This window comes from Macaca mulatta, chromosome 10, assembly GCF_049350105.2.
Source record: "Macaca mulatta isolate MMU2019108-1 chromosome 10, T2T-MMU8v2.0, whole genome shotgun sequence".
Classification (NCBI taxonomy): domain Eukaryota; kingdom Metazoa; phylum Chordata; class Mammalia; order Primates; family Cercopithecidae; genus Macaca; species Macaca mulatta.
Genome location: NC_133415.1, coordinates 115,796,393 through 115,866,883, shown reverse-complemented (window position 1 = coordinate 115,866,883; position 70,491 = coordinate 115,796,393). Strand labels below are relative to the sequence as shown.

Sequence of the window (70,491 nt, the reverse complement as noted above, 5' to 3'; positions counted from 1 at the left end):
TAGTTCACCCATTGCTGACGCTTGTTCCTCCACACCCAACTGTCACCTTCAAAGTGGGGGAGGCATGTGGGGGAGGGGCCCACAGCCGCTCGGTGGGGGTGCTGGAAAAGGAGCCCCAGACCCAAGGAGGCCAGGGTGGCTGCATGGTGCAAATCTGCACAGTGCAAAATGCAAATGCAAGAGGGAAAGCGCCCTCAGAGGCACAAACAAAGCCTTCTTCCTTCTGCATTCTCTCTCTTTTGACTTGCCGGCTGTCTTTCATTTGCTATTGAATGTCATTCTAAGTAATGCAAATATAAGTAAAGGCACACATGCACACGTTAACTTCAGTGCAGAACCACCGAAACCTCCACACGCGTGCTCTGCGGCTCCTGCGCCATGTGCATCTTGTTCCTGCAGCACGGTGGAAACACCGCACAGCCTCGGCGGTCCCCCTGGCCATTCACAACTGCCGGGATGCCCTCTTGGTTGCTGTTGGGTACGAAGGACTGAAGGCAAGAGCCACGGTCTCCTGTCTTTCTCTCTCCTTCCACATCCTCATCTGCAGCGCAGGTGGCCAGCTCACATAGGAGTCCCCGGGAGACTGGGATGTGTCCTTGGTTGTGTGTGCATCTGAGAGCAACGTCACCTCCTTTCTGCATCTGGGACCAGCTCTGAGCCAAGGGAAAGCCGTGGCCTCTCGAACCACTGGCTCTGCAGTGGACTCGCACACTGACCGTCTCCAGCCTCCATCATGCTCATGCCACCATCCTTAGATTGCACTTACACAGCGAGCACTCAAAGATAAAATGACTAAGAATTTCAAGTACTTCTGAGCGGACCGCGTGGTCTCCAGGTCGCCCCGCTGAAGACGGCCTTGCCCCTGCCATGCAGACGGACACTCCCCCCATGCCAGGGAGGCCAAGGAGCACAAGGCTGGGTGCACCCAAGCCCCCAAGTCCAGCAGCACAGGGACAGTGCGGCCACCTGGACGGTGAGGAGCCTGGGACACAGGTGTGCACAGATCTGAGACCCCACCAGTAGCAGGCACTTTCTGTGGGTCAGGTGCTGCCTCCCCCGATCACATACAAAACTGAATATCCCGGGCCCCCGAGTCAGGGGTAGAGCTCCCCACGCTCTGAGGAGGGCGGCGGAAAGGAGGCCCATCAGGACCCGCTGAGCGCTGGGGAGACGCCACGTTCCACGGGCACTCAGCAGGCAGCTCCTGAGGGCGGCTTCTTTTCTTTATCCCACGGCAGCTGTGCCGGGGCTGCTACTGGCTCCTGATGGGTGAGGGAAGGGTGGCTCCGAGGCAAACAGAGCTGGGATCAGAAGCCAGATCTGAGGTCCTGAGGTCCCCACTTCTGACCACACACCAGTGGTGAGTGAAGTGTGGATCCTTCTCCACACTCCAGAGCGGAGGCTCTGCACTGCCCACCAGGAGATCATCCTCTCACCCTCCTCTGATCCAGATGAAATCCAGCCAGCGTGTGCCCACCTGCTCTGTGCAGACAGCCTCAGGAACCAGAAAGGGACGAGGGGGCCACAGCACCACCCTACTCTCCATCCCAGTCTTTCCCTACAAACAACAAATCCAACCCTCCCAGGCAGCCCCGTCAGAGGGAGTAGAGCTGCTCCTTCCCTGAAAGAGAAGCAAAGGACGTCCTGAAAACTTGGCCAGGGTAGGCCCAGGAGGTTGCAGCCCTGACGTCTTCATCTTCATGGCCCAGTTATTCAGGGAAGCTCTGGACGCCCCGGCCACTCATGTCTGCAGCATCACCTAAGATGCAAACCCAGGGCCCCTCAGTGACTCTTGCCCCCACCCTGCCTGGACCCAACGACCAGCACCCCTGAGTGCCCATGTAGCAGAGGAGCCCCCAGGGCAGCTGTATTCCTGCTGCCAAGGGCAGCAGGCCAAGCCAGGTGGCCCCGCTCCAACAGCCCTGTCCCTCCCCAGAGTCAGCAGCAGCCACACAAGGAAACTTCGAGCACTCTGGGCTCCCGCTGCACGTGCCCACTAGGTGGGGGGTTTATTCTTCCCCCCAGCCCATGGGGCATGAACTGCACCCCCACCCTAAGGACCAGAGAGCAGAGGCTCAGGGTGGGGCACCACCTGCCCAGGTGGAGCTGGAGGGACCCAGGCCTGGCTTCTGGGGCTGGGAACCAACCTCATCCACAGTGGCATCCTCCCTTCCCTCCCAGCCCCAGGCTCCCACACCCCCTCTCCCCTCCACTCAGGGTTACCTTCTGCCCGAGCCCTGCTGGCCCCTGGACAGGTCAGCCCTGCCCGCCTCCGGCTGCAGCACTGGCCACGCTGCCGGTGCCTCTAGTCCCAGCACTTACTCTTACTGCTGCAAGTTGGTTATGGTCCTGGAGATGGTGTTACTGAGGATGGGCTGATGGTTAAGCTTTAGAAACATGAGCAGGGAGCCACGCCAGAACATTCTAGAAGGGCTGCCAGGGGCCCACGAGACAGCACAGAGCTGGCACGAGGGAGGCCAGTGGTCTCCCTGCACACCCGAGGCCAGGGCACTGCCTGAGCTGACTTTAGAAGCCCATCCTGTGTGGAGGTCTCCAAGCCCTTTGGGTGACACGTTGGCAACAGGAGGGCTTTCCTGAGCCACAGGGTCCTTGAGCGGCAGCAGCTGGGACCCCTGGCTCCGGGTCCAGCTCCACGATGCCCGGTGATGCCCCAGCAGGCACTGGGCTCTGCCACCCCCAATGCTGAACCCCGCGAGTGGCTCCTGCTCCAGGCCGTGTTTCCCAAAGCGTGAGTGGCACACACGTCCTGCCGGTGACTGCGCCGTGAGAGAAAGGGCACGCCACCAGCAGCACTGAAGGAAAATTGGGAAGCGGGCAGAACACAGGACAGGGAAGGAAGACTTTGGGGGGATCCCCACACCTTCATGGCAGCACACGCGTGACGAATGCCCGGGACACCGCCCTGAATCCAGGGAAGGCGTGTAGGGGGTGGAATTTAAATGAATTCCCAAAGCCCAGTTGTCCAGTCCAGGCTGAGAGGCTGAGACGTGCATGGACGTTGGCAAACTTGAGCCTGCACAGAGACGCGGAGGCCCGGGGGACCCACACGCAGAGACGCAGAGGCCCGGGGGACCCACACGCAGAGACACGGAGGCCCGGGGGACCCACACGCAGAGACGCGGAGGCCCAGGGGACCCACACGCAGAGACACGGAGGCCCGGGGGACTCGGGTGCATTTGGAGCCATCATGGGAAATGGCACCAGCTGTGGCCTCGAGCCTGCAGGGCGGGCCCCGCTCAGCCTCCTGCGCCTCCCAGCTGGAGCAGCTCTTCTGCTCAAGCCACCTGTGCTTTGTAAGCGCTGAGCTGCTTTAAAAGGCAGGCGTTCCTTCTAAAAGGAAGGACTGCACCCTCTCTGAACAGACTCCCTCCCCCAGAACTCGACATGGGAACAGTTTGGGGAGCTCAGCAGAGTGTTCCGTCCCAGAAGAGGGAGGGGACTCGGCTCCCACACACCCAAGGAGAGAGCCCCACTGGACCGCCATCTTCCTGAGTCCCAGCCGCCACCCCACCCGCCCCGGGGGAAAGGCAGTGCCCAGAGCAAAGCCCCCATTGGGGAGAGGCTGCAGGAGGCCCCCTCAGGAAAAGAGTCATGGGCCGGGGTTTCCAGGGCATGAGAGGGAGGCAGGAAGCGGATCAGAGTGGAGACCCCGCTGCCCCAGCCCCTGCCCAATGAAGGACTTTGTTGCCAAGAGAGGAGGAAGAAGAAAAATGGAAAATCTGCTGTCAGGAAAGGCTGAGCCTTAATTTCATGCCACATGAGGGCACTCTGGCAGGCAGAGCCCGAGAGCAGGCATGGCTAATGCCCTCCTCCACCGCCAGTGCCCTCTGCTAATTGTGAACCTGATGAAGCCACAGAAGGCAGGCCCTGGATCAGTTCGACTTGACTCACCGCTGCCAGGCCAGCACCTGATGCTGCTTCACCAGCCCCCTCCCCACCGGCCCCAACCCCACCGGCCCCCTCCCCACCGACCCCCTCCCCACAGGCTCCCTCCCCAACCCGGCCCCCCCCACACCAGCTCTGTCCCCACCAGCCCCAACCCCACCGGCCTCCTCCCCACAGGCTCCCTCCCCAACCCGGCCCCCCCCACCGGCCCCCTCCCCACAGGCTCTCTCCCCAGCCCGGCGCCCTCCCACCAGCCCCCTCCCCGCCCCACCTTTGTTCTTCACTCTTCACAGGGAACGGGGCGAGGATGGCTGGGACCCTGGAAAGGACAGGCCTAAGCACACAACAGACATCGTGAAATCAGGAAACGCAAAAGAGCCAGCCCAGCTCTCCACGGCCTCGGCCCTTCTGCCTTACAGGGAAGCCACGATAGATGCTGGTCCGTCCCAGCGCACAGTCACCCGCGTAAGTTACCCTATTAATAAACCACTTACTCTCCTGGTACAGGCAAGGGCTGGGTCCCCTGGAATTCACCTGCCCTGGCCTGGAGAGGTGGGCCTGGTTAATTTCAGCATCCGGTTTTAGGTGAACAGGTCAAAACTGCTCAGAGGGCCGTAGTCTATACCACAAGGCCCAGTATTGCAACAATTCTGTTTCCATGAAGTGTCCAGAACCAGCAAGTCCACAGGGACAGCAAGAGGCTGGCAGGGACAGCGGGGAGACTCTGATGGGCTCCTTTTGGGGTGGTGGAATGTTCTGGAATGAGTGGCAATGGTTGTGCGACGTTGTGAATGTGCTGAAGGCTGCGGAACCCCCCTTCGAGATGGGAGCGTGAGCAGTGTGTGAATTCTAGCTCAGCGAAGGTCAGCCAGCAGGTGCCCAGAGATCCTGGCTTTCTCGTGATCAGGCTGCGGGGGGCTGGCATTTTTTTCTGTTCTGTATTTTAAAAGATTCCACAGGCGTGATCACCAGAACAAGGCTGGAGGAGGAAACCCGTTCCTCGGTAACGCCCCATCCTCGCCCCCGGCCAGCGTCCCTGGTGTCCCCACGCCTGCGCTCAGAAGGCTTCATGCTCCACCATTGCTGTCCCAGAATTCTTCATTTTCAAGCAAGAAGCCCAATGTTCTTATTTTTCATGGTACTGTAAAAATTCTGAGCTGGCATCCTGGCTAACACTGTGAAACCCTGTCTCTACTAAAAAATACAAAAAACTAGCCGGGCGAGGTGGCGGGCACCTGTAGTCCCAGCTACTCGGGAGGCTGAGGCAGGAGAATGGCATAAACCTGGGAGGCAGAGCTTGCAATGAGCCGAGATCGCGCCACTGACTCCAGCCTGGGCAACAGAGCGAGATTCCGTCTCAAAAAAAAAAATTCTGAGCTGGTCCTGCCCCTCCACACGGAAGGGGTCGGGGGCATAAAGGTTAACCTAGTGCCACCTTCCTGGTAGGCCCAGAGTGAAGCCCGCCAGGCTCCCTGCTCTACCAGCCCCCAACCAGGCAAGGCGGCAGCCTGGGCACCGGGCAGGGTTAGCAGGGCTGATCTGCAGGCCTCAGACACCAGGCCCCACCCAAGACACCAGCCCCCAGGACCTGCCACCGCCTGCACTCGGTTGTCTGAGCTGCCCCAGCCGCGCAGGGTTCCACGGCACTGGGGAAGGAAGGACGCTCAAAGGTGAGGCTCAGCGCAGGGAAGCAGGCTGAGGTCCGGGAGGGAGGCGGCAGCAGAGGGGAAGCCTGTGTCCAAGACAGGACTGCTCAATGCCCAAGGTGGGTTTCGGCCTGGAGGTCTCAGCTCCTTCAAGCTGCTCCTTAAATGGAGGCACCAGGCAGGAGAGAGGTCCCGGGGACAGAGCTCCAGCCCGTCCACGACACATCTCGGCTCAGGCTTCCCTCCTGGGGGTTGAATTGAGTCTCTTAAGAATTCCAGTGTCGAAGGCCTCATCCCAGTGCCTGAGATGTGACCTTATTTGGGAAGAAGGTCACTACAGAGGTCATTAGTTAAGACAAGGTCAGGCTAGAGCAGGGTGGGCCCTAATTCAATGTGACTGTGCCCTTAGGGGAAACGTGGACACAGACACGCACGAGAGAGGCATGTGAAGGTGAGGGAAAGATGAATAGAGGCCAAGTGATGCTTTCTCGAGCCAAGGAACACCAGGGTTGCAGCAAACCTCAAGCACCCAGGTCTCCCACTTCCGGCTCCAGCATAGTGAGACTGAATTTCCGTTGTCGAAGCCCCCAGTCTGTGGCCCTGTGTTGGGTGGTCTGAGGATCCCACCGTCCTTCTCGCCACAGGCCACGTGTCAGTGCTACGAGTCCTCCGGTGCCTTGACACGGCCGTGTTGAGTGAGCATGAATGAGCCTCCCTGCATGTGAGCGTTGCTGCCCGGGGAACGCGGCACCTCACGCATTCCTCAGGCCCCTCACCTCCCACCCCGCTGCATGGCCACCCAGCCGCCCCTCTCAGCTTCCAGAGTCCCTGCGGGGACTTGGCACACAGAGCTGGGCTGCAGCTGAGCCGTATCCTTCCTGCTTCTGCCCCGGGCCAGCCTGGTGAGGGTCCTTCCCCCAGGGCGGCCACTGCCCAACACTCTCAAGATCCACCAGGCCCAGAACGTCCTTCCAGAGCCCACAGAGCACAGAGCTCTCGTCGTGAGGAAGGCCGGGTACAGCAGGAGACAGCGGCCCACACATGGCTGCAGACACACATTTCCTCCTGCACACAGGAAGCAAACAGCTTCCAGAAGCTCCCGGGCTGGGCAGCCAGCATTTGCTCAGAGGCAGGAGGAGCCTCGCGTCAAGCATGGCTCAGGGAGGCGGCTTTGTTGGCGCAATCATCCTTCAAGCAGATGCCTGTCCCACGCTGACGGCTTAAATCCTGTGATCTTCACAGAGGTGAGTGTGAAGTCAGCACCTCCCGCCCGGGCGTGGGCAGAGTCAGCCTGGACACAGCACAGCTGCTTCCTCCAAATCCCGCAGGATCCCAGAGCCTGTGACTGTCCCAGCGCTGGGCAGGGACCTAATTCAGCAGGCAGGGGTGTCTGGGGCTTGAGAGTCTGGCTTTCCCCAGGATTCGCTGCCTCCACCGTCAAAATAGCTCAAATGGTTACTTGGGGTTTTTTTTGTTTTTCCTATTTAAAAAATAACAAAAATCTCTCCAAGGTCATTTTGTGGGTGGTGTGTTCCCGTCCTTGATGGGAAAGAACATCGTGGAGGGTGTAAAACTAAGTGAAACGAAGTCCCATCTCCACCCCCCACAGCCCCATCACTCCCCCTCTCTGCCCCTAACCCAACCCAAAAAAACCAGTGCAGGTCCCTTGGGCCGCAGAGAAACTGCTCAGCCAGAACAAAACTCGCCCACGGCAAAGGCTCTGCTCACCTTCCGCTGGGCTCTGGTGTCCCCCTAGGAGACCCTCCCCACCCTCGCTCAACCCTTCCCGATAGGACAATCTGGGTCCTGGAGACAGACACCCCCATCCTTCTGCTTCGGAGCCCTTCCCAGGGGTGACGCTGACAATTTACAACACACCGTCCCCGAAGCCACATTCCTAAGGACCTGGGAAGCTGTGGCCAGAACCACGTCACTTGCCAACGCCCGGGTTCCCAGTCACAGCACAAAACACTCAGGGTTCACCCTGAGCAGACACAGCTGGAGTAGGATGGTCCCAAGACTCCCAGTGCCCAGTCAGGGGTGGATGGCTCTCCCAGGGAGCCCTTCACAGCAGAGGTGCAGAGACCAGGAGCCATAACGATGTCCCCAAAGGCAGCCGGATTGTGAAGCTCTTGGCCTTGCAGGCCCCCTCTGAGAGGAATAAGGGAGAAGGGAAGCTTCATCCCATCAGAGCTTCCCAGTCACCGCGTATGATTAAGTGACAGAGCCTTGTGCCTTCACAACAAGGCCTGGCCCGTGAGCATGTCGGGCTCAGTGGTTTTAAATTATCACGCAGGCACCACGGCATCAGACAAAGATGAAATCTTGTTGACAGCCTCGTAAAACCTCTCGCTTGCTGATCTTCCAGCTACAGAGAAGTGAGGGTTTGCCTGCCACAGGAGGCCCAGAGGCTCCAGCCCTCTGTCCACCACACCCCAGATCCACCTCGACATGGGCTGGTCAGTGTCCAGGAGCTCGCGGAACCCAGCTCCCGCCCTGCAGAGTGGACTGGGTGGCCACCCCCACCTCCGCCAGGGAGCAGCGAAGTGGCAGCTACAGATCCAGTCCTTCCCATCAGCTGCTTTGGCCCGCATGAGGGTGGCGGCTGTTCATATAACTGACATTGCTATGCTGTACCATCTAATTTTCACGTCACTCGAGAGCCTCACCATATTTGGAAAATGTGAAATAGTTCTAATCTCCCACCCCGTTCTTAAAAATCACTCAAATCTGCCTAATTTCAAAACTCTGGCTCTGAGAAGCCTGTGTACTGTGCTGTCACCGCAAGGTGGTACCACCGTGGTGGGCGACCGCAAGACCCCAGGGCTGTGGGGGTGGGGCCGGGTTGGGGCCTGAGGCTGCGTAACCCCCCAGGCTCCGAGGCTGCAGGCGCGTCTGTTTCAGGTTGGAAGGCCTCATGGATGCTCAAACACACACACCCTCGTTTTCCCAGCCGCGCTGCCGTTCCTACTAATTAAGCAGAACTTGGATTGACAGGGAAAGCAACTGTCGAGTGGACCCCATCACTCTGCCTACAGCGGCCCAAGGAGAGGCCGGTCACCGTGGGAAAGGTTGGCAGATGCCGACCGTATTGATGATTAAAAGAAGCGGCATCAGTGGACATGCTAAGCCCAAATCCCTCTCTTCAGAGCAGGCAACAAGGAGTGAAGGAGGCAGACAGGGGAGGGGTCCACGCTGGGGATCCTGAGATGGCAGGAGCCCCCCGTGCAGCCCCAAGTTAACCACGCCACTGTCCAGCCTCAGCCGGGTTGAACCAGGTGCTCAGGAAGAATCTGCCCAGCTCTGGTCCGGGGAGCGGCAGGGGACAGAAAGGAGAGGCATAGGGTGAGGAGTGTGTGGGCGGCTCACAGCCTCTACCTGGGACCTGGTCCCCTGGAAAGACAACTTCTGCTCCCTTGGGACACCACCCAAACGCAGCCTCCTCCAGGAAGCCCTCCTGGAACTACCCCGGATTAAGTGACTCTTCACCCCGCAAACCTCCCCGGGGCCAGGCTGCGCCTCCCTCCAGACTTGCAGGAAGCATCTAAAGGGTGTGAAGGGGGAAGAGGGGAACCAACAGACAGAGGTTCCATCTGCAGGGTCCGGCTCTGAGCAGCCTTTGGGGGCACCACCACACAGGTCCAGGGCTTGGCATTGACCAGCCGGACCCAGCTGGGTCTCCTGTGGGTGGCGCGGGAGATTCTGATCAGCCACTCAAACTACCAGGACTGAGACCGGGGAGGGAGCCTTGGGACGGAATTTCCAGGCCAGGAGAGATCAGATGCTAGAGGGAAGAGGTGCTTGTTTTCCTCTGGGGCTGCCAGCAGCTCCTGCCACTCTGAGGGTTCCACTGCCTCAGAGTCAAGTCAGCCCGGGACACATCACAGCTGAGGGACAGAAGGAGATTCAGGCTTTGTGCCAGCAGTGGCACCTGGACCCCACTGTGCCTGAAGCTGTCCTCTGTTCCCCTAACTGAAAACTCCAGAGGCCCTTTTCCTACTTTAACTAGTTGGGCTCAGTCAGGATCCTTCAGTTGCAAGTGACTGAAGCCCAGCTCAGAGGAAAGGCAGTGCAGTCCTGACCCTGCAGGTCACAGCAGGAGAGAAGTGAGACACGAGGAGCCAGCTCCAGGAAGCAGAGGTGACGGTCCATTCACCAGGGAGAGGGGAGCGTCCTGCACGTGACCACGGCCCACACCCCATCCACCCACCCGGCTCGCTCTCTGCTGATCGACCTCCCCCATCCCCCGCAGCCACAAGGGAGACGCATGGAGACCTGGTTTACATCGAAACGGTGGATGGGCTGGGGTCTCTCGTCAGGGGCTGTGCCTGGTATTTGCGGGTCTAGAGCAGGGGCACCAGGGCAGCCCGCCCCCTTATCTTGCCTCAATAAATAGCAGATGCCCACTGCACAGTGGCCGTGCCACATGGCTTCCCTCCCTGCGCCCCCTCGAGGGGCGTTCCCTCAGCTCCAGCCCTCACAAATAAGACTCAGGTCAACAAACTTGCTCCTAAAAAACATCATTCATTTGCCTTTTAATTGTGCCATAAGCAATTGTTTAAAGGGCTGAAAACTCTTTTTTAATTTTCAATGTATTAATATTTACTCTCAGCCAAGTACAAAATCATGTGTGCAGTAACTGGGAGCCATGTGGAGAAAATCAATAACAGACACATTCACTCTGCTCCCAGCGCGGTCTCTGTGTCCTTGGGCTTCTCCAGGCATCCACACCTTCTCAGACACCGCAGGCCGCACAGGCCCCCGCTGCAGCCGGGACGCCGTCAGACAGCAACACGGCCGGGGCAGCTTCTGGGGGCCCTCAGGACCGGGCCAGCCTCCTGTGCAGCTTGGGACGTGTGGAAGGAGAAGTAGGTGAGACCCAGCTCAACATCCGGGTCTCCGCCCCATCCAGTGCTGTGTCCAGTCAGGGCTCAGAAAGCATGGCCCTGCTCCGTGCTCCCCTCACTCCTCCCCACCTGCACCCACGTCATCTGGAGCCATCCACACTGCAGAGGGACCCATCGCCTGCACCCACGTCGTCTGGACCATCCGAGAACCCAGAAGGAGACTCTGCACTCAGTGATGGGGTGGGGGATGGGCAGGGCCCAGATGGACATCAGGGAGCCCCACGCTTGGTGCCCCGAGGTCTTCCCACACGTAGGAGAGTGCAGCTCCCACCGCCCAGGACCCTGGACACCCCACCTCACACACCAGTTCCCAAGCTCTGCAGACAGACAGACGGCAGCACGAACTCAGGTTCTGCCTCAGAGGGCCGAGTGACCCGGCAGCCTGCAGTGCTCTCCAGGCCCAGGTCCCCGTCTATAGGACAGGAGGGAAGGAGGCCACTGAGTGCGTGCACAGAGCTGAGGCATGACAGAGCCGGTCCTCTCCACTGCTCAATAAACGTCACCGGCCCCAGCAGAGCCTCTCATGGTCCCCGGCCAGTGGAGAGAACAGGGACAGACGCAGCCAGAGTCCAGCACCTGTCTTGGAAAGGGACTCCTCCCCCATAAACAGCTAGAAACTGTGTCCACACACGTGGACAGCAGCCTTCAGACTTGGGGTCTGGGGTGCAGGACCATGACCCCTAAGAGAGCAAGTGAGGGGCACCCACACTTGTCCAGCTCACCACCTGAAGACACCTCTCGTGCTGCAACTCAGAGGGAGCTGTGAACAGAACCCAGACATCTCTGAGCTGAGGAGACAGAAGGCACAGCCATGACACAGAGGACCAGAGACAGAGGGCTGCACAGAGAGGTAGCCCCGAGGTCCACAGAGGGCTCCCTGAAAGCCTTAGACAGGTGCCAACTTGCACGTGCCTGGGGTGAGACTGCAAGATGGGAGAAAGCCCAGCCCTGGAGAACAGAACAGGGACAGCACCTGGAACTCACGCAGGCCAGGAATAAGCTGCATCCCCACCAGGAGGGAGCATCACCGGGGAGAGCCCTCCAAAGGGAGCTGCTATGGCACTGAGATAACCTGCATCCGGCCTGCCAGCACCCAAGGCCAGCCTGGAAAGGGTCATCGGGTTCCCAGCAGCTTCACTGCATACCAGGACTAAGCCCAACACTCTCTAAAGGTTTACAACAAAACCTAGCACCCAACAATGTAACATTCAGGAGGCCGCGTGCAGTCAAAAATTACCAAGGATGCAATGAAGGGGGGACCCAGGATCAGGAGAAAGAAGAATCAACAGAAACAGACCCAGAGACGATAGCGGCGATGGCATCAGCAGACGAGGACATTAAAGCCGCAGTTACAACTAGGCCCCCACATTTTCAAGGACATAGAAGAAAACGTAAACGTGTTGAAGAGTGCAATGAAAGATCTTTAAGGACCTAAATGCAATTCCAGAAGTGAAAAATACGTCAGAAATGAAAACACGATAGACAGGAATAACATCAAATTACATTGTTTAAGGAATTTGAAGACATAGCAAATATTCAAAATGAAGCCCAGTGAGGAAAAAGACTAGAAGACCAATGGCTGGGCGTGCTGCCTCACGCCTGTAATCCCAGCATTTCGGGAGGCCAAGGTGGGCAGATCGGTTGAGGTCAGGAGTTCGAGATCAGGCTGGCCAACATGGCAACACCCCATCTCTACTAAAAATACAAAAAAATTAGCCGGGCGTAGTGGCAGTCCCTGTAGCCCCAGCTACTCAAGAGGCTGAGGCAGGAGAATCACTTGAACCCAGGAGGTGAGGGCTGCAGTGAGCTGAGATCACACCACTGCATCCCAGCTCGGGAGACAGAGCAGAACTCCGTCTCAAAAAAAAAAAAATCAACAATATGCTGCAGAAAGCTAATGTGGTGGAGGGTTCAAGAAAAAAATTTTAATAAAGTTTTTCAACTGGACAAAAATCCAGACAAGCTCAATGAACTCCAAGCAGAATAAACAGAAAGAAACCACGGCAAGGCCACTGTAATAAAATTGTAGAAAACCAGTGACAGAGAAAAATCTTAAAAGCATTTAAGAAAACAGGCATGTAACACAGAGAGACAGGAATTACAGCCGACATCATGTGAAACGTCATGAGCTGGGAGACGGACGGCGTATTGGCACGTTTAAAAGACTGAAAGAAGAGAATACCTGTCAAGCTAAAACTACGTCAGGAAAAATATCCTTACAAATGTAGGCAAATAAAGATTTGTTTCAACAAAAGGCTGAGATAATTTATCACCAGCAGACATGCAGTATAAGAAACATCAAAGTTATTCAGGCAGAAGGAAAATGACACCAGATGGGTCTACACAGACGAAGAAAGTGGCTAGATAGGGAAAATATGTGGAGACAAAAATGCTGTTTCACTGGCTGGGCACAGTGGCCCACACCTGTAATCCCAGCACCTTGGGAGGCCAAGGTGGGAGGATCACTTGAGCCCAGGAGTTCAGTTTAGGTAACATGGTGAGAGCTGTCTCTTTAAGAAAAAATGCTGTTTCTATTACTTTTGAAATTTTGAAAGATAATCACCTGTTAACGCAAACGTATTCATAATACACTGTGGGGTTTATAACATGTGGATTTAGTAAAACGTCTAGCAACGATAGCACGAAGGGCAAGCAGGCAGGTGGGCAGGCGGGTGAGTGGCGAGCGGGTGGCGCGGGAGTGGGTGAGCGGGTGAGTGGGTGGGCGGCGAGCGGGTGGGCGGTGAGCGAATCTTACACACTGTTACGAACGCACGGTGCTCTTTAGAGCTCCACCTCGATGCTCTGGAAGCTCGTACCAGAAGTTACCTCCTGACGGGGCGGCCACTAAGATGTAAGCCAGAGGCCGGGCGCAGTGGCTCACGCCTGTAATCCCGGCACTTTGGGAGGCCGAGGCGGTCAGATCACCGGAGATGGGGAGTTCGAGACCAGCCTGGCCAACAGGGCGAAACCCCGTCTCTACTAAAAATACAAAAATTAGCCGGGCATGATGGCTCACGCCTGTAATCCCAGCTACTCGGGAGCCTGAGGCAGGAGAATTGCTTTAACCCAGGAGGCAGAGGTCGCAGTGAGCTGAGACTGCACCACTGCAATCCAGCCTGAGTGACAGACCAAACTCTGTCTCAAAAATAATAAAAATTAAAAAAGAAAGAAAGAAGTAAAGCAAAGGGGAATGTCTAACAAGCGGGTAGTGACGGTAAGCAGAGTCATGTGAAAGGCCTGTTAATCCCAAACGACACAAGAGAAGAGGCAGCAAGGACAAGCGGGACAAACAGAAAAATCTCAAACCTTGTGGAAGAGCCGTATTCCGAAACCACAAGCCACTGAAGAGAAGAATTCAAGACCTAAATCAATGGCAAGGTGCCTTGTTCCCAGATGGGAAGACACAGCATCATTGCCACAGCAGTGCCAGTGCGCCCCAAATCAGGCTCCACCTTATCCAGGAGGAACCCTTGCCGAGCATGGCCAGGGCACACCCGCCAACTCTGCAAACGCCGAAAGGAGACAGTGAGGCTCTGCAGGTCAGAGCCGGGGACGGCGTCTGACAGCAGAACCACCACAATGGCAGCGCCCAGTCCCCGACTCTGAGTCTCGCAGGCCGTGAGGGCCCTGGTGGAGTCCACGCCCGGGGGCTCAGCTGCTTACACATCAACACCAGCAGCAGGTGTCGGCCACCACCTGCGCACTCCCTGCTCAGCCCAGAGGACCTCTCCGGCAGCTCAGACGGACCCGCTGACCCTCTAGGGCTGTGTGTCTCATGGTCACGGTGGTGGCCCTGAAGGACGGCCTCCTGCCTGCTGTTTTTGCAGGGGGCGCTCCAGTCCGGGGCCGCCATGTGAAGCCAGGGCATGGCCTGCCTGTCCTGCCTGCTGTCTCTGCGGGGGGCACCCAGTGTGGGGCCACTGTGTGGGGCCGGGCATGGCCTGCCTCTGGATGTCACGCCCTGGTGCAGTGTCAGGTGCCTGCACCACAGACGGTGCGCTATGGCGGCAGGGCTTGGTCAGAAGTTCCAAGTAGTGCTGTGGCCAGGGCTCAGGACCACAGAGAGGGAACCTGGGCTCAGGGGCCCTCAGAGCCTTCCCACCTCCACTGGCCGGAGGGGGAAAGGGTCAGCCTGCAGAGCGTGAGGACACAGGCGGTTGGAGTGGGGCCGGGGTCCATGGGTGCACCTGCTGTGGTCCCAGCAGGGGGATGCACAGGTGAGCACCTGGCCTGATCTCATTCACCTAAACACACAGCAGGAGGCAGGCGCCATGACTGTGCCATGGTTTACTCACTTTGGGGTGAGGAGAGAGTTAAGGGTCCAGTGTGGGCCACAAAATCTGGGCCTTGACCTCTGTCCTGGGGGCTGGTCCCCTGTGCCTGATGTGGCCTTGTGGGCACAGACCCCCCCCCAGCCCTGCCACCATGGAGCCCAGCCCCCTGACCCAGCCCTGCCACTGGGAGCCCAGCCCTGCACCAGCCCTGCCAACATGTAGCCCAGCCCTGCACAAGCCCTGCCAACATGTAGCCCAGCCCTGCACCAGCCCTGCCAACATGGAGCCCAGGCCCCCCACCCAGCCCTGTCACTATGGAGCTCAGCCCTGCACCAGCCCTGCCAACATGGAGCCAAGCCCTGCACCAGCCCCGCCAGCGAGGAGCCCAGCCCCCCACCCAGCCCTGTCACTGTGGAGCTCAGCCCTGCACCAGCCCTGCCAACATGGAGCCAAGCCCTGCACCAGCCCCGCCAGCGAGGAGCCCAGCCCCCCACCCAGCCCTGTCACTGTGGAGCCCAGCCCTGCACCAGTCCCGCCAGCGCGGAGCCCAGCCCTGCACCAGCAGGCACCACATGAACCACACTCTGGTCCCTCGCCGTCCTCTCTCACAGTGGGAGGCCCCTCTGCAGTCCCCTGAAGGCTCTCCTGAGGCAGGGCTGCCAGCCTGGGGGACAGGAAAGGCCCACTCCATCACCGCCAGGCACCACGTCTTTCTTCCAGCCCACCCTGCACAGCCCAGCTCTGGCGCCCTCCTGGCTGCCTTCCAGCTGCTTCAGGGACCCCAGGACCCATGGTGTGGCCCCAGAGTGGCCAAAGACATACTTGGCCGCTGCACCCGTGCTCCCCCAAAAGCCTCGCCCAGACTTGGCCACTGAGATGAAAACCTGGGGCCTTGCTGCCTCCCGGCGGCCAGAAGAAGAAATGCCCAGGTCAGCCGCCCTGACCAGCCCGTGGTGCCCTGGAGACACTGGTCCCATTCTCCGGGGAGGCCCTGGACCCCAGCCTGTCCCCAGACAGCACCGAGGGGCTGGGCAGAGCTAGTCAGACCATTTCCCCAGGCCTCCCCTCCTCCTGCCCAGACTGAGCCCCCACTCATGTCCCCATAACGTGCCCAGCAGGGGCCCAGGACAGCATGGCCCCAGCAAGGGCTCAGTAGGTGCCAGGCCGTCCTGTGCCCCTCCGGTCCACTCAGGGCACCTGGAGAGAACACAGGTGGACAAGGAGGAGGACAAGGAAGCACAGCCACAGGGTGGGGGTGGCCAGGACTTAGAAACAGAGCAAGGGATTTGGGAACTTTGTCGAGTGTGCGGACCTCAGTGTCTGCACGTGGTGAAGGCAGGGAGGCCAAGTAATGATGTTCAGGAGGCCGAGTGCACTGAGTGCATTTCATCTCGAGGCTTTCAACTAACGTTGGGTTTATTGGACATGATCCAGGAGCCCCTGTATAGGGGAGTGAGTGCAGAAATGGGGAGACCCACGGGGCAGTGTCTCAGTCACCTGCTGCCTGGAGCAAACCACCCCAGAGCTTGGTGGCTTAAAACAATCCCCACTTTACAGCCACAACTTTGGGTGCAGAATTGGAGAGGGTTGGGGAGGCTGTGTCTGCTCCCTGAGGTGTGGCTGGGTTGACCTTGTGGCTGCATCCCATGGGGCTGGGCTGGGTGAAGGTCCAAGCAGGGTCACTAATACACAGGGGACCTGGGGTGGGCCGTGGGCTGGGCACACCCTCCACGTGGCCTCTCTCCATGCTGCAGGAGAAGCTGGACAGGAGGTGCCAGGCGGTGAGCGAGCAGAAGCCAAAGTTGCCACACCCAGAAAGGATGGGACCTCTCTGCTGCATCTGTCATGGCCACAGGGTTCCCGGCAGCCCAGACGCAGGGGTGGAGCAGCCCAGCACCGGTGAGAGGAGCTGCAGGCCTGGGCAGGGCGGGGGAAATTGGAGGCAGGGAGAGCAGGGAGAGCAGGGAGCCCTGTGCAGATGGGACCTGTGATGGGGCTGACTCTGGGCCTGGGGAAGGTGGAGCACGGGGATTTCAAATGCACCGGATGGGAGTGAGCGGAGGCACTCAGAGTGGCGGCGAGGCTCTCGCTTGAGTAGCAGAAAGGAAGGTGGCAGGGCTGCCCCAGCACGCCAGGGATGTGGGGAGGCCCAGCTGCCCCGAGGACAGTGAGTGGGAGCCCAGGAAAGCCCAGGACCCGAGGACAGAGCCAGGCCCGACCCCACCCCAGGTGAAACAACTCGGTTCACAGCTGGGACCCCAGAGGCACACCCGTCCCCCAAAGAGCAAGGAGCCAGGCAAAATCTCAGGTCCCCTCTCCCACACCGCCCACCGGTGGAGACATGAGGGTGCCTCAGGAGCCCATGTGGCATTTCTGTGTATGTCTGTTGCCACACAGCCAGGGGCACCCTGCCCAGAAAAGCCTGGTGTGGTCCCGCGTCCTCAGGCGGCAAAGAGGGGCCACCTGCAGCTGCCTCATCGCATCCCCAGCCTCTCTAGAATACTCTACATCCAGCCCCGTAGTCAAGACCCTAGAAGCCCACCCAGCTCTCCACACACAGAAACCCACCAGGCCGTTCACTGAGCATGGTTGAGCACAGGGAGGTGACGTGGGTCTGGACGCCTCATCTGGCTCCCCCAGCGGGATGCCTCCTGTCTTCAATGAGGTCCAGGTGTGTACCCGCACCCAGGGCCCCGAGCAGCAACTGCCAGGCCACGTCTCTCACGGGAGACACCCTCTCTGGGCATCAGCTTTGAAAAGAGACCCCACTCGCCTGCAGTGCAGCGTCCACAGACTGTGTGCTGGGATTTCCCACCCAGGACCTCAGAGGCTGTGAGCTCGGGAGGCGGGAGGCAGATGGGGCCACTCACAGTCTAGTCTTTGTTGATGACAGGGGAGGGGCCGAGGCAGGACTCTGAGCGGGAGAGGTGTGACCTGACCTGGCCTAAGGAGGACCACGCAGCTGCTGTGTGAAAAGGAGGGTCTGGGGATGACAAGAGGGTGGAAGCCATTAGGAAGCTGCTGTGCTAACTGAGGGCTCGCGGGGAGAGGTGGGGAGTGGCCGCATTCCAGATGAACGTGGGAGGGAGAACCAACAGGATGTGAGTTGCGAGGAAGCATGATTTGCCATCAACAGAATCTGGGGGTGCGGGTGGACGGGTCTGGGGGAGACCGCAGCTCCATCTGGAACACGCTGCATTGGAGGCGGCCCTCACACATCTGACATCCTATGCCCCGCTGGATCCGTGAGTCTGGAGTTCAGGTCTGGGGTCTGGGTAGGCCATGGGAAGGGTATTGGTTGAGATCCCTGAGAGGGCAGACACAGCTGGAAAAAAGGTCAAAGGCCGGGTGCGGTGGCTCAAGTCTGTAACCCCAGCACTTTGGGAGGCCGAGGCAGGTGGATCACGAGGTCAGGAGATCGAGACCATCGTGGCTAACACAGTGAAACCCCGTCTCTACTAAAAAATACAAAAAACTAGCCGGGCGAGGTGGCGGGCGCCTGTAGTCCCAGCTACTCGGGAGGCTGAGGCAGGAGAATGGCATGAACCTGGGAGGCAGAGCTTGCAGTGAGCTGAGATCCGGCCACTGCACTCCAGCCTGGGCGACAGAGCGAGACTCCATCTCAAAAAAAAGAGAGAAAAGAAAAAATGTCAAAGGACCGAATCCCAAGCCCTCCAGAATGAAAACATCAGGGAAAAGAAGAATTGGCAAAGGGGGCTGAGGATGAGTCACCAGGAGGTCACTCTAAGTATTAGCTGAAATAGTGATGATTTTACAAGGGGGAGGAAGGTCCATTGCATGAACTCTAAACTGGTCACCGCAGAACCAATGTTGTTCAAGACTGAAAACAACCATCAGACTTCCAGTTTCTGGTCATGAGAGACTAGTTAATCTGGATCCATCCTATTTCTGAGGGTGACTACAAAAGCTGAGCAAAATGTTAAAAATATTTACTTGGAAGGATAACAAAATCCTGGGAAAGACAAAGACCCAGAGAGAAAAGAGCCTTCCGGACACTCACTTTTCCCCCAAAGCATTTGCTGCTTCAGATAGCTCAGAGCCCAGTGAGGAGCTCTGAGAGCCTGCTGGAGCCAGACAGGGAGCCTGCCAGCCAGCCAGGCCCACCTGAGAGTGAGAAGTTGGTGAACATCCTTCCCACCCCCACCACTTTGAGTTGGGACAACAAATAACCTAGACATGAGGGTGGATAGAAGGAGACCAGCTCCTGTAGCAACTGCAGGGCCTCTTGCACCACTGCCAGGATAGGAAAACCTAGACTGTCATCATCTTGAAATGATTTCAATCCCTGAAACCATGGTAAGATGATCCAGGACCCCTAGTGCCCCCATGTCTCGCAGATGCAAACATAAACCCTCTCTGGAGGAAAATAAAATAGACCTCAAATGATTTCTACAAAATAATTTTACAAATACAATGTTCAGTCCACAATAAAAATTCTAGACAATTGAGAAAACAAATCAGCGAGAATGAAAGCAGTAGAGACCATAGGCAGCAGATCTACCAGTCGAGACACTGGAGTCACGAGACAAGGACTGGAACATAACTGTGCTTACAGCATTTGCAGAAATACAAGCAGGATTTAGAATTTCAGCAAAAAGAAAAAAGAAAAAAAAGTACAAAAAACAAATGAAAATTCTAGCACTAAATTATAAACTTAGTGGCTTTAATAGCAAATTCAGCTGAAGAGAGAATTAGTGACGTGGAAAATAGGTCAGTAGAAAATATCTGAAATGAAGTATGGATAATACAAATGGCAAATACAGATGACAGGTTAAGATACACAAAGGATTGAGGAAGAAGGACCAATATATTCATAACTGGATCTCAGAGGGGAGATGAGAGAACATGATATTGAAGCAATATTTCAGAGTTAATAGCCAGGAAATTTCTAAAAGTAATCAAAATCATCAAGTCACAAATTAAAGAACCCCACAAACCCAAAAAGGATAAATAAAATTAATCAATTTCTAGTCTAGTGTGTGAGAAGCTTGGAAACAATCAATTTTTTCACAATAATAAAACGTGAGCAAACCAAAAGTCAATAATGTTTCTTATATTCAACAGATGACGAGGTCTCAGGGCAAACCACTGCCCAAAAAAGTTGCAGAGATGACAGACAGATGCAGAGAATCCCAACTCCACAGAGCAGACACTTCCCTGGGAACCACTACCTGCCAGGTTGGGAAAACCTAAGCCGTCACTGGCAGATCGCTGCGGCCAAGCTTGACAGTTGCAAACTCCAGGGCCCAGTCTTAGGGTAGGGGCCACATTTCTATGAGTTTTACCTGCACAAACTCCACCAGATCCCCAAAGTAAACACCAGAGAAAAATGCACTTGTGCTTTGGACAAGGGGAGAGGAGAAGTAGCACGTTGGAAATATGCCAGAGCATTCTGTTCTTCCTCTGCCCTCAACAGAAACCATTTTACCACAGCTTAACCTACCAGAGTTTAATCAGAGTCTAACCAACCTGGAGGAAGGGAAGTATCAACTCCAGGTCCCCCCAGTCTTCTATGTTGGGAAGGGAAACACACAACCCCATTCTCTATCCCTCTCATCTCATTTAAGAAGGAAAAACAGGCCGGGCATGATGGCTCACACCTGTAATCCTAGCACTTTGGGAGGCTGAGGCGGGTGGATCACCTGAGGTCAGGAGTTCGAGACCAGCCTGACCAACATGAAGAAACCCCGTCTCTACTAAAAATACAAAATTAGCTAGAAGTGGTGTTGTGCACCTGTAATCCCAGCTACTCATGAGGCTGAGGCAGGAGAATCACTTGAACCCAGAAGGTGGAGGTTGCAGTGAGCCGAGATCATGCCACTGCACTCTGGCCTGGGCTACAGAGCAAGACTCCGTCTCAAAAAAAAAAAAAAAAAAAAAAAAAAGTGTCCAATTTAAGAAAATGTTGAGTGAACTTGTCATGCATTCCTACACAAAGAGTAAAACCGCAATATATTCTACAATAGCAAAGCAAAATAAGTAAAATCATTCCAAGTAAACTAAACAGAAAGGCTTTCCAAGAACTGGGCAGCTGTTGGGAACAAGCCAATAAAGGATTGACTGACAGCTCATCAACGGCAGAGATGTGAGCGTCTAAAGCTTTCATAGCCTGGGTAATGGTCTGGGACATCATAAAATCCCCACAGACTTAGGTTGGCTGGTTGACTATGCCAGGGCAACCCAGAGGTGGAGGAAAATGGCCATTCTCCACATACCCAACCATTTATGTGATTACGTAGGGAAGCTAAAGTCTGTGCCCACTCAGTAAATAAGTCACTCTGCATGATTCCAACTTGTGCCTAAAAGTAGAATGCCAATCCAGGTCTTTATGCTACCCATCCCTCTCATTTCTGCGGAACAGGAACCAGAGGTCACTGACTGGCTCACGGGAATAAACAGGATCAGTCTCTTGGGTTCCGTTGGCCTGTGGGAGTTTAGGAGAGACAGGTTGAATTTGAGATAAGTGGACCCAGCTGTTTATTCCCAGAAGTTTAACTGCAGTTGGGGTACTAAGGAGAACTTGATAGAGTCCCTTCCACTCTGGTATCTGCTGAGGATCCATCCTTCCAGGTTTTTAATAGGATCCGGTCTCCCGGCTGGGTTGGAACCAGATTCTCTTCCTCAGTACGGGAAGGGAGTCTCTGATTTCCATATTCAAGGAGTGTGTTTTGCTCTTGTCCTAAGTGGATCACATAATTCTGTAGCTTGAAAGTATCTATGGCTTTTAGGTGGTCTGTAGTTAAGAAAGGCCTTCCATACATTATTTCGAAAGGGCTGAGCTGTGGATTTCCCTGAGGGGCCATTCGAACCTGTAATGAGGCTACAGGTAACAAAGATGGCCGGGTTTCTGATGTCTCTTGGCACAGTTTAGCAAGAGTCCTTTTTAGAGTTTGATTAGCTCTTTCTACTTTCCCCGAAGACTGGCCTCCACACGAGGCAAGGCGGTCTGAATTCCTAGGGCTGAAGACACATTTTGGGTAACTGTCGCTGTGAAAGGTAGGCCATCATCGCTCCGTAAGCGCTTAGGCAGCCCAGATCTAGGAATTATTTCCTTTAGGAGGAGTTTAGAAACCTCAGTTGCCTTTTCAAACGGGGCAGGAAAAGCCTCGATCCAACTGGTAAAAGTGTCAACGAATACTAATACCTATTTAAACACTTTACATGGGGGCATCTGAGTATCGTCTGTTTGCCAGTCTTCACCAGGGGATGTTCCCCTGTGCTGAACAGGCCTTACTAGAGGAGGAGGTAAAGGTTGGTCATTTGGGTTTTTCCAGGTACATAATTCACAGGCCCGAGTTACCTGTCTTACTGTTTTAAGTAAGCCTTTTCCTGTAAATCCAGGTACATAATTCACAGGCCCGAGTTACCTGTCTTACTGTTTTAAGTAAGCCTTTTCCTGTAAATCCAGGTACATAATTCACAGGCCCGAGTTACCTGTCTCACTGTTTTAAGTAAGCCTTTTCCTATAAAAAGCTGGGACATTAATTGAAACGGGGAATCTCTTCCCAAATGAGTAGAGTCATGCAAATGCTTAACAATTTTCCACAGATTAGCACCTGGTATTAACAGTTTGTTGTCATTGATAAGCCAGCCAGAAGGATCCTGAATTAAACCCTGGCCTTCAGCCCATTCTTGTTCCTCTTTAGTATACCTAGGTTCTGTCATTGCCGTGGCTGAGAGCACTGACATGCCGACAGGTCCAAGTGGCTCCTTTAACGCTGTGGCCTTAGCGACACTGTGGCCTTAACCACGCTGTGGCCTCAGCGACTGTGGCCTTAACAACGCTGTGGCCTTAGTGACGCTGTGGCCTTAACCACGCTGTGGCCTCAGCGACTGTGGCCTTAGTGACGCTGTGGCCTTAGTGATGCTGTGGCCTTAACCACGCTGTGGCCTTAGTGACGCTATGGCCTTAGCGGCTACATCTGCAAAGGAGCTTCCCTCAGCCACACTAGCGTCTCCTCTTTGGTGTCCTCTGCACTGCATTACAGCTACTTTCTTGGGCAGCAAAATGGCATCTAATAGGTTCAGAATTTCTGAATGATGTTTTATAGGGGAACCCTTAGCAGTTAGGACTCCTTGTCCCTTCCACATAGCAGCACGAGCACGAAGCACCAGAAAGGCATGTACTTCGAATCGGTGTAAATGTTGACTCTTAAGTCCTTTCCCAATGGCAGGGCTCTGATAAGAGCTAATAATTCTGCCTTTTGAGCTGAGGTAGAAGCTGGCAAGGCCTGAGAGTCAATCACCTCGTGTTGACTGACAACAGCATACATAGCCTTCCTGTTTTTTGGTGCACAAAGCTACCTCCGCCTGTAAACCATTCTGCCTCGGGATTATCTAGAGGCTCGTCCTTTAAATCCAGACAGCTGGAGTAAGCTTGCTTCATATCTTGTACGCAGGAATGATCTAGGGTGCCCTGTGGGTCCAGGCAAATAGGTAGCTGGGTTCAGCGTCTGGCACACTTTAAGTGTTATATCCAGAGCGTCTAGCAACAAAGCCTGATATGTCAATGTGCGTCCCCTGCCATCCACCGGTGTCCTTCAGCTTCTAGGACTCCTCGTACTTGATGTGGGGTTAAAATCCCCAGATGTCGTCCTAAAGCCAGTTTATTGGCTCATCTCCTAAAAGAGCAATTGCTGCAACAGCCCTGAGGCATCCAGGCATGATAAGAAAGGTATGTGGGAAAACCAGTCTCTGAAGAGCAACTTAGGGGACAGGGAAAATGGCATCCGTGGGCTTGCCCGTCTGTCTCCCTGACCATACAGTTTTGGGGTGACAGAGGCCCATTATAATGGGTCAAAACAGAGTAAGCATTCTAGAAGGAAGTTAATATTCTTACTGGCCATGTCCAGGGTTACCCGAGGCTCCTCCAAAGATACGGCTAGTTGTCCAATTCTGGGAACCGTGGCAGGTCTCAGACCTGTCACTCCTGGGCTTGTCTGGCTATTTCGGCCATCACTGGTTCGGGTGCCAATGGTTCCCTTCAGAACGCTGGGCAATCCCTCTTTCAATGGCCAGTTTTCTTACAGTGAACATGCTGACTCACCAAGGCACAGTGACTCTGACGCCCAGCTTTGGGCTTCCCCCATTTCAGCTTCCCTCATCCAGGCCAGGAGCAGAGGATTTTCAGGACAGTGAAACTATTTGTATGATACTATAATGGTGGATACAGGACATTATACGATTGTCAAAAAAAAATACACATTAGAGTTCAACAGAGAGTGAACCCCAGTGTAAACTCCGGACTGTACTTAGTAGCAATGTATCAATACTGACTCATCAATCACAACAAAAGTGCCACACTAATGCAAGATGTTAGTAATGGGGAAAGCTGCGGAGGTGATAGGGTGTGTGAGAACTCTCTAACTTCCTGCTCAACTCTTCTGTTAACCTAAAACTGCTCAAAAATCATCTATCAATTTTGTAAATACACATACCTTGGCACATCTTAGTAAAACTGCTGAAAGCCAAAGAGAAAATATGAAAAGCAACCAGAGAACCCCAGTTACCGTGTACCACAGAGATTCAATCTGGAAAACTAGAAGAGGTAGAGCTGTTCAGGACAACCAGCTGGTTCTCAACAACAAATCCCACCCCCAACCAAAAAAAAAAACAAAACAAAACCAATGAGGTGGAGAGGGAACCCCAGACAACCACCCAGCTCTTGACAAATCCCCAGAAAAACGAGGTGGACAGGGAACCCACAGAGTGAAAGGAAAACATAAAGACACAGCAGTTGATCACAATGTCAATCAATCACAATGTCAATCAATCACATCAGTCAATCGCAACATCAATTGCAATGTCAATCAATCACATCAATCACGTCAATCACGTCAATCACAATGTCAATCAATCACAATGTCAATCAATCACAATGTGTGTACTTCATTTGGATCCTGATCTTTTTTAAAAACTGGAAATAATTTGCATCATGAGACAATAGAAATAGGAATTGTAATTCCTTAATATGATTAAATCCAAACTCATTGCTCATTTTTAGGTATGTTAATGGTATTGTGGCTGCAGGCTTTTAAAAAAGTCCTTATACTCTGTGATCCATTCTGAAATATTTACAGATGAAAGAACATGACAGGCCAGGCACCGTGGTTCACACCTATATTCCCAGCACTTTGGGAAGCTGAGGTGGGCAGATCCCCTGAGCCCAGGAGTTCAAGACCAGCCTGGGCAACATACAATGAACCCATCTCTACAAAAAATATGAAAAAATAATTAGCCTGATGTGGTGACACCTGTTGTCCCAGATACTAGGGAGGTAGAGGTGGGAGGATCACCTGAGCCCAGGAGGTCGGGGCTGCAGTGAGCCATGATTGTGCCACTGCATTTCAGCCTGGGAGACAGAGCGAGACCCTGTCTCAAAAAGAAAAAAAAAATGAATAGGGGGCTAGAGGACCAATGGGCTGTGGGCTGATGGGTTTGAGAGCTCCTTTTACTATTCTATCTAATTCTATGTAGACAAAAATTTTCTATAATAAAAAAGTTTATTTAAGAAAAAGTCAGCTCAGTCCAATTGATAATATTTTGAAGGTATTCTGACTTCTCAGTGGAAAACAACAAAGCCAGAAGACAATAGAATATCTTTAAAATCTAAATGAAAGTAAGACTCAATTTAATGTCCACCAAAAATATCCTTCAAGAATGAAGGAAAAATAAAAAACATTTTCAGACCAAGAAAATCTGAGAGAATTTGTCACCATCATTTTCTCAGCAAAGGAAATATGAAAGGTGCTCTCAAGGCAGAAGGGAGATTGTGCAAGATCAAAGCATCGAGATTTAAGAAGCAGAGAACTAATGGCCGGGTGCAGTGGCTCCTGCCTGTAATCCCAGCACTTTAGGAGGCCGAGGCACGTGGATCACGAGGTCAGGAGTTCAAGACCAGCCTGGCCAAAATGGTGAAACCCCGTCTCTACTAAAAATACAAAAAAATTAGCCGGCATGGTGGCACGCACCTGTAATCCCAGCTTAGGCAGAGAATTGCTTAAACCTGGAGGGGTGGAGGTTGCAGTGAGCCGAGATCGCGCCACTGCATTCCAGCCTGGGCGACAGAGCGAGACTCCGTCTCAAAAAAACAAAACAAAAAGGAGCAAAGAACAAGAAAAATGGTAAAGATGTGAGTACACACAAATTCATATTATCTGGACAAAACAACAGTAACATCTTGGTGGATTTAAAACATATGTCATTGGCCAGGCACCAAGGCTCACATCTGTGATCCCAGCATTTTGGGAGGCCAAGGCAGACAGATCATTTGAGGTCAGGAGTTCAAGACCAGCCTAGCCAACATGGCAAAACGCTGTCTCTACTAAAAATACAAAAATTAGCCAGGCAGTAGTGTCATGCACCTGTAATCCCAGCTACTCAGGAGACTGAGACAAGATAATTGCTTGAGCCTAGGAGGCAGAGGTTGCAGTGAGCCAAGATCGCACCACTGCACTCCAGTCTGGGCAACACAGTGAGACTCTATCTCGAAGAAATAATAAATAAATAACTACATAAATAAATACATAAATAAATAAAATATATGTCATTGTCAAGTATTTGACTTCCTTTTTTTTTTTATCTTTTCTTTTTTTTTTTCTTTTCTTTTTTTTTTTTTTTTTGAGATGGAGTTTCTCTCTGTTGCCCAGGCTGGAGTGCAGTGGCGAGATCTCAGCTCACTGCAACCTCTGCTCTCAGGTTCAAGTGATTCTGGTGCCTCAGCCTCCCAAGTAGCTGGTTACAGGTGCCCGCCACCATGCCCAGCTAATTTTGTATTTTTAGTAGAGACGGGGTTTCACCATGTTGGCCAGGCTGGTCTCGAACTCCTGACCTCAAATGATTCACCCAAATTCGGCCTCCCAAAGTCCTGGGATTACAGGCGTGAGCCACCGTGCCCACCTGACTTTTACAATCTCATTTGCCCTCCAACCCCATATGAAGAGTTCTAAGTCTCTCGCATTAGTAACAAAAAGAACAAAAGTGTTGATTAATAGAAGAACTTAAGACACCAAGTCTGTGTGTTGGGATGTCTGGTAGCAACTAAAACACTGTACAACAATGTCCTTCTTGCAAGCCAGCAGAGGGGGAAACGGAATAATTAAAACTATTCAATATCCAAGCAATTTAAATGAAGGCATAAAAGAAAGAAAAAATGACCATAGAACCAGAGAAAGTTCCTTTTTTTTTTTTTTTTGAGACGGAGTCTCACACTCTCGCCCAGGCTGGAGTGCGGTGGCGCCATCTTGGCTCACTGCAAGCTCCGTGAACTTGGGTGACATTTTTCCATTTTTTTCCATTGGGACATTTTTCCATTTATGTTTTGTTTAGTTCTTGATGTCTTTGGGTTTAAATCTTCCATTTTACTAAGAACTTTCTCTGGTCGGGCCAGGCGCGGCGGCTCACGCCTGTAATCCCAGCACTTTGGGAGCCTGAGGCAGGCGGATCACAAGGTCAGGAGATCGAGACCATCCTGGCTAACACGGCGAAACCCCATCTCTACTAAAAACACAAAATTAGCCGGGCATGGTGGCGGGCACCTGTAATCTCAACTACTCGGGAGCGTGAAGCAGGAAAATTGCTTGAACCCGGGAGACAGAGGTTGCGGTAAGCCGAGATGGTGCCGTTGCACGCCAGCCTGGGCGACAAGAGCAAAACTCTGTCTCAAAATAAATAAATAAATAAATAAATAAATAAATAAATATCATGTATCGATGCTGGTTCACACATTGTAACAAATGTAACAAACTAACACAGAATGTTAATAATAGGGGAAAGTGGGAGGCAGTGAGGAGTCCCGCCTGGGAACTCCCTGTACTTTCTGATCAATTTTTCTGTAAACATAAAACTGCTCTGAAAAAAATTAAGTGTACTAATAGTTTTTAATTGACCACATGCTGGGCCTAGTGTAGGTCTTAACAAAGAAAGGAAGCCATCATATTAATGTCCTTAGGAAATAAAATTTCCAGATTAATCTCGATATACTCAGCAGAATAGCTTTGCAGGGACTGGCCATTTTTCCTTGCAGTCCCTCAGCTTTAGTTACAGTTCAGTTATATGTAAGGAACTTTGTCACATCTCTCAGCATCTGATAGACAAATACACAGAAAAATAAGAGCCTTAAGGATTTGAACCCTACCCTTCATTGGGTTAGGATGGTTATTGTCTAAGACACACACACACACACACACACACACACGGAACATTTTCAAAGATTGACCACATTAGAACAGAAAGGAAACTTCAACTACATCTAATAAAATGACCATCATGAGAGCCATGCTCACTGACCACAATACGAAAAATTAGAAAATAGCAAGAAAGGCCAGGCACAGTGGCTCACACCTGTAATCCCAGCACTTTGGGAGGCCGAGGTGAGTGGATCACCTGAGGTCAGGAGTTCCAGACCAGCCTGGCCAACATGGTGAAACCCCGTCTTTACTAAAAATACAAAAGTTAGCTGGGCATGGTGGGCACCTGTAATCCCAGCTACTCGGGAGGCTGAAGCAGGAGAATTGCTTGAACCTGGGAAGTGGAGTTTGCAGTGAGCCAAGATCGTGCCACTGCACTCCAGCCTGGGTGACAGAGTGAGCCTCTGTCTCAAAAAAAAAAAAGAAAAGAAAAGAAGACAGTAAGAAAGGAAAGCCCAAAAGGCATTCATATACCCGCATATTTATCCAACATTTATTTACAAAATTTAGCACTGTCAGAATGGCTGTTACTTAAAAGTGAAAAAAATAAATAAATAACAGATGCTGGCAAGGTTGCAGAGAAAAGGGAAGGTTTAAACACTGCCCGTGAGGGTTCAACCAGTGTGGAAAGTCGTGTGGTGATTCCTCAAAGAGCTAAGAACAGAATGACCATTCGACCCAGCAATCCCATTACTGAGTATGTACCCAAAGGAATAGCAATCGTTCTACCATAAAGATTCACACACACATATGTTCATCACAGCACTAGTCACAATAGCAAAGACATGGAATCAACCTAAATGCCCATCAATGATAGAATGGATAAAGAAAATCATACATATATATCATGGAATACTATACAGCCATAAAAAAGAATGAGATCCTGTCCCTTGCAGGAACATGGATGGGGCTGGAAGCCATTATCCTTAGCAAACTAACCCAGGAACAGAAAATCAAATACTGCATGTTCTCACTTATAAGTGGGAGCTAAATGATGAGAACACATGGACAATAGAGGGGAACAACACACTCTGGGGCCTACTGGAAGGTGGAGGATAAGAGGAGGAAGACAATCACGAAAAATAATTATGGGTACTAGGCTTAGTACCTGAGTGATGAAATAGTCTGTACAACAAACCCCCAGGACACAAGTTTACCTATGTAACAAACCTGCCGTGTACCCTTGAACCTAAAATAAAAGTTAAAACAAAAACAATAACAAAATGTAGCATTGCTTTCTTACAACAAAATCTACTAGGCCCAGCGTGGTGGCTTACACCTGTAATCCCAGCACTTTGGGAGGCCGACGCAGTTGGATCTCTTGAGGTCAGGAGTTCGAGACCAGCCTGGCCCACATGGCGAAACCCCATGTCTACGAAAAATACAAAAATTAGCCGGGCGTGGTGATGGGTGCCTATAATTCCAGGTACTCAGGAGGCTGAGGCACGAGAATCACTTGAACCTAGGAGGCGGAAGGTGCAGTGAGCCGAGATTGCGCCACTGCATTCCAGCCGGGTGACAGAGAGGGACTCTATCTCAAAAAAATAAAAATAAAGGCCGGGCGCGGTGGCTCAAGCCTGTAATCCCAGCACTTTGGGAGGCCGAGACGGGCGGATCACGAGGTCAGGAGATCAAGACCACCCTGGCTGACACGGTGAAACCCCGTCTCTACTAAAAAATACAAAAAACTAGCCGGGCGAGGTGGCGGGTGCCTGTAGTCCCAGCTACTCGGGAGGCTGAGGCAGGAGAATGGCATGAACCCGGGAGGCGGAGCTTGCAGTGAGCTGAGATCCGGCCACTGCACTCCAGCCTGGGCGGCAGAGCAAGACTCCGTCTCAAAAAAAAAAAATAAATAAATAAAATAAAATAAAATAAAAATAAAAATAAAATCTGCTAAGAGCATTTCATTTTAAACAAATTTGAAGGCTCCACACCTAGAAGCAGCTGGGCAACAGCGATGTGACTAGACAGAATTGCCAACCTGTGGCTGCTCCGGTCACTGCTGTAGAGAAGAGCAAGGCTCAGCAAGGTCTTGTCCTTTGTCGGGGGAGGATGTTGACAAGGCTTCCTGGAGGCAGAGATGTGCTCAGCCCTGGGGCTATCTCAGCGTGGGGATGGCGAGGGCCAGGTACAGAGGTCGTCACTGCATCAATGCGACTCACCTCACTGCCAGGAGTGGAGGTCACAGGGGATTTGCCTCACGCGGGAGATAGGCAAGAAGTGGGACCCGTGCCCTGTGGTGATGAGGAGCTGCCCGGCATTTCCACTGGGAAGAAACCCAGTCGGCCAGGAGCCTGTCAATGATGGAGATTAGGGAGCGTCGCCAGGGCCCCAGCTGCCCACACCAGAACCTGGGTTTCTCCCCTGAGTTTTCACACCTGTCAGCACCCTGTCCTGTCCTCTCTCTAGGTGACATTTATTACTGCAAGTAACAGTGGTGCCACAGAACACAGATGCAGTGTGGGGGGAGAAACCACTCCGTGTTGACGCCCACTGTGCTGCCCGCCAGGACCCTCCCTGGGGACCCGCCAAGCAGCACTCCCTGGGGACACTAAAGGTCCCGTGGGGGGACATGAATTGGCAGGTGGTGGATCCCAAGGGGCTGTCTGATATGTGCCCCACATGACATTAAAACATCCTCTCCTACAGCGTGGATGGCCCTAAAAGGCATGATACTGAGTGAAAGGAGCCAGCCACCAAGGGCCACCTATGCACGATTCCATTTACATGCAATGCGCAGAATGGCCAGTCCACAGAGCCAGGAAGTGGGTCTGTGGTACCAGGGGCTGGGGGAGGGGAGATGGGAATGAGGGTTAAGGGATGCAGGATGCTTTTTCTGGGGGATGAAAATGTCCTGAAACTGATTGTGTGATGGTGGCCTAATGCTGTGAATATACTAATAATCTTTGAACTGCATGCTTTAAACAGGTGAAGCGTGCAGTACATGAATTATGTCTAAATAAAGCTGTTCTTGGCCGGGCGCAGTCGCTCATGCCTATAATCTCAGCACTTTGGGAGACCAAGGCAGGTGGATCACCTGAGGTCAGGAGTTCGGGACCAGCCTGGCCATGGTGGTCATGCTGAAACCCCGTCTCTACAAAAGATACAAAAATTAGCTAGGCATAGTGGCGGGTGCCTGTAGCCCTGGTTCTCAGGGGACTGAGGTAGGAGGATCCCTTGAGCCCAGGTGGCGGAGGTTGCAGTGAGCCAAGACTGAGCCACTGCACTCCAGCCTGTGCAACAGGGCAAGATGCAGTCTCAAAAGAAAAGAAAAGAAAAGAGAAAAGGAACGAAACAAAACATCTTCCTCTCACCACCCTGGAATGGCTCCTCACGGTGCTGGTGGTGGGGGCGAGGGGAGTGGGGGATGAAGCCGTCTGTAAACTGTCAGGTGCTGTGATGACGTGACCTGTTTGGTGGAGCTTCCACTAACAACTTGAACGAGAACAAAGGGGTGAGAGCAGCCCCTTCTTCGTCTTCCCCAGGCAAAGTGAACATCCACAGAGTGGCACTGGGTGGGCGCAGCCACATCATCTCCTCGGTAAGAATGCAGGGGGCACAGAGGGCGCTCCAGTGCCACTGAGAGACGCTCAGCAGGAGACACCAGGAGTCAGGTGTGGGAAGGCTGAGCAGCCCCCCAGGGCTGGGCCTCCGTCCCTGCTCAGGCACCCCCTCCCCACCTGACACTCACAGCAACAGTGGGGGTAGGGGGCAGAATCACCCGCAGTCTCAGTGAAATAAGCCAGGCACGAAAGGACAAAGATTGCACGATTCCATTTTTTGAGGGACTTAGCACCTTAGCACATTTCACAGAAAAAAATCACAACCCAAACCCAAGTTTGGGGTTGTAAAACCAAATCAGTAGAAACATGAGGAGGTTGAAAGGAAATATTCTTCAGGCATCTTTCAGACACTATCTGCGCTTAAGCCGTCCCATGTCCAACACCGGCCATTACAGCTTTTTATTTTTATTTATGATTTTATATTTCATTTCATTTATTTATTTTTGAGACAGGGTCTTGCCCTGTCACCCAGGCTGGAGTGCAGTGGCACGATCACGGCTCACTGCAGCCTCGACCTACTGGGCTCAAGTGATCCTCCCACCTCAGCCTCCTGAGTAGATGGGACCACAAGCACACGACACCACGCCCGGCTGATTTTTTTGTTTTAGTTTTTGTAGAGACAGGGTTTCACTATGTTGCTCAGGCTGGTCTCCAACTCTATGTTGCTCAGGCTGGTCCCTCCTCAGTTTCCCAAAGTGCTGGGATAACATGTGTGAGCCACCATGCCTGGCCCATCGATGCATTTTATGTAAAATATGCTATTTGTTAGTGATGTTTGACAAGAAAACTGTTAAGACATGATAAGTGACAGAAGGAATGATACCCACCGTGTCACTCACAGGAACTCTAATACAAACTTATCATCAGCATGAAAAGGAGGAGTTATACACTGAAGGCAAGATGCTCAACTCCATTAATTATTAAGGAAACGCAACATCAAAACCACAGTGAGATGTCCCTTCACATCCAGCAGGATGACTGTTATTAAAAAAAGAAAAGAAAAGAAAAGAAAAGGCCGGGCGCAGTGGCTCACGCCTGTAATCCCAGGACTTTGGGAGGCTGAGGCGGGCAGATTACGACGAGGTCAGGAGGTTGAGACCATCCTGGCTGACACGGCGAAACTCCGTTTCTACTAAAATCACAAAAAAATTAGCCGGGCGAGGTGGCGGCGCCTGTAGTCCCAGATACTCGGGAGGCTGAGGCAGGAGAATGGCGTGAACCCGGGAGGCGGAGCTTGCAGTAAGCAAGATCCGGCCACTGCACTCCAGCCTGGGCGACAGAGCGAGACTCCGTCTCAAAAAAACAAAACAAAACAAAACAAAACACACACACACACACATAAAATAACAAGTGTTTGCAAGAATACGAAGAGATTAGATTAGAGCCCTTGTCCATTGCTGTTGGAAGGTAAGGTGGTGCAGCTGCTGTGGGAAGCAGCGTGTGGCAACCTCTGAAGACCACGTGAGAACTCCCTGAAAGAAATGAAAGCAGGAGCTGGACAGGTGCGCTCATCACCCCCACGGGCCAAACGCTGGGAATAAGCCGGACGTGAAGGTGCAGAGACCGCATGAGGCCATTTTCTGAGGTACTTGGAGCAGTCAAATGCAGAGGTGGGAGGCGGAGTGGTGGCTTCCAGCGGGTGGGGGAGGAGGGGAGCAGGGGTCACTGGGGACAGTTTCAGTTGGGGAAGATGCAAACATTCTGGGGATGGATGGGGGCGTCGGCTGCACAACCCGGCGAATGTGTATAATGCCCCCGGGCTGTGCACCTGAAAATGGTCACAGTGATCAACTTCATGTGATAACATATGACACAGCACATATAAACACGAAAGAAAAGGTGGAGTCTTCAAATCCCAGGGCCTGGGCCTTGTCCCTAAAAACCAAAGAGTGTGGGTCCAAGGGTTGGGGCAGGGCCTCAGGTAGGATTTCTTTCCTCCTCCCTGTTTTGATCTCTAGAAGACCCCACCTCCTGTGAAAGGGGAGCATTGAGGAGGCGCCGTCTCTGGGAGGGGCAGGGTGGGTTGTTCCAGTTACTGGCGCCATGCCCTGCAGGCAAGAAGCTGGCTGGTCCAAGACCACCCAGGGAGGCTCTCCCCCACTCCCCCCACCCAGCAGGGGCTCCCTCCCTCTCCCTCCACCCAGGGAGGCTCTCCCCCACTCCCCCCACCCAGCGGGGGCTCCCTCCCTCTCCCTCCACCCAGGGAGGCTCTCCCCCACTCCCCCCACCCAGCGGGGGCTCCTTCCTGCTCCCTCCACCCAGGGAGGCTCTCCCCCACTCCCCCCACCCAGCGGGGGCTCCCTCCCTCTCCCCCCACCCAGCGGAGGCTCCCTCCCTCTCCCCCCACCCAGCGAGGGCTCCCTCCCTCTCCCCGCACCCAGCGGGGGCTCCCTCCCTCTCCCCCCACCCAGCGGGGGCTCCCTCCGTCTCCCCCCACCCAGCGGAGGCTCCCTCCCTCTCCCCGCACCCAGCGGAGGCTCCCTCCCTCTCCCCCCACCCAGCAGGGGCTCCCTCCCTCTCCCCCCACCCAGCCGGGGCTCCCTCCCTCTCCCCGCACCCAGCGGGGGCTCCCTCCCTCTCCCCCCACCCAACGGGGGCTCCCTCCCTCTCCCCCCGCCCAGCGGGGGCTCCTTCCTGCTCCCTCCACCCAAGGAGGCTCCCTCCCTCTCCCCCCGCCCAGCGGGGGCTCAAATCCCACCCAGCCTGACCACCTGGTGCCCCCACTGTGCCCCACCAGACCACCCTTCCCCAAGTGGTGACAACCCAATCCCAGCAGCACGGACAGCAGTGACGCCCACAGGGTGCTCACTCGGGCCACAGCACACCCTGGTCATTGGGCACCCCCAGGGCCAGGGCGCGGTGGGAGCCAGGGTCGGCTGCAGGGACGGCTGCCCCGCCACAGGTGCTGTCTCCTGGGAGGGCGGGGGAACCACTGGTTCAGAACAGCCCAGGACAAGTGAGTCCGCAGTTGCAGACCCACTCCACAGGGCCGTTGGTGGGCCGTTGCTAGAGCACACGGGTTGAGGACAGACCCCACTTTACAGATGTGGAAACTGAGGCCAGAAAGTATGAGCAGCTGGCCTGGTAAACGCCTACGAGCCGCTTCCCGCTTTCCACAGTCTCTGACCACAGGAGATTCGAGAACCTGGCCAAGGTGCGGGGCTGCTTCATCAGCTGGGACCCCCGCTCAGCCCTCAACCCCCCAGGTTCACCTGCTCCTGTGCAAACGTCCAACCTCAGCTCGGAGGGGCACTCGAGGGCGGAGACGTCAGGTTCCTCCAGCTCCCCTAACATGTGGGCGGGCGCCTGTGAACGATCCCCCAGCGCCCACCTGAGCAGAATCCGGGAGGGCCTGGGAACGCGCATTTTCACCCCTCCCGGCCCCTCTGAGAAACACGGGATCTGAGCCGCTGGGGTGCAATCTCCCAGGCAGCCAGCAGGTGGCAGCGTCGCACCGAAAACGCCGCCTCTGACGCTCGCTGGGCTGAAGCCCGGAATTTGCGGCGGGTCCTGCAGGGGCCGCAGCAGGGGCCTCCCCCGGGTGCCGTTTCGTGCGCCTCATCCCCTACCCGGTGCCCATCCCTGCCTCCAACCTTCTGAGCCAAGGCCGATCCTATTGAAGGTTCCTGATTAACTGGGCCTGGGAACTGGCCCAGAGCCCTGCTCCCTGCTGGGGAGCTCGGACCTCCCAAAGCCCCGGCCCAGCCCCAGCCCCAGCCCCACGGCGTCAGCGTCTCTGGCTTTAATGAGGACCCTGCTCCAGCCGATGCTTTAAAAGCTACTCTCACCACACTCGTGATGCCAATTACCGCATACCCCTCCGAGGCCTCCCACCAGCGCTGCCTGCACCTCCCCTCGGGGGCCTCCGACATTCTCCGGGTCCATAGCTTCCCCTCCTGGTCAACCCCATCCTCCCGCTCCTCCAGCTCCGGGGACCTGTGCAGCCACCTTCCCCCACGGCCCCCACCAGCCCTGCAGTTCAGGCCCAGGAGGAGGCCCCGCAGCCCCGGACGGCACCGGCAGCAGCGCCAGAGTGGCTCTCCGAATGGCCAGGGCGCCTTTCTTCCCATAAAGACCAAACTCCCCAGTGATTCAAACGCTCCCCAGGCCTGGTCCCGGCCCCACCTGGGCCCCTCACTGCCCTGCCCTGTGCCAGGCCGCCTCTGGCCACCTGAATGCTCCCTGGACCCCAGCCCGTGGCCACAATGACACCCACTCACCCTTCAGACCCAGGCCCAAACACAGCGGCCTCCTCCACACCAGGTCTCCCCAATTCCTGGTCTATGCATCAGCCCCGAAGGCGGTGTGGGGCCCAGGAGAGGGCCTCAGACAGACGCTTCCGTCCTCGGGGCCCCTGCGCTCCTGGCCGGCGTGTGCCGGGGGTGAGGCCGGTGCCACAGGACGCGCAGCCAGACAGGCCGCCAGCCCCGCAGAGGCTGCCTCAGGCCCAATCCCCTCCGCCAGGACAAAAGCCTGAGTTTCCCACAGCGACTTATCCATGCATCTGTCTCCTCACACCCCGAACCCGGCAGGGAACCACGGGGCAGGCCGGTCACTGCTGCGTTCCCAGAGCCTTCCAGACAGCACATCCACCCCACACACGTGCAGCGCCCACTCCCCTCCCGGGGCTGCACACACAGCCCCATCTCTGTGGCTCCTCCTGGGGCGGAACCTGGAGAACAGAGAGGGTATGCGGCTCTGCCCAGGTCACACAGAAGGGCCCGACGGGCCGCTCCACCTCGTGCCAGAGGCCAGGGTGGCCCAGTCTCCCACCCAAGCGAAGAGCGGAGAAACCATTATCCTCAGCACACTCTAGCCTCAGGACTTGGCCGGGCCTGCAGGCAGGTTCCCACCTGGGAGAAGCGCTGGGGTCCTCGTCTTCATGTGGGGTTGCAAGAGCACTGAAAAGGCAAGTCCGAGGCTGGCCACATTCCCATGCATTGTGGTTGGACCCCAGGGGATTGGAAGCTCCGGGAAAGCCCACCAAGCCCCACGCGTTTCACTGATAGATGCCCAGGAAGCGACTGGCAGGGAGGAGGCCGTCCTGCAGCTCACAGAGCCCCCCACCCCACCCCGCCGCCCGGGGAGCTCCAGGCCGCGCTGCCCTCCACCTTCCTCCCCTCCCCTGCCTGCAACGCTCGTGGCGTTTTTCAACAGGTTCTAGAAACTCCCTCTTACTCCGCCCCTCAAGCCTGGCCACAGGGCGCCCCGAGTGGGGAGTGAGCAGGCTCCGGGTACACGCTGCGCCGCGGCTGGACTACAGCGCCCACGACCCCGACCCCGACCCGAAGCGGCCCCTCAGCGGGACAGGGTGTTGGCGCTGGTGCTGGTGCTACTGCTGCCCGCCCCCTGCTCTGGCCCCTGCGTGTCGCCGGGAACTCCTGCGCTAGGGTCGGACTCAAAGACTGACCAAGGCAGGTGCCCACGTGGGACGCGTGCGTTTGGTGCGGAATCCCCAGGGCGGCCGGAGGTGGCAGCCGGGGCGTGGAGAAGCAAGTAGGAACGCTCCAGGACCCCGCCGCCCCGCGCCGCCCCTCTCCAGAGCCTCTACCCCCGGCCTATCAGCCTGCAGCGCTGGTGGAGCCCAGCTCCGGGAAGAGGCGCTCACCCGGTCCCCCCTGATTGGACAGCAGCGAAGTCCCACCGGGCGCCTCCGCGGCTTAAAACCGAAACGGGGGCGAGTGGGCGGTAGAGCCCGCCCCCTGCGCACCGCGGCTGGGAGGCAGAGGAGGTGGGAGAGAAGGAAGAGGCGGAGGAGGCAGCGGGCTCCGAGGCTCTGGGACTCGCAGGCAGGCCGGACCGACGCGCAGAGCCGGGAGCCGCATCGCAGCTGCAGCGGCGGGCTCGGGCGGGCCTCGGGGGTGGTTCACCCGCATGAGCATCCGCCCACCCGGCGAGCCTCCGAGCCCAGGCGGCGCGGCCATGGCCGAGCTCAAGTCGCTGTCGGGGGACGCGTACCTGGCACTGAGCCACGGCTACGCGGCGGCAGCTGCGGGTCTCGCCTACGGGGCGGCGCGAGGTCCCGAAGCGGCCCGCGGCTACGGCGCTCCGGGCCCCGGCGGCGATCTACCAGCGGCGCCCGCACCTGGCGCCCCAGCTCCGGCGGCGGAGAGCAGCGGCGAACAGAGCGGCGACGAGGACGACGCCTTCGAGCAGCGGCGGCGGCGGCGCGGGCCGGGGGGCGCTGGGGACGGGCGGCGGCGGCCGCGAGAGCAGCGGTCCCTGCGGCTCAGCATCAACGCTCGCGAGCGGCGGCGCATGCACGACCTAAACGACGCGCTGGACGGGCTGCGGGCAGTCATCCCCTATGCGCACAGCCCGTCGGTGCGCAAGCTCTCCAAGATCGCCACGCTGCTGCTCGCCAAGAACTACATCCTCATGCAGGCGCAGGCTCTGGACGAGATGCGGCGCCTGGTGGCCTTCCTCAACCAGGGCCAGGGCCTGGCTGCGCCCGTGGCCGCCGCGCCCTTGACGCCCTTCGGCCAGGCCACCGTGTGTCCCTTCTCGGCGGGCGCTGCGCTGGGGCCCTGCCCTGACAAGTGCGCCGCCTTCTCCGGGACGCCCTCCGCCCTTTGCAAACACTGTCACGAGAAGCCGTGACCGCGCGGGCCCGCGCCCCTCCCGCACGCGTCCTCCGATCTCCCCTGTGACTGTCGCTCTGCCCGGACAGGAAAGGCCTGGAGGGACCCTGCAGACAGGGAGGAGGCGGCCCGACCTCGCTTCCAGCCTGTGCGCGGCGAACAGTTTGGCGCAGCGGGAAGCGCCAAAGCCATCGGGACGCGTGATTGAACTCCGGAGCCGGACGCTATGCTCTGCGCCCCGGAACTCGTGGCACCCACTGGGCATTGTCGGGACCCAGCAAGTCTAGGAACGGGGTGGGTACAGCATTCTTCGGGCACTGCCGTTCGCCCCTAAAAGAAGACCACCGCAGCGTCCCAGGGCCGCGGCGAGGACCGGCACTTGTCAGATTCCGGACAGGAGGTCCTGACCTGAGGCGCACGGAGGGTGGAGACTAAGCAAAGTCGGACTTAGTGGCTCGTGATCCTCTCGCCGTGGGCCTCGCGCTCCCGCTCCAGTCGGCCCTTCGTGCTAAACTGCAGGGCAGTGCTCTGTTCCCGAGGACGCGCGTGGCCGGCACCTCCCACCTCGGTGACTCCGCGACTCCGCAGCCCTGAGGAGAGCCCACGATGGCCGTTTGCAGAGGAGCTAGACCGCGGGCGCAGGAAGACCCCAGGCGAAGAGCTTTCGGCCTTTTCCAAGTAGGAGTTTGTTCTATTTATTTGGGAAGTGGACATCGGCGCTGGCTGCCTCGAAGTCTGCGGGATTTGTCCCCTAAACGTCCCCTGGCCTCCCGCACCGCCGCCGTCCCCTGCCCGGGACGTCCGCGCGGTGGAGTCGGATGGAGACCGCCTTGCGGGCCCTCTGCCTCGGAGGGCTGCGTGGAGGAGGGTCCTAACAGCCCGCGCCCTACTTAACCCTGGACGGTCAGGGGAGGGCCCCGTCGTCTAGCCCTGGTGTCCAGCAAAGCCCCCTCCCCATCGATGCCCTCGCGCTTCGGAGGGAGGAGGCCGGGCTACGGGTGAGTACGCTGCTGCGGGCCCCGCGCCCCCCGGATGCGAACGGAGATGCGCTGCGCAACTCCCAGCTCTGCCACCATCCGGGGTCCAGGGAGCCGGGCAGGGCGCCCCCGGGGACCCAGCTGTCCGCGCTTGTTTGCGGCCGCGCGCGCCGCAGTATCCGGCTTTATTAACCCAATTTCCTAGGCTGTCGGTAATGCCAAGGGGAGAGGGCCGGCGCCCTGCAACGCGCCTGTCTACAGCGTTTAACTTTAATTAATGCATTCCAGAAGGCCTTCTGTACTTGTAAAATGAAGTGTATGGTTAAGTCTTATTCATAAAGACATATGCCTAATACTGGTTTCTGCTAATTTCCACTTTTATTTCATTGTCTTTTTTTCCCCCCTCTAACGGACTAATATCAGTTTTGCACATTCGAAAAGCTGAGTGCCAGACAACGTTTTTCCCCTTTTAGATAAAGTGGGAAAGCTGGAAACTCAAATGTCATTCACTTCTAGGACATTTCAACGTGATCTTAAATAAATTACCTGCTTATCAGAATTCGAAACAGGGGTATTTATTCTGGTTAAAATCAGAGACATTGGTACGTCATTTATATTCAGAGTAAAGCATTTTATTTCCATTTATTTTATAAAAATAATATGGTTAAATTTTAATATCAAGTGAAATGGTGTTCATTTGTAGCTGAATTCACCATAATTTCATTTTTCAGAGAATTGTGTCCACTCTAAACCAGAGCCTGAAGAGTCTCTGAGATGCTAAAACTGATCCAAAAGCAACCACTTATTATAGCAAATATGTGAAATCATAAGGAAAAGGGCAGAGGAAAAAAAATCTCTCTTTCCCTCTTTGGGTGGAGAATAAGTTTATGAAAGAACCACTTCACTAATCAAAAATTATTCCGATAATTTAATTTAAATAAAAATTCAAGTTACATTTAAACTTTTCTGTACATGACAAAGCTGTTTTTCTACTGTTCTACAAAAGTCTGCATGCGTCTCACTTGGCCTGAGCAGAGAATAGTGTTTCAGAGAAGAATTAGCTCGCCTTCTCTGCAGTGGCTGCTCGTGAAGCCACCTGGGCTATCTCGGTGCCATTTGGCCTTTCTCAGGTTTGCCCAAGGATCTTCTCATTCCAAGACAGCCGTCCACAGCCCGTGTGCCCACATCTGGCACACAGCAAAATAGAACCCACGCGGGTGCCTGTGCAAGCCCATGGCTCCCGAGAAACGTGGGGGTCTGCTCGTCTTTTCTCTGACGGCTGTGCTCCTGCAGGTGTGTTGAGAATGGCTGGGGATCACCCAGAAAGAACTTCACCATCACCACCCACCAGGAGCCACCCTTCCCCCAACACTCAGGGAAGAATCGAACACGAAGGAGCTTTTCAAGACACTCACCCTGTTTTTGTTTTGTTTTGTTTTGTTTTTAAGACAGAGTTTCGCTCCATCACGGAGACTGGAGTGCAGTGGCACAATCTTGGCTTGGCTCACTGCAGCCTCTGCCTCCCAGGTTCACGTGATTCTCCTGCCTCAGCCTCCCTAGTAGGTGGGACTACAGATGTGTGCCACCACGCCTGGCTAATTTTTGTATTTTTTCATAGAGATGGGGCTTCACCATGTTGGCCAGGCTGGTCTTGAACTCCTGACCTCAAGTGGTCTGCCTGCCTCGGCCTCCCAAGTAAGTGCTGGGATTATAGGCTGAGCCATCAGGTCTGGCTAAGATGCTTACCTTTAGATTCCTCCTAGTTGGAGATGTGCAGACCGTGGGAGGTGGAAGGCCACGTCCCCAGAACCGAGATGTTCACATATGCAGGCTGTGGAAGGTGGGAAGCCACGTCCCCAGAACCAAGGTGTTCACACCACCCCCGTGACCAGTGTTGCTGCACGTAGAGAATGTGGTCGTGTGTAGAATTTTACATTTTCAAGTGGCCATATTAAAAAAGGAAATAGAAGCAGTGAAATTATTTTTATTGATAACTTAATACTTATCCCAACACATCCAAAATACAATGTCAGTGTGTCATCAGTATTTAAAATTATTCAATGTTTTACTTTCTTGGCACTAAGTCTTCAAGTTCCAGCATGCGTTTTGCCCTTAAAGCCCAGCTCTGTTCATACCAGCCATGTTTCAATGCGTTTCAGTGTTCAGTGATCACGTGTGGTTTGGCAGCCTCGGGTTTTGCAGCTCTCGGCTGTGAAAATGCCAAGCATACAAAGTGCTCCTTGCTTCTTTCTCTGTTTAATAATAACCGGGAAATGCCGTGGACTCAGGGAGTCCATTCTAGAACTGGGCAAATAGGAAATGCCCCATCCTTATTTTTCTTCCAATCCTAATTCACCGAGCCTTTCTCCAAAGTACAGGCTGGGGCTGGGGCTGGGGCTGGGGCTGGGGCTGGGGCAGGGGCATGGGCCGGCGGCAGGAAAGGCAGAGGCTGTACCCACTGAGTCACTGGGTCCACACGCCCTTCCAGCCTCACACATGCCAACCACACCCAAGCCTAGGAAACAGGAGACAGCAGATTACAAGGCGAACTCCCCAAAGTCAGTCCACTGTGGTGACTGCCTCGGGTCCTCCAGCCCTGCCAAGGGGTTTGTCTGGGAGCCATGCTGCCTTCTTCCTCCTGTAGCCACAGAGTAAAGGTATGGGCCCTGCTGGCTGCTGCTTGAGCGACTCACAGAATTTTTTTTTTTTTTTTTTTTTTTGAGACGGAGTCTCACTCTGTTGCCCAGGCTGAACTGCAGTGATGTGATCTCTGCTCACTGCAACCTCTGCCTCCTGGGTTCAAGCTATTCTTCTGCTTCACCTCCTGAGTAACTGAGATTATAGACGAGTGCCACCACACTTGGCTAATTTGTGTGTTTTTAGTAGAGGCGTCATTTTGCCATGTTGCCCAGGCTGGTCTTAAAGTCCTGACCTCAAGTGATCCACCTGCCTCAGCCTCCCAAAGTGCTGGGATTACAGGCATGAGCCACCACACCTGGCCAAGACCCATTCTCTTGATGGCTTGGCCTCTCTTTGGAAAGGGGTCCTTTTGTGAAGCCTAGTTTGTGGAAGCTTGGGACAGGCTTCTCCGAGCCCAGTGGCTCTGTAAGAGTCCCTCGCTGGGGTCAGGAGACGCAGATTGCCTGACTAGGTCCCACTTGTGTCTTCATGCACTGATGGCCATGCCTGCTCCCTTGCTCCCCAAGGACTCTCTAGCTTGCTGGGTAAAAATAGAGGGCCCAGCAGGTTAAAAAACAAACAAGGGGTTCACAGGGCCTCTCCTTTTTTCATTTCTTAAAGAGACAGACGCTTCTCCTGCATTTCCGCACGTTTGGATGCCCCGTGGTCAGTATACCTCAGACAAGGCAGCCCTTAAAATGCAGTTTCCTGCCTGAAACCAAGGTGCCCTGGACTTTGCCACCTCCTGGGTGAGGCACCGTGGCCCTAGCACTTTTGGTTCCAATGGTGCCCAGTGTGTTACAAAGAGCTTTGCTTCCCCCAGTTAAGAAATTCACTCACCTGAAACTGCATCCCTGGTTTTCAGTAACAGGCAATTGGCCTCGTATCTCAGGGCAGAACTGCCCCAGCTCCAGCTCCACCCTAGGACCTGTCCGGTGCCACTGGGTCCATCCAGCCCACAGAAGTTCATGCACAGACCCTGGTCGACCAGGCACGCTGGCTTCCAACAGCTTCCTTTAGCTGATAATTTCATCCCAACGATGGGATTTTTTTTTCATGAGCGCAGCTGTCACTAGACTCGTTGGGGAACTTTGTTTTACCTTATGGTTAAGCCAATGACCAGCCGCCTGCTTTACAGACGCTTACGTTACCAAATGCGCGTGTCTGTTTCCCTTGCAGGAGGGGAACATGAGAAGAGGCACCTCTTCGTGAAGGACAAACACCGTTCTCCTGAAAGGATGGGTGAAATGCACAAACGGTCTCCAACCCCAAAGTCACTCTGGCTTCCCCATCGCTCTCCGAAGACCTCCTGTTGGAACCAGCCGCCAGAGGCTCCTCAACCCTGGTTAATCCAGCAGAGTGATTACAGCAATTTTCTAATGTGAATTTGCTTGTGATATGTTTTTAGTCTTTAATCGCTTTTGGCATCCCATTTGAAGAGATGGAAATAGAGGGATTTGTGATGTATTAAATTATTTCTCCAACAATTACCTCTTTGAACTCATAACCCTGGATCCTGTGTTCCAATACTCCAACCAAAGTCTGTTTCGTAAAATTAGAAAGTTGATGTGCGTTTGCAAATTTAATCCCAAAGGGACAAAACCTGTGCTACCCCGAATGCAGAAAAGGTTCAAACAATTAGCAAAGTCACCTTTGATTCAACTGTTTTACTTGTTGTAAAAAGTGATTTATGCTGTATTATTTCCAATCTGACGTGCCTGAGGCACATTTACTCACATAAATGTATAAAAGCTGTTGTGTAGTAGCTGAATGGGGAGACAGTCAGAATTATCCTCGAAGTTAACATAAGAGGAGGAGCCCCTCTGAGGGGCATGGATGGAAGGGGGTCTCTGAGCACACCAGTGTGCATTCTCCTGTCTCTGTATTTCCCTGGTGTGTCTTTGCCCAGGCATCTGTGGGCATCCTCTGAGAGCCGCCCTCGCAGGCAAGCTGCCCCTGCGTGCGTTTCTGGGGGCCATGGTGGTCAGAAACAGCGCAGAGCGGCACACGGGCCTGCCAATGGTCTCTGTTGCCCTAGACACACACGGCCAGCACGCGTGCCTGCCCCACCTGGGGCCCCAGGGGACGGGACCATGATCTTGGCTAAAGTGCGCCTCAGAGAATGTCTACACCTCTTCCTAGCCAGCCTCGTTTTGCCTCCAAGCTGGGTTTTGTCAAAAGTAATGAGCCCACAGTCAGTTGCTCCCCTGGGACCCCCTGATTCGCCCTGACGTGAGGCCAATCTCCCCATGCACGTGGGTGGCCCTTGCTGTCCTAATGAGGCCTCCACCAGTCCGGATCTGTGGCCGCAAACCCCGAGACACAGACAGGACCCACGGTGCTCTCTGATGGCCACAAGGCATCTGACAGGACGCATTTTTGTCGCCGTTGTCCAGAGCCTCTACGCGCTCTTGGCATCTGGAGCTGCTTCCGGCCCCCAGCACTTCCTGCTTTCCGACCACAGATAACACCAAAGCTACCAAAGTTACAGGGTCAAACAGTCTCTGCGTTTCATGCACGGAAACAAAACCATCGTCCACAGCCAGCAGACTCCTGGGGCATTGCGTCCCGGTGGGTCCACGTAATGCAAACTGGTGGGAGACTCCTCGCAAGGGTGTTCCGTCCATGAACACACCCACAGCTTTAGGGACTGGGATTCCGAAACCCACCGACCATGAGCCAGTGAGTGCCAACAGGCCCAGGCTGCTGGTGGAAGAAACAGAGGGGAGAAACTTGTTCTCCAGACCCCACACTAACCAAGCCCCTGGGCAGAACCATCCCACCTGCCAGAGAGTGTCCCCATGGCCCTCAGCTGAGAAGTTGGTGAAGCCCTCGCTTTCATTTCAAGCACTACAGACAAACGGGAAGGTGTTCATTTCACATTCAGGAATCTGAGTTTCCAAAATAAGCATCTTCACCTACTGCCAGGAGGAGAAAAGCACGCCCCTGCTTTTACTCTGGATCCACCCTCAGGGTGGTGGCCTCAGCGGTGTGTCCAGAATGAGCAGATGCATCCAAAGCCATCTGCTCTCCTGCCCTCTACCTTAGCAGCTTCCAGAGCGCTAACAGAAGGAAAAGCATTGGGCTTGTTCTCCCCTGTTCCCCCTCCCCTTCCCCTCCCGCCGCCTCCTCCTCCTCTCTCAATGTTCTCTGCAGAAGATGAGGTGCTTCTGCAGTGCACCCCCTCTTGTCTGAGTAGCTCTGCTCCCCTAACCATCAACCCATGCTTTTAAAAATATCCCAAATGTATAGTGAGTCTCAAGCCCCTGGTCACTGGTTTCATCTGGCTTGTGGGAGGCCTGGCGGGTCTGGAAAGAAAAGACTGGCTTTGGTGGGGCAACTGACCGCCTGTCGTCAGCCTAGTCTCGAGACAGGCAGACATCAGATGGGGCAAAAATTATCTCTGCCCAAGTGTGTTACCCAAACTTGTGTTTGTGTCTGTGTATGTGTGTCTGTGTGTGCTGTATGTGTGTGTCCATGTGGTGTGCCTGTGTGGACACGTGTGAATATATGATGTGTGTGTGCATGCGTCCATATGTGGTGTGTGTGTGTCTGCATATGGGTGGTGTGTGTGCGTGCATCTGGTGGTGTGCATATGTGTGCACGTGTGTGATGTGTGTGCATGCATGTGGTGGTGTGCACGTGTGTGCACGTGTGTGATGTGTGTGCATGCATGTGGTGGTGTGCACGTGTGTGCACGTGTGTGATGTGTGTGCATGCATGTGGTGGTGTGCACGTGTGTGCACGTGTGTGATGTGTGTGCATGCATGTGGTGGTGTGCATGTGTGTGCACGTGTGTGATGTGTGTGCATGCATGTGGTGTGCATGTGTGTGCACGTGTGTGATGTGTGTGCATGCATGTGGGGTGTGCATATGTGCGGTGTGTGCATGCATGTGGGGGGTGTGCATATGTGTGGTGTGTCTTCATGCATGTGCAGTGTGTGTGCATGTGTGAGGTGTGTGTGCATGTGTGAGGTGTGTGTGCATGCATGCAGGGTGTGTGTATGTGTGTGCATATGTGTGGTGTATGTGTATGCATGTGGGGGTGTGCATATGTGTGGTGTGTGCATGCATGGGGGTGTGCATATGTGTGGGGATGTGTACTTGCATGTGGGGTGTGTGTGCATATGTGTGGTATGTCTGCATGTATATGCAGTGTGTGTGCATGTGTGAGTGCATGCATGTGGTGTGTGTGCATGCATGCAGGGTGTGTGTATGTGTGCACGTATGTGTGGTGTGTGTGCATGCATGAGTGTGCACGTGTGTGGCATGTGTGCATACATGTGGGGGTGTGTATGCATGTGTGAGGTGTGTGCATGCATGTTGGGTGCTTTCATGTGTGTGCATGCATGTGGGGTGTGTGCACGTGCGTGCATATATAAGCATGTTTGTGGTGTGGTGTTGCATACAGCTCTCTTTCTGTGTGGGTTTCCAGCCCCCTCGCCTTCATCCTCTTACAGCACAACCCTGACCTGCCAGGACAGCCCTGCTGCCCCCACTTCCCTCCGCCCCCAGCCCGGAGAGATCTCTGGGGCCCTCCTTCCCTTTCTGTCGAGTTTGCCTTGTGTGTTTCACCGAGGTGAGATGGGAGCCACCATTCTAATTCCCAGGACACAGCCCTTTCAGTCTTAAAACCTGGAAAGCCCTGGCAAATAGAATGAGTTGGGTGCCCCAGAGGTCAGGTCCTGTAACCCTTTCTGGAAGGAGAAGAGAGAGTCAGAGCTTTGGAGGTTCCCGGGCTGTCCCCACCGATGAGTGTGCCCATCGAAGGGGTGAGCATAGAGAGGGAAGGGAAGATGGGAGCAGGCCAGTGTGTCCTCATTGCCCGGCAGGAAGGCTGCGTGGCACCCAGGGCACACCCCACTCGCAGATGTCACAGCCAGAGGCACATGGAGCCTCCCTGAACCCAGACACAGAGGAGGGCGAGGAAAAGGGAGGATGGCGGCCTGTCCTCGGTGTGGGGGTCCTTCGGCCATGGCTCCCTTCAGGCTTTCTCCCCCCCAGAAGGGAAACTGGGGCGAACACCACAGCCGGCCTCGGGTCACTCCAGGGCAGGCTTTGCTATCAAACGAGTGTTTTTTTTAACATTTCCGTTTTCAGAGCCTTTTGAAATGGAAGCTGTGGACTGGAGACAACAGGCCTGTGAGATTCCATTGACCATTTTTTCAGGAGAAACCTTAGGCTGGGAGAGAAGGTTACTCTTTCCAAAGCACCAAAGCTCAGATTTAAAACTTGACTGTCAGGCTGGGCGCGGTGGCTCATACCTGTAATCCCAACACTTTGGGAGGCCAAGGCAGACAGATCACCTGAGGTCAGGAGTTCAAGACCGGCCTGGCCAACATGGCAAAACCAGTCTCTACTGAAAATACAAGAAAAAAATTAGCCGGGCATGGTGTGCACCCATAGTCCCAGCTACTCTGGAGGCTGAGGCAGGAGAATCGCTTGAACTGGGGAGGCAGAGGTTGCAGTGAGCCGAGATCGTGGCCATTGCACTCCAGCCTGGGCGACAAAGCAAGACTTCATCTCAAAAAATATTAAAAATAAAATTAAACTTTACTGTCAGTCCCCGAGGCCACAGCTGTGCCCACTGCAGCATCGCCCCAAGACACACAGTGTAGAGATGTGGCCCGAGACCAAAGAGCATCTCGTGGCTATGGCCTGGAGGAAATGGGGTGTCAGCCCGGGAGAAACGCCTGAGCCTCACACAGGGTGGGGTCACCTCTGCCTCATGGCTGTTCCGGAAGGTGGGCGAGAGCGTTCAGTGCAGACCGGAGGCGGAGGAAGGGCCGGTGCATGAGGTGGCAGCCACCTAGTCAGGATGGGAATGGCGGAATATGGCGAATATTGGCTCTGCAGAAAGGGATTAAGAACTAGGTTGGTGGGGCGGGGGTTCCATCCCCTGAGCCTCAGTCACTTCCTGGGTCCCAATATTTTACCCCTGGAAGCCTCCACCTGACCCGCCCTGCTCAGCCAGCAGCTGGGCCTCCTGGGCCATCAGATTTGACAAGAGGAAGAAGGGGGGCTTCCTGCAAGGGCCGGGAGTCCGAGGTGGGGCATGGGGGGGGTTGGCACCTTTCAGTGAGCATGGGTGTGGCAAGTCGGCTCTGATTTTCTGCTTAATGAGGCTTAAAAGGTAACTTTGAGGGGACATGGCTCCCCCAAACCTGCTGGTTATCAGTGAGGGACGCGTCTCCGGCACAGGTGGTGGTGATGCTGTGGCTAATTGATATTGTGTGGGAATGCAGCTGTGCGGACAGAGGAGGGGACGGGGACAGACGGACTCTCCAGGAGGCAGTGTCACTAAGCAGCCTCTATACAGCCTGCGGCAGCAAACTGTGTTGTGGAAAGAGGACGCTCCCCACACCTTGCCCCAATCATGTAGCTGAACAGGTGTTTCCAAAATAATTACAAATGAACAGACGCACTCAGAGGCTGGCGTGCTGGGGAGGGAGGGGCGTGTCCAGGGCCCTGCTGCTGTCCAGACACACTGCCTGGCAGGCTGAGGGTAAGGTCTCCACCTGGGCTCCAGCCTTGGCATTGTGCCCCTGTCCTTGGCAAACTCCATGCCAGGTGGCCGGCTGAGGGCTGCACCTGCAGGCTGGCCCTGGCTCCCCTCACCCGTCTGGCCACCTTCTCTGCTGGGGAATGACCGTCATTGAACCGCATCCTGAGGGTTAAGGGGGGACCTCCCCACTCCAGGCCCACATGGGCACTGCATCAGCGTCAGCTGCAGTCCCACAGACGCAGCAGCCTCCAACCAGACCAGAGTCACGCGGCTCCACGCGTATGGTCGTGATGCAGGCACCACAGCCCTTCACTAAAGAGCAGCAGCCGGAAGGGGCAGGTGCAGCAAGTTCTCGCTTGAAGAGTCTGCAGTGGAGGAAACGTGGGGCAGCTCCTCCGGGCGGCAGTGAATTCCCTCGAAGGCGATTGTTTTCTTTCTCCTGTTGTGGTGAAATATGCATCACCTGGAGCTCACCGTGGTAACCGTTTTTAAGTGTATGGTTCGGTGGCATGAAGGACACGCAGTGTGGCACAGCCAGCGTCACGCTCCATGTCCAGGACTTTGCTATGATTTGATCATTTGTCTTGTATATTGAGGTATAATTTATGTACAGTAGCATTCACCCTTCTGAGACACCACGGCCGCGTGGCCCCCACCAGTCGAGACAAAGAACACTGCATCACCCCAAAGGTCCTGCTGTGGCCCCAGTCCCAGCCCCTGGGATCCCTGGCTTGTGTTCTGTCCCGAGTTCTGCCTTTTCCAGAATGTCATATAAACGGAGTCACGGGATTGGGGCCTTCGAGTCTGTCTTCCTTCCCTCCCCATGACCCGGACTGACAATCCGCTCTGGGGAGTTGAGGAGCTGCAGGAGGTGCTTCCGTGAACCCCGGCGCGGCCAGGCCAGGAGTTGCTGTCATTCTTATTCTGCTGCCCCACTGGGGCTCTCACTGAAGCTCTGAAAGTCATATACTGCCTTGATTTTTGCAGGAGGAGCCCTGCATGAGCCTTTGTGACGTGAAAGAGACATTTGGGGAATGAAGTGATTGGCCTGGCCTTAATCTTGCTGGAAAGATCCACGGACCTGCCTGCAGTTCTGGGCCACTGAGCACGGCACACGGAGAATCCACAGTGCGATGCGTGCTTGGCAGCCCTTCGGAAGCAGCCCAGCTGTCTCCCACATTTCCAGAAACACTTCTCCAGATTCCAGCCGCAACGCAGCACACCGAGCGCCGGGTTGACGGGTGGAGACAGGCAAGGGGAGTGAGTTGGTCAGGCACGCACGGGCGAAGGGAAGGCTGCGTGGCGTGGAAAGGCCTGGGGTGCTGGGGGCTGAGGCCCTTGCAGGACTGACAGATTGAAACAGCAGCAATGGTCTGGAGGGGACGCCAGGGAGGCCCCTGTGAGCTCAGCCCCCAGGGCTGCTGCTAAGCTGCCTGTCACTTGGCATTAACCTGGAGACGTCCCCAGCCCTGACTGCAAACACTGCAGAATATAAACCAGTCACGAAACGGCTATGCGATCTTGCAATAAACCAGCAAATGAGAAAGGACCAGACTAGCAGCTCCTGATGTGGAATGGGCCCAGCCAGAGACACGTTTTACAGTTCTTTGTCTCTAGAAGGTGCAACACGGCGGGTGGGTTTTCCTACTCGGATCTTGTCTCAAATTTTTCTCTTGTATGTCTTGATGGACAGGCCTTTAATAGACAAAGCAGGTTTAGGGTGCTCCCACCAGGGGAAGTCACGATGTCAAGACATCAGCACCCCAAACGGAGCCTGGTGCATTGCTCCCAGCCACCTCCCAGGCCGGGCCCAGACACAGCGGGGCTGTCTCCACAAGCCCACATTCCTAATCCCCCTCTAGGCAGCTCAGTTATCTGTCGGGCACTGTGGGATGTTATGGATAAGCTCTGATTATATTTCCCCCGTAACACCCTAAGTCAATCTTCGCAATTTTCATTTTGCCGAGATTTAATGTAGATTGTGCCCTGTTGTTGACTCCCATTTTAATCCAAAATCGCTCATTAAATGGAGACCAGCAGGCGTCGGTGGGTGAGGCCTGTGGGCTGAGCCTTGGCCAAGAGAGACCAGAGCAAGTTCCAGATGGACAGAAGCAGCTGCCCTCGTTACGTGCTGGGCGCTAATCTGAAACGCTGACCCGCTTCTCTGCACATTACGGTTATTAAATGCAACCAAAATTCCAGGGATAACGTGGTCCCTGGATGCCTCTGGACCAGGAGCCTGCCTGGGGCTGCACTCCTGCCTCAGAACCTCAATGGGAGGAGGACAGGCAGGTCTGCACAGAAGCGGCTGTCCAGCCCCAGGGTCTGCTACAGGCAAAGGCCCCCGACTCGGTACCCACGGACAAAGCCCGCCTGGAAACCGCTGGGATTCCCTGCCCACCTGGCTGAACACCCCCAGCTGGGGTGCCAGATTCAGAAACAGTAACTAGGTCCCAAGTATTGCATGGGGCATATTTACCCTACAAATGTATTTATAGTCATCTGAAACTCGAAGTTAACTGGGGGCATCCCGTTTTCTTACTTGCTACATCTGGTCTCCCTCCCCTGCGTCCCAGCCTCCCCTGCCTCCAGCTTGTCCTGCTCCCAGCCTCCCCTGCTCCCAGCCTCCCCTGCCTCCCAGCCTCCCCTGCTCCCAGCCTCCCCTGCCTCCCAGCCTCCCCTGCTCCCAGCCTCCCCTGCCTCCCAGCCTCCCCTGCTCCCAGCCTCCCCTGCCTCCCAGCCTCCCCTGCTCCCAGCCTCCCCTGCCTCCAACTTCTCCTGCTCCCAGCCTCCTCTGCTTCCAGCCTCCTCTGCTCCTAGCCTCCCCTGCTCCCAGCCTCCCCTGTCTCCCAGCCTCCCCTGCTCCCACCCTCTGCCTGCCTCCCAGCCTCCCCTGCTCCCAGCCTCCCCTGCTCCCAGCCTCTGCCTGCCTCCCAGCCTTCCCTGCATCCCAGCCTCCCCTGCTCCCAGCCTCCTCTGCTCCCAGCCTCCCCTGCCTCCCAGCCTCCCCTGCTCCCAGCCTCCCCTGCCTCCAACTTCTCCTGCTCCCAGCCTCCTCTGCTTCCAGCCTCCTCTGCTCCTAGCCTCCCCTGCTCCCAGCCTCCCCTGTCTCCCAGCCTCCCCTGCTCCCACCCTCTGCCTGCCTCCCAGCCTCCCCTGCTCCCAGCCTCCCCTGCTCCCAGCCTCTGCCTGCCTCCCAGCCTTCCCTGCATCCCAGCCTCCCCTGCTCCCAGCCTCCTCTGCTCCCAGCCTCCCCTGTCTCCCAGCCTCCCCTGCTCCCACCCTCTGCCTGCCTCCCAGCCTCCCCTGCTCCCAGCCTCCCCTGCCACACTAACCAGGTAAACTCCTGCAGCTGCCAGCACCTTAGATGCTGTTGCAGTTATTAAATGCAACCAAAATTCCAGGAGTGACCTTGCCCTGCTGCCCCTTCCTCCAAAGGATGATGTAAACACCTTTCCAGTGAGTTTCCTGGGGGCAGGACTGGCTACAGAATTTGCAGTCCCGGCACAAAATGAAAATATGGGGACCTTGTTCCAAAGCTGTCAAGGATTTCAATATGGCGACTTCGGAGAATTAAACCAAGCACAGGTCCCTGCTCATCACAGGGCCCTGGGCAGCTGCTCAGGGCATGCACGGTGAAGCCAGCCATGCCTGGGGAGGAGAGGGGTGTACCTCGAACCCCAGTCAGCCTGCACAGCAAGCTGGGCCCATGAAAAACCCACTTCTTACCACCCTCCTCTTCCTCCATCCCTCTCGGCCCCTTCATCCCAGTACCCAACGGTCACATCCATATATGTGTGCACACGTCTGCACACACACCCTGGGGCACACACTTCCACACTTCCATCTGGACACTGCTGCCTGTGTGGGAGGTAGAGACAGGCCTGGTCTAGCTGCTGCTGCCCTCGCTCCCATCCGTGGAACAGCGTCTGTTCAATCTCCATTTGGAGAGGAGACGGGCAGTTCCTATCTCATGGGAGAGGCTCGGGTTTCCCTGTGGGATCTGTCTCTCAGCATAGGCAGGCCAGAGCATGAATCAGAGCATTGCTGGTCACACAGGTGACATGGCCCCATCTGTCTTCACATCACCTTCTCCTCTTTGTGCATTCGTCCCCAAACTCCCCTGCCTCTCTCTTCTAAGGATGCATGCAGGCCAGGTGTGGTGGTACACACCTGTGGTCCCAGCTACTCAGGAGACTGAGGTAGGAGGATCACTTGAGCCCGGGGGGTTTCGGCCGCAGTGGTGAGTTGCGATGGTGCCATTGCACTCCAGTCAGGGCAATAGAGCAAGACCCTGTCTCAAAAAAAAAGAAAAGGAAAAAAGCATGTATGTTGTATTAGTCATTCTCATATTGCTATAAAGAACTACCTGAGGCTGGGTAGTTTATAAAGAAAAGAAGTTTAATTGGCTCTGGTTCCCTAGGCTGTGCAGGAAGTGTGGCTGGGGAAGCCTCAGGAAACTTACAGTCTACGGTGGAAGGCAAAGGGGAAGCCAGGGCATCCTACATGGCTGGAGCAGGAGGAAGAGAGAGTGGGGTGTGGGGGCACTACGCACTTTTAGACCACCAGCTCCCGTGAGAATTCTATCACGAGACAGCACGCAGGGATGGTTCTAAACCATTAGAAGCCACTCCCATGGCCTAACCACCTCCCACCAGGCCCCGCCTCCAACTCTCGGGATCACAATTCAACATGAGATTTGAGTGGGGACACAGAGCCAGACCATGTCACAGGTAATGGCATCAGGGGGCCCTCTGGGGACCCAGGATAAGCCCCTCTTCTTGGAACCCTTAACCTAATTACGTGTTTTGCCACATTCACAGGCTCTGAAGATTCGGGTGTGGACCTGCCTTCTCAGGGCTACCACTTAGGCCACTATGGATATTTTCTTCTGTTAAGAATGTTCCCAGTGGCGGAGGACAGTTTCAAATGAGACACAGCTCCAGGAATCAGGCCTCCCTGTCCTCCTGCCGGGACGAGCGCCTTCCTCAGAAGGTGCGCAGTGGCTGGTTTCTCATCTGCCTGCAGAGACACCGTGTATCTGAGTAAATATCCCTTCCCTAGAAGCAGAATGACAGCCTGTTGCAAACAGGGCTTCTGGCTGCTTCCTTAGTCGACCTGGGAACCGTGTGCATCGTGTGTGTGACGGAGCCCGGCTCCTCTGAGCAGCAGCCCAGGGTTCCATCTCTGACTTCCTGGCCTTTGCCAATGGCTTGTAGTGCTGCGAGCCAGGACTGACGGCCACCACCAGATGTAGACAGAGGCAAGGAGAGTCCCCCTAGGAGGACTTACGCCCCGCCCACACCTTGATCTAGGACTTTTGGCCTCCAGGACCATGAGGGGATCCGTTTCTCTTGGTTAAGCTGCCCAGTTTGTGGTGCTTCATGGTGGCAGCCCCAGAAGACAAAAGCAGCACCTGCTGTGAGATCTCCTAAACCTGAGCCGCAGTGTGGACCTGCGCCCCACGCCCTTTGGCATCCTCCTGGGGTGGCAGCTTTCCTTTCCACTTGGGCCTGTTCACATCTTCCCTGTACGTTTTTTCTCCCAGAGGAATGAGAGGAGAGGGTGGGCAAACTGTCAGTATGAAAGTCCACCAAGTGTGCATGACAGCAAAGCTGCTCCCACCCCATATGTCAGGTCAGCCAGGGTGCCCAGAAATTGGGCACAGAGACCCTTGTGTGGTGCTGTGGGCCTCTGCAGCCCAGCCCGGGAGCTCCCACTGTGGAGGTGTTGGATATTGGGTGGGTCAGGTACTGGGCACTCAGGAGCCCAGGGCAGGAGCCCCCACTGTGGAGATGAGGTGGGTCAGGTACTAGGCTCAGCAGCCCCCACTGTGGAGGTGTTGGAGATGAGGTGGGTGAGGTACTAATTGCTCTATAGCCCAGCTCAGGAGCCGCCGTGTGGAGTTGTTGGAGATGGGGTGGGCTCAGGTACTAAGTGCCCACCAGCTGGCACACTCCCAGCTGGGACCTAATCACGCATTACCACATTCACAGGCTCTGAAGAGCTGTGGAGATTGGGTGGGTCAGGTCCTAAGCGCTCTGCAGTGCAAGCCACGAAGCCAGGCTCCCCTTCCCCTCTTGCAGATGGGGCGGTGGCAGGTGAAGGAGACCCAGGGCCTCCCGCTGCTTTCGGAGGAGCCGGAACCCAGGGTCCAAGGCAGCCGCAGGCGCGTCTCCCTGCTGGCCCCACAGAGGCAGCCCCTGCCTGGGGTGGAATGTGTGCGGGGAGGCAGCTCTCTGGCACACACACACGCTCTCGTGGTCCAGGCATTTGCGTTCTTGAGCAAAAGGTCATGCACCGTCCACCTCAGGATGCTCAGACCGAGGAGCACGGAGGGTGGGCTTGCCGGGCTCTCCTGAGAGTCGCGAGCACCTTGGGGGCCACCCCAGGAACGTTAGGAGAAGGCGATGCCAGCCGGGCCACCCAGAGGGGCATGTGCCAGTGGCTGGGAGGATGGCTTCAGTCCTCCGTGTCCACACCAGGAAACAGGTGTGGGGCCTGGGCTGACGGAGAGGAGACGAGCAGGGAAAGGGGTCCTGATCCAGACCCCAAGAAAGGGTTTTTGGGTCTCATGCAAGAAAGAATTTGGGGCGAGTCCACAAAGTGAAAGTAAATTAAGAAAGTAAAAGAATACAAGAACGGGGACTTCGTAGGCAGAGCCACCGCATGGCCTGCTGACTAAGGGCACTTACGGTTACTTCTTGATTATATGCTAAGCGAGGGGTGGATTATTGGTGAGTTCTCTGGGAAAGAGGTGGGCAATTCCAGGAACTGAGGGTTCCTCTCCTTTTTGGACCATATAGCATAACTTCCTGATGTTGCCATGGCATCTGTAAACTGTCATGGCCCTGGCGGGAGTGTCTTTTAGCCGCCAACGTATTATAATTAGTGGGTAATGAGCAGGGCGGGTGAGCAGAGGCCAATCTTCTCACCATCTTGGTTTTGGTCATTTTGGCTGGCATCTTTACCACATCCTGTTTTTCAGCAGGATCTTTACGACCTGCATCCTGTGATACCAGCGTCCTGCCAACCTCCTGTCTCATCCTGTGACTCAGAACGCCTCACCCCTGGGAGTGCAGCCCAGCAGGTCTGAGCCTCATTTTACCCAGTCCCTACTCAAGATGGACTCGCTCTGCTTTGAACCCCTCTGACCACAGTATCGGAGGAACAGGAATTGGGGTGTGGCTTAGCTGGGCGGTTTTCACAGGAGGTTGCTGTAATCCCAACACTTTGGGAGGCCCAGGTGGGAGGATAACTTGAGATCAGGAGTTGGAGACCAGCCTGGCCAACAATGGTGAAACCCCGTTTCTACTAAAAAATACAAAAATCAGCCAGGCATGGTGGTGCGCGCCTGTAATCCCAGCTACTCAGGAGACTGAGGCAGGAGAATCGCTTGAACCTGAGAGGTGGAGGTTGCAGTGAGATGAGATGGTGTCACTGCACTCCAGCCTGAGCAACAAAAGGAGACTCTGTCTCAAAAAAATAAAATAGAACAAAATAAAATAATATAAAATATAAAGAAAACCACCCAAAGATCCCTCCACACATATAAAAATAATGATGGGGTCTAAATTCAACCTTCAGATGAGTCTCCAGCCTCTGGAGTTAGCATCCCAAAAGAGGGGCCACGTACGAAGGAATGTCCGTCATCGACCCTTCAAGACCAATCACCGTCCTCTCTCGGGGGTCTTTGGTGACAGTGACCTCTGTCCTCAGGGCGAAGTCTGTGCGTGTCACTACATCACTGCTCCTGTCCGGCAGGTACAAGTAGTCGCCTCACACGCCTGGCTTTCCCGAGGCTGGATGGGTGTGTCCCCCAAGCTCTGTGTTCACCGCGTCCTCAGGGCGGGAGCAGCTGGGTGTGAGAATGTGATTGTTTTGCAGCTTTAGCAGGGCCTCTCCGGGCCCCCCAGCTGTCTCTGCTGAGTCCCCCATCCCCACCCCCCATGTGCCCACCCCTGCAGCTACACTGGCTCCATCAATCCCCTGAGACTATCTTTTATCAGCAGTAATAATGCTCACGTTAATTAACTTAACGAGCTTAACCCAGGTCATGACTCAATCACAGGAGAATTCCAGGTCTCAGTAAAAACTGTGACATCATTACATTTCCTCCGCATGTTTACGTTAAGCTTCTATTGTTCTGAAACAAAGCGGAGCTTCCACAGGAACGTTCTGGAGGGGACGCTGGAGCCACACTGCTTGCCCCAATAGAAAATGGAAGCACACTGGAGGGCTAAAATCCCAAACATGCCCCCCGGCTCTCTCTGCAGAACCCTCTCGCCCACCATGCTGGCCTGGCCCACAGGAGGGTGCAGGCTGCGATAGGAGACTGGGGCACCCCACAAGGCAGGGGCCAGAGCCTGAACCAATGCCCGAGAGACTGGGCAAGCCGCTGGCCACCGTGAGCCTCCGTGTCCTGGTCTGTGAAACGACACGGCTCCTGCCACCCTTGGGCTCAGCAGACGAGGCCCACAGACACCTAGGAGGGGTGGACACCCTCTTAAAAGTGAGAATGCACAACAGGACGGAGTTCACAGACACCAACTGGCACCGTTTTCAGGAGGATAATCCTGTTCTAGGGACACATTTTCCCCTGTTAAAATCAGTTTCCTAGCTCCAAGGCTCTGAAGTCGCAGGGCTGGACATTTGCATTTGAATTAAGGGCAGAGCGGAGAATTACACCTACAGGCAACCGTACACCCATGCCTACATCACCCCCATGTCAGCCTCCAGCCACCTGCACCCCCACCCACCTGCACCCACGCCCGCCTACACCCACACCCGCCTGCAACCCCCCCGCCTGCACCCTCTGCCCACCTACACCCTCTGGCCCCATCGCCCTTTTCCCACCTGTACCCCACCCATCTACACCCCTGCCCATCTACACTCCCACCTATCTGCATCCCCACCCACCTGTGCCCCTGCACACCTGCACCCCTAGCCACCAGCACTCTCTGCCCACCTGAACAGTGCCCGCCTGCACCACTAACCACCTGTACCCCCTGCCCACCTGTACCCCCTGCCCATCTGTACCCCCACTCACCTGTACCCCAGTCCACCTGCACCTCAGTCCACCTATCCTGTCCCACTGCCCACCTGTACCCTCTGCCCACCTGTACCGCCTGCCCACCTGTACCCCAGTCCACCTGCACCCCAGTCCACCTATCCTGTCCCACTGCCCACCTGCACAATGCCACTTGCACCACCGAGCAGCCCCAGGCTCTCCTCCATCCCAGCCTCATCCTCAGAGCCTGAAGTGCCTGCTCCTGCTTCCGGGCCCTCCTCCCCAGGTTTCCTCACTGTTGGTCATTTCTAGGCTTAGGAGAGGTGTCCTCAGGCCTGACAAAGTCCTGAGGAGGGCTGGACACAGGCTGGAAGGTCTCTCCTCCCACAGCGCCAGCTCCTGTGAGGAGATGACTGTGGTGTCCCCCAGCCTGCCTGGGCAGTAACCAGGGCGAGGGACTTTGTCTGACAGAGCTGGGCCAAGCAGGTGTCAAGACCAACATGTTTGCGTGAAAGATTGTGGTTCTGGGGCCCCCAGGGGCTGCCTGGTGCCCGTGCCCGCCTCTCCTGAGAACCTCACCTAAACAGGGGCCACCTCACCCCCAGGTCCAAGCGCCTATCAGGTTTTGTGTTCTAACATCAGGAAGGAGACGCTTGCATCCTTACACCCCCGGCAAGTGTGGGCAGGGGGCACTTCCCTCTCAGAAGGACGCTGGGACCAAGACGGGCGAGGAACCGGGGTGGCCTCACCCACGTCGGCCAGCTCCCAGGTCCAGACTGGACCCTGGCTCAGGCGCCAGGCCCTGGAGCTAAACGTGTCCCCGGAGTCCTTGCCTGAGAACCACGTGCAGTGGCCTTTCTCAGATGCTCCGATGCCGGGGAATCTGGGGCCAGCACTCCCTTGAGGCCAGGCCTTTTCCAGATGCTGGAGTCCTCCCCAGCCTGCCCAGGCCCTGCCTCTTAAGACACCAGTTCTCCGTGTGGTCCGTGTCAGGATGGAGCAAGACGATTGGAGAGGGCCTCAGGAGAGCACCGTAGACCCTGAGCAAAGCCCCTGTGATACTGGCTGAAATCAACAAATCAGAGTGTGATGGATGGACAGGTCAGACCACAAAGGACCGGCGTCTCTGCGTGTCAGTGATGTCCCCTGTCCTGGACTCACGTCAGTCCCCTGGGGCCTCCATCCACTTGGCGAGCATCGTGTGAAAATCAACCTCTGCATTTGAAAACAGCCAAGGTCAGGCTGTCCGTGGATTCAGACAGGTGTTCTCCCTGGTCGTTCTCAGCCTTTTTGTTTTTTGTTTTTTTGTTTTTTTGCAAAGGGTGCCTGTGTGGTCCTGGGCCTCCCTCCCAGGGCCTCCCATCCTTCCAGGGCCTTCTCTCTCCCTCGCTTCCCAGTCTGGGGAGCCTCTGGCTTTGCATGGAGCCTGGGCTGACCTCTACCCCTTATCCATTCGAGAACTGTGGCCTCTGTACAGTCCTGGCCCGTTTCTCAGAGGCTCATAGGGACTCTGGAGGCAGAACTTGTTCCTCCCTGCCAGCCAAGGCCCAGAGTCAGTGCCACGGAGAGGTGTCCGGCCTTTGGCTGCCTTGTGCTCTCTGTAAACCCAGCCACGAAGGCCCAGCTTATGAATATTGATGGTGCCTCCTTTGTGGTGAGTGCGTGCCCAGCCACCCGGGCCTGATGCAGAGCAGCCACCCCTCGAAGATCGATCCGGCTTTGTTGAGTGTCAGGACACACGGCGGCGACAGATGGACGCTCGCCTTCAAGCCTCTGTGCGCCTGGGCCCGGCACAAAAGAGCCCAGGATGTTTTTAATATCACACACTTGCCTCAGGGCTTGTTTTAAATCCCCATTTACCAAGGGTTCCAGCTTTTTATCAGTCAAACGCCTTAAGCACTTTGTCAACCTGGACATCTGGCCGCACGTTTAAAAAATTTTTATTCACTAAAATATTTAGTAGTGTGGCAGGGGGGCTAGCTGGAGACGTGGGCGGCCACGCATATGCTCACACCCAGACACTCCTGCAAAGAGCTCAAGTTGCTTCGCCAGCTCGGGGCTTGGCTGCCCCAGCCCAGGATGGGGGAGGGAGCTCAGGAATTGGAGAGGATGAGCTCTGTCCTGGCAGGAGGGGCCTCCTATGGATAACCAGAATCTGCCCCAGTCGGGGGCAGGGTGGGCACTCTTGGGGAGGATTTGTAGCCCTCCCCACACACCAAAGACCAAAGGGGAATCTGCAACCTCAGGAGACAGTTGCAGCTGAAAACAGGGGATCGGCCAAAGCTGTACACGTGCATCTCGAGAACGGCAGAATTCAACGCGTCTTCAACAGGACACAGGAGCCACGCGGGGGTGTCCGGCCCAGTGCCCTCAGCCAAGGCCAAGGACAGATCAGTGAAACGCCGTCCACCCCGGCACCTCCATGCCACGGTCCGCCCTTGCAGTGTAAGTGAAGCACGGATTCCTGCTACAACAGGGGCGAACCTTGAAAACTCGACGTTCCGTGGAAGAGGCCAGACACAAAGGGTACTTAAGATTCCACTTTCATGAAATGTCAGAAATGGCAAAGGCACGGAGACAATAAGGAGATTGGTGGTTGCCAGGGGCTGGGGGCAGGGGGTTGGGAGTGATGGCTTAGAGGTACAAGGTGTGTTTTGACAAATTGAAAAGATTCTGGAAGTAGATGGTGGTGATGGTTGCACAACGTTGTGAATGTCCTTAATGCCACTGAAAAGCACACTTAACAATGGCTGAATTTGCTGGGAGTGGTGGTGTGGGCCTGTAGTTCAGCTGCTCAGGAGGCTGAGGAGGGAGAATTGCTTAAGCCTGGGAGGTCAAGGCTATGGTGAGCTGTGATTGCACCACTGTAGTCCAGCCTGGGCTTGCCTCAAAAAACAAACAAACAAACAAACAAAACAAAACAAAAAAACAATGGCTGAAATGGTAAGTTTTCTGTTATGTGTATTTTGGCACCTTTTTTTTTGAGACAGAGTCTCGCTCTCTTGCCCAGGCTGGAGTGCAGTGGCGCGATCTCAGCTCACTGCAAGCTCCGCCTCTTGGATTCACGCCATTCCCCCGCCTCAGCCCCCCGAGCAGCTGGGATTACAGGCGCCCGCCACACACCTGGCTAATTTTTTGTATTTTCAGTAGAGATGGGGTTTCACCGTGTTGGCCAGGATGGTCTCGATTTCCTGACCCCATGATCCGCCTGCCTCGGCCTCCCAAAGTGCTGGGATTACAGGCGTGAGCCACGGCGCCCGGCCTGGCACATTCTTTACAAAGATAATCACAAAGAAGAGATGGCGCTGGTGTCGATGGTCTCGGCCTTAACCCTGTCAACACTGACTGATGGTCACAGGCCTCTGCGTGCCCGCTGAGGACATGACAATGGACAAGAGCGGCCTGGCCTCACCTCAGTAGAATCCCCAGTCAAGAGCAGGCACAGCAGTAACTAGCCCACTCAGCCTGAGAAGAAGGAAGACTTCCTGGAGGAGGTGACCCTTGGGGTGGGCATCCAGGCAGGGGAACAGCACATGCAGGGCCCTGAGGCAGCAATGAGGGTGCTCAGGGAAGGGGAAAGGGTGTGTGGGTGGGGGAGGGGAACTAAGACTGGGGAGGGCGGTGCCAGGTGCCTGGTTGGAATGGAGGTCAGGGCCTGGTGCCTTGGTTGGAATGGAGGTCAGGGCCTGGTGCCCTGGTTGGAATGGAGGTCAGGGCCTGGTGCCCTGGTTGGAATGGAGGTCGGGGCCTGGTGCCCTGGTTGGAATGGAGGTCGGGGCCTGGTGCCCTGGTTGGAATGGAGGTCGGGGCCAGGTGCCTGGTTGGAATGGAGGTCGGGGCCTGGTGCCTGGTTGGAATGGACGTCGGGGCCTGGTGCCCTGGTTGGAATGGAGGTCGGGGCCTGGTGCCCTGGTTGGAATGGAGGTCGGGGCCTGGTGCCCTGGTTGGAATGGAGGTCGGGGCCTGGTGCCCTGGTTGGAATGGAGGTCGGGGCCTGGTGCCCTGGTTGGAATGGAGGTCGGGGCCTGGTGCCTGGTTGGAATGGAGGTCGGGGCCTGTACTGGGGACAGGGAGGGGTCTGCTCTTTGCCCTGAGTGCAGGGGTTGCCACTGTAGGAAGGGGGTGGGGATGATGAGGGTAGTTCAAATATCTGTGATGGAAACCCCCATTCTGTGTGCCCGCCGGGGAGGCCACGGGCCTGCAGTTTTGGGGCAGGGCCCTCAGTCCTCTGTGAGGGCAGGTAAGGAGGCACCACCATCCCCCACCCTCTTCTCAGCCACCTTTAAGGCCACCCATGGGTTCCACAGCTTCCCTATTCCCCATTCCAGGAACTACCCGGGTTCCCGCCCGTGTGAGCCATCGAGGTGCAGCCGGCTCCTCCGCCATCCACTTGGAGAGGGCTCAGCCACCAGCACCGCCCCGGCCGGGTCTCAGTCCCGCCTGCAGAGCCTCTGGAAGCCCCAGAATGCACAGGCCATGAAATGGATTTGTCTTTGCCTATTAATTAACAATGCATTAGCCCAATCACAAAGCATTAGTTGGAAAGCCAGGAAGGACGAGAGTTACAGCCGTGAAATGGTCCCAGGGGCAGTGGCCGTGGGCCAGGCAGGGTGAGGTGGGAGGGCATCATTTGTTTTCAGGCTTAAACCTGTGACCTCCTCCATGTTCCCTCCCCACTGCCCACAGGATTGGGACAGGGGAGATGGTGCTCAGCCCCAGGACTTGCCCCCAGGCCTGAGAACCTGAAGTCTTCTCATGCCAGATCCTGAGGGCAGGCTGCACTCCTGGCCCCTTGGGCTCACAGCTCTGGTGTCCAGCAGAGAAGGACACCCAGCTCTAGGGCTGTCAGGGACCCCCAGAGCCTCTGAGCACAGGGAAGACACAGGGCAGGGCACCCTCAGTGTGGAGAACTGGGTGGGGTCTGGAGAGATGAGGGTCCTCCCCAAGCTTATGGCCTGGCAGCTGTGGTCACTGGAAGGAAACCTCTGGGAGGAAGTGGAGAGAGGTGGGGAGGGGTTGGGGCATCTCTGCTGTTGGGGCCCTTCTGGAGGAGGCCAGAGCTGGGCACTGCTGGTTGCCTTCCAGGGTCCCTGCACTCAAGGCCTCACCAGCCTCAGACAGGCCCGGCCTGCTCCTGCTGCCTCCTGCTGCCCCTCTCTCAGCTTGTCCCCTTCTCCTGATGCCCAGGGCCCTCTGCTGTCCCCAGCCCAAGTGGAGTCCTGGTCCCCCAGTCTCTGTCCCACCAAGGACCTGCTTACTGCTCCCCAGCAGGTCTTGGTGTGGCCGCTCCCTGGCCCACTGGACCCTGAGGCCTCACACCTGCACCCACGGTCCACAGGCTTCACGCTGGCGAGGAGAGAGACAGTCCCGAGGCCTCAGAGTGGGTCACCCTCAGCATCGGAAGGAGCACACTGAGGGTCAGAAGATTCCGGAGGGTTCCGTGCAGCCAACTCACCCTTGGAGCCCTCGCCTGTCCTGGATTCTCACAAAGAGACGTTAAACCGCCGCCCCCAAACCCACCCAGCCTTTGCCCATACTGGTCCCGAAGCCCCGCCTGCCCTCCCCAGCTCTTCATGGCCTCTCTGCCCTGAGGACACCGCGCCTGGCTTCCCCTAGCCCAGAGTCCCACTTTCCCACTGCATGAGCGGATTCATGCAGTTTTCCGAACCTGGGAAGATGGCGGGACTTCCCAGCACCATGGACAGAGCCTGGGGCCGAGGGGAGCCCCATAGGAACCCCAGAAGGGTGCACACGGCCCCATCCTGATGCACAGAAGGGACAACAGCACGAAGTGACTTTGAGCACGGGGGTGGCAGCGGCGCCCGCCCAGCTGAGCCTGCCCCAGAGGAGAGACCCACGGAGGTTGCTGGGGGGAGGGGGAAAGGGCGGAAAGGGGGGAGGGGGACGGGGGAGGGGCAGGGCCAGCCACCCGCCGCCACCGCCCGCCACCCCAGAAGCCTCTCCTCTGACACCGGCCCCGCTCGCCGCAAACTTCTTCAAAGGCAACATTTGTTCTCCTCTCAAGGAGACAGGCACGTCCCCTCCCCTGCTTTCAAGTCCCGGCAAAGGCGCCAGTCAGCATGAGCGCTCTTGCCTGGAGCCTGCCAATTACGCCGGTCCCGGAACGCAGCCGAGCTCTCGTGTGACCCGCGTTTCAGCGACAGGAGGCTGCCTGAGCCCCTCCCGCCGAGCGGCTCCGCGCCGGTCACCCCCGCCCCCTGCCTCTCTGTGCGCCCCGTGCCGCGCTGTGCGGTGCCGTCTGCACCCCGTCCCCGGGGGCCCCGGGGGGTCTGGGCGCGCGGCCCCTCCACCAGCGACGCCGGACCCAGGCCGCAGGTTTGGACTGTGTTGTCTCCTTTACCTTTAGATGTTCAGCAGCATGAATATTCTTATTTTTTATTTAAAACTAATTTGGAGTTCTCGCTCTCCAAGGGGCTTCTAATCACCAAAAAGTGCCTCCGGCGAGAGCTGATTGACAGGCAGCCTGGCCACTTCTGAAGAGCAAATTGGCCACTGGCAGCACGACGCACAAAGGGAACGCGCAGTGCTTATTATTTATGAGCTATTAGGGAGAATGCGATTAGCATCTGCTTCCCACATGGGCAAAAACACCTGTCAGACATCAGGAAACCGTAAAACATTGCACGTTTAACAGCTACTTTGTTTAAAAAGTCATTAAAATTGAATGTCAGCTAAAACTTAGGAAAACATTTATACTTCAACCCCCTTTGAATGGTGCTGGTGAGCAAAGGAAGATGGGACTGATTTTGTCCGGGACAGACACCCATGGTTTGAGCGCAGAGAGGGCCTCCCCCTGAGCAGGCACCGCTGCCGGGCTGGGCAGCGATGGGGGGTGCACTTGAGCCTGAGTTGCAGGGTTAGGACTGCAGGACCCTCGCCCGTGGGGTTCAGACCAGAACTGGCAGGGAAGCCCCCTGTCCCTGCCTGGGGCCGCTGGAATGAAAGGACCCAGTCAGATCTGGCAACTGTGGGCTGCATTCGTGCAGAGGCTATTCTCCTCTCTTCGTTTTTCTACAAACAAACCAAGTTTCCTTGCCAGCTCTAGACAGCGTCCAGCCAGCGGGGTTGGGCAGGGCTGGCAGGCAGTCCTGTCTCCTCGCCTCCCCTGCAGGGTCCCCTGCACACTGGCTGAGACGGCAGCTCTCCGCCCACGGGGGGATGGCCGCTGCCCCTCACTCTTCTCTCTGAGAGCTGCCGAGAAGCCGCCAATTAGGGCAATCCTGGAGATGACTGGGGACAGGAGCCTGTGGCCCAGAGCGGGTCTGCACCGCAGGCAGGGACGCTAATGAAGGAGCTGGAGCAGCCTGAGCCATGCTGAGGGGCTCTCCATGCTGCAGTGTTGAGCATCTGTCTGTCCTCTCCCAGGCCCCAACTTGCCCAGGGACAGGGCGGGCCTGAGCTGCTTGCTGTCCATGGTCACTACTCCGTATGGACTGATCTATATGGAAAATCCAAGACCATCACGAGCTTTGTATTGCAGTGGGAGGCACAGAAAGCTCCATTATGGGCAGAGCTGCTGTCACCTCAGCCTTCCTGGCAGAGGGGGCAGAGAGGGCCCAGCCAGACAGAGCCGCGTCCTTGGCCCTCGCTGGATGAGGGGAGGACCAGCCAGGGCACCGAGCTCTGGTCAGGCACAGGAGCCAGTATGTGTTCTCAGCTCTTATTGGGAGGCCCTGGCTCAGCTGTTTGGGCCCCAAACACTTGTGATCCAGGTTTTCGACTGCTTTTGCCTGGGGCCTGTGCAGTGCTGTTGAGCTCAGGGTCATGTTTGTTACCCACTAAAGGCCGATGGGAGAACAACCTCCACTTGACGTCAGCTAGAGCTTCAAACCTGGCCAGGAAAATGCAGGTGCCCAAGAGAGATGGGACATGATGATTGGCAAATTTTGACAGTGGCCAAGCCTTATTCTAAGTTTTCCACATAAAAAAATTAATGTTGGTAAAATCATTTCCTCCAATTCAACATGGAAATGGAAAATGTTTGAAAACTGGGTACGTGACTGGGGATCCTTGAGTTCCCTTGGCTTAGCAAGGGAATGTCCTGGAAAGTCCCTCCTAAAACCATCTTCTCCATGGGATGCTGGCAGAAACACAGAGACAGGTTGTCCTGGGGGCAGCGTGGGGGCAGCGGTCGGTCGCGTGGTGCCTTCCCGAGCCTGCGTCCAGGTTGTCTATTTGGGGGAAAAAATGGCGGCGCAGGGAGCACATAAACAGCCTAAAGGGCGGAGGCAGCTCCTTCCCTGAAAACCCCTCGGGCCCCGTGAGAAATCCCAAAGGTGACTGAGTGTCCACAGGAAACACCCCGGCCTCCGAGGGTCCCCCCGTCCCTGGGTGGCACCGTCATCCACCAAGCTCCGCCCCCCAGGACAATGGGGTGAGGAAGTGCTGCCCGTGCCCGGCTCGTGCCCTGAAGAGGAGGGGCCTGGCTGCTCAGGGCTTGTCTCCAGCTTCCCCACGCTGGCTCAGGCCGAGGGAACAGAGGACGCTTGGGGACAGGAGGAGCTGCAGAAGCAGAACCGAGACTCAGAGACCATGGAGGGGGTGGAGGCTGAGTCTTCCTGGGCTGAGCAGGGGGAACTCCAGCCCCCAGTTGCCCAAATGAGCTTCAGGAAAGGCTCTGGGCCTTACTCAGGTGAGCAATCCTCTCATCCTTGCCTGGGCACTATCCTGGCTCTGGGGGAGGAAGGAAGGAGGACGGCCTGGGTATAAATGGCAGGGAGATGCCCAAAGGAAGTAGCCAATCCCAGATCCCACTCTCAGCCACCTGGGACAGTTGAGGTGGTGTCCGGGGTTGGAAGCAGGGAGCAGTTTTCTTGGCCTCTGGGGCTCACAGCCCCCTGGTGTGTGTCCCTGGTGAGGCCCAGGGAGGGGGTTGCTGAGCAGGAGTGTCTCAGCAGAGGGAGAGGGGGGTGGGACAGCCGCTGCCCTGGACAAGAGACCCTACGACCCGGCAGGAGAACGCTTCCCAGCAGGGGGCACAGGGGGACCACGGTGCACAGACATCCAGCATCTCGAAGGATACTGACCAAACCCCAGAGGATGACCGGGCAGCGTTTCTTCCCTCCGTTCACTCGTGTGTTTCACCTTCTCAGACAATGGTATGCGGTTTCTGTGACATCCATCAAGGTGACATCCTGAAACCAGAAAAAGGAAGTGCACCAGGAGGGGAGACAGCCCACGGGAGCTGTGAGACCCCACCCTGGCCTCGTACCCTCTCAGGGACTGGCCGCCCCAGCAGGGTGGTGGGGACGGTTCGGGGCCACGTCCACGTGCTCCGCCTTCACAGGGGTATCAGCAGCTCCCCGACACCAGGCGGGCTCTCGGGACCCTCTACGGCCTCAGCCCCTCCTGATCCTCCCGTGGATCACAGTTCCAGCCATTCTAGTGCGCGCGGCATCTGGTGGGGGTTTCTATTTTGTTTACGATGACACGTAATAACAGTGCATGTTGCAGGCACAGCGTCCCGTTGCACACAGGGCACAGCCATTGGAACAGCGCAGCTGGCATCTCCACGCCTCGGGCGGGTTCTGTGGGGCTGACACTCCAAGCCCAGCTTTCCCGGCTCTGGAGCTTGTGTCACCCCGCTCACCACAGAGCCGCGTCCCCTGTGGCAGCACCGCCTGCCTGGACCCATCCCCAGGGCTCCATCTGTCCCCAGCTTCCTCCTGGCTGGACTGAGTCCTGTGGGATTGTGGCTGAACATGTCATCTGCTGTGGTCCTCTCAACCTGGTTTAGTGTTTCTTTCCTTATTAATATGGAGGGTCTGCTGGGAGCCCTCCCAGCAAGGGGCTTGGGGTCTTGCCTTAGGCCGGGCCCCCACAAACTTGATGGAGATGGAGATTTGCCAAGGGAGAGTTCTGGGGCGGGGGGGCAAGGCGGGGCGGGGGGGCAAGGCAGGGCGGGGGAGAAGTTAGGGTGCGATGCGGCCCCGACAGAAGCTTCTGCAGCCCACAGGTGCTCTGGAGCCTCCGCGGCTTCGGCTTTGGGGTTGATCCCCCGTGCTGATCAGTCGTCAACTTGCCAGCGTGAGACCCAGGAGAGGGGCTCAGCTGTGAGCCGTCTGTTGCCACAACCCCTCAGTCCCCAAGGAGGTCGGGGCAACGCCAGGGCAACGCCAGGCTGTTGTACGCTCTCGGGCAGCCTCACTGCTTGGCAGGCCCTGGGTCCAGGACAGGCAGGAATGAAGCCTTGCTGTGCTGGGCTGAACCGTGTGCCTCCCGTTCCTGTGCAGAAGGCCTAACTCCCACCTCAGGTGCAGTCTCATTCGGAGTTAGGGTCTTTAAAGAGGTAAGGCGGGCACACTGGGAGAGAGCTCATTTCTTTTGTTTGTTTTTGCTTTTTGAGACAGGGTCTTGCTGTGTCGCCCAGGCTGGAGTGCAGTGAAACAACCATGGCTCATGGCAGCCTTGACCTCCTGGGTTTAAGCCATCCTTCCACCTTGGCCTCTGGAGTAGCTGGGACTACAGGCTCGCACACCCACACCTGCCTAATATTTCTTCTTCTTTTTTGTAGAGACGGGGTCTTGCCATGTTGCCCAGGCTGGTCTCAAACTCCTGGGTTCAAGCAATGCTCCTGCCTTGGCCTCCCAAAGTGCTGGGATTCTAGCCACTGTGCCCTGCTGAGAAAACTCATTCTTATTGTTTAGGCTGCCCTGTCACAGGGCCCTGCTAGGGCAGCAGAGGTTAACTCACACCACACCGTCAGATCCACCCCAGCACCAGCCTGTCTGTGTGAGAGTTCCGGATTCTGTTCACGGAAAACGTTCCTACAGGCAGCTCTAAAAATAGATGGCAAGGGGTGAAGGGGGCAGAAAGACCCAGAGCCTCCCTGCTGGGGGAAGGTTGGGGGGAGGTATGGGTGTGGGGCTGGTGTAGGTGGGTCTGGGGCACCAGAGGCAGTCCTGTGCCTGCTGGGGGAAGGCTGGGGGCAGATGTGGGTGGGTCTGGGGCACCAGAGGCAGTCCTGTGCCTGCTGGGGGAAGGCTGGGGGCAGATGTGGGTGGGTCTGGGGCACCAGAGGCAGTCCTGCGGCTCCTGTGCTGGGGTGGGAGCGTGCCCCCAAGACCCCCGCATCACAGGGGCACAGGGAAAACAGTAAAATACATTTCCAGCCTGAGTTCTAGCTGAAGGTTCTCCAAGCCGGAGGAAAGAGGGAAGATGTGAGCCACTGCAGGTTTGGAGGATGGTAATTAATGTTAAGGGCATTCAATAATTTAATGGGACAGGCTGTATTTTATCCCGCATGTCTCTGGCATTTTTAGTGGCCTCTCAGGTTTGTCCTTGGCACAGACACCATTGGCTGAGGACTTTTTCCTGAAGCAACTCTGAGGTCCAGCTGCCCACCTCAGGGGTGGGGTGGAGGTGAAGTCCGTGCTGGTCAGATTCTCTCTGAGCAACAAACAGCCATGAGCAGAGGCCAGATAGCCACAGAGGGCTAGGGCTCTCCGGGCAGCAGCTGGCTGGCACTGGCACTCGGGCCAGCACGCAGGCATTCCCTGCCCAGCACTCCCTGCCAGCCCCCTTCTGCCACCAGGGATCCTGGGACTGTTCTCTTAGTCAACAGCCTTCCCTCCTCCAACCAGCTCAGACACCCCCACCCCCACCCTAGGTGCATGTCCGGCCTCTCCCGGTGGCTCCTGTGTGGCGTGATTCAGCTTCCTCACAACATGGTGGCCAGGTCCTGAGAGTGAGTGCCCAGGAGATACAGGCAGAAGCTGCAGAAGTCACATTTAACTTCAGAAGCAGTCACAAGCCCCCACCCCCAGATTCAAGGGGAGGGGACACAGGCTCCATCTCTTGAGGGAAAGAATGTGGGCGCCAGTTTTAAAACAGCCTTAGCAGGGCACCCTCCCACGATGGGCACAAAGGTGCCCAGGCAGTGCTGAGATGGGAAGACCCTAGAATTTCTGCAAACCAGTGTAGGAGACAAGTGTCCCTGGGTGCCCCTCAGACATTATACTTCCAACCAGCAGATAGATAAGTTGGCGGGGGAGCGGGGGCAGAGAAGAGTGTTTGGACCCCAAGGGGGGGTCACAGGGGCCTTGGCCTCCCCATCCATGGCTCTCTGGCCCAGGGCCCCTCCTGTACCCCACACGGCCACCAGGTTGTCCAATGGACTCCAAGGAGGACCAGCCAGAGCTGGTCTGGAAGGCGAGGGGTGCCCTGAGGGTGGACGGCCCCGGCAGCCCCCACTCCCTTGCATGAGCACAGCCTCCCTGTCAGCTTCTTTGAAAGTTGGGAGCGTCTTTTGTATTGCAAAGGCCAAAGGGCCAAGCACGCCTTTAATTAAAATGCACGTCCTTTAATTAAAGGCCTCATAACACATGAAGGGCATCCACTGAAATACGATGCGTGACATAGTCATTACCCTGCTGTTAATTACTAATTAATGAAGCTATTTCAATTAATAGCTTCCCCACCGCCGCTCCCCCTCGGACAGGCCCCGTGCTGGATGCGTTAGAAGACAGACTTCAGCTCCAAGCCAGCAGCCGGCAACACTGAATATTCATGCCTCGACTTCCACGCTTTTCAATTAAACACAATAAAGTAAATTCCCGTCAAAAGTGTATTTCCAACCGCTGCCCATCTTTCCTTTTGACCGACTTGGCAGGACCCGGTGGAGGGGAGGGGCCGGGCAGCCCGGCGGTACCCACTGCCGACAGGCAGACCGCGGCTGGAGGGCTCCTGAGAGGTCTTCCCAAGAGGGCGTCCCCAGGCATCGTCCCAGCTCGGTGTCCCCATCCAGGGGGATGAATGTCCAGGGTCCCCAAGGGGGCAAGCGGAGACCTCCAGGTATTGCTGTCCCACAAATGAAGGACAATGGCCCGGAAATGGGAGGACAGACAGCCCAGAGCGGAGGAGGGGTTATTAACATACTAATGATGGCTATTAAGCTGCCATTAAAGATCCTGATTTAAAGAAAAGACGGAAAGGCGGGGTGCAGTGGCCCACGCCTGTAATCCCAGCACTTTGGGAGGCTGAGGTGGGCGGATCATGAGGTCAGGAGATTGTGACCATCCTGGCTAACACGGTGAAACCCCGTCTCTACTAAAAATAAAAAAAATTAGCCATGCTTGGTGGTGGGCACCTGTAGTCCCAGCTACTCGGGAGGCTGAGGCAGGAGAAAGGTGTGAACCCGGGAGGTGGAGCTTGCAGTGAGCCGAGATCGAGATCGCGCCACTGCACTCTGCCTGGGAGACAGAGGGAGACCCCAT

General features: G+C 55.9%; 1 protein-coding gene across 1 annotated transcript; it reads left to right on the top strand.

The window, feature by feature from the left end:
• The first annotated feature begins 37,182 nt into the window (after positions 1 to 37,182).
• BHLHE23 (basic helix-loop-helix family member e23) lies at positions 37,183 to 47,297 on the top strand. The gene is made up of 2 exons (XM_028828699.2): positions 37,183 to 39,083; positions 42,921 to 47,297. The coding sequence occupies exon 1, from the start codon at positions 37,379 to 37,381 to the stop codon at positions 38,102 to 38,104; it is 726 nt and encodes a 241-aa protein (XP_028684532.2). The 5' UTR covers positions 37,183 to 37,378; the 3' UTR covers positions 38,105 to 39,083; positions 42,921 to 47,297.
• The last annotated feature ends 23,194 nt before the right edge of the window (positions 47,298 to 70,491 follow it).

What these genes read in the sequence shown, in the direction of transcription:
- BHLHE23 (XM_028828699.2), top strand. Translation starts at nt 37,379, where the DNA reads ATGAGCATCCGCCCACCCGGCGAGCCTCCGAGCCCAGGCGGCGCGGCC.